Here is a 72,089-nt window from a genome sequence, read left to right on the forward strand (position 1 = left end):
TGATGGATGTTAAAATCAACTGGAAATCAACTAACCCCTAAATTCTGATTAATTTATCTGAGGCAATGCCACCAATTGTCTAGTCTCCCCAGGTGATTCTAAAATGAGGCCAGAATTGAGAGCTCCTATCCTAGATGATGCCAAAATGAGTGAAAGATCAGTGAAGAGATTATTTGTTGAAAGAAGATCTTAAGGATTGAACATATTTCAGGTGATAGCTATAGCATCCTTGGAAGGAAGGGTAACAAGACATAGAATGTGAGCATCATGTGTAGAGGTCTCCTCCTTTCCTACTAATCCGATGTACTGAAAATTTTCAGTTAGTAATCGAAGGTAATGGGGAAGAAATTGTTTATGTTTAGATTTTTCTCTATTATAAGAATTCTGCAGTGAACATATAGGAGTCCTTGAGAGAATTTTCATATGCTAAATTCCTAGAGGTAGATTTATTTGATCAAAATGTGTATACATTTTAAATGTTAATATTTATTTATTGTCAATCACTCATCAGAGAGGTTATAGTAACTTAAATACCAGTAGCATCTATTTCAACTTGTGTTTTATCACAGGGATAGGATTGAATATACAACAAAGATAGAGAATAACCAAGAGTATATGACTTTAAGAAGAAGAAAGGTTTGAAGAGAGAGCAATGGTTTTGAAACAATGTAGAAAGAGAGGAAGTGAGGCAATGATGGGTAATCCTTGGGTAGTGCTAACAGTTGATTTGAGCCTGTCATAAATTGTTACATTTTTCTTTCAAGTAGCAGTTGGTCGTTCCATGACGGCAAAGAAAATTACTTAGGTTCAACTATCTTTTTTCAACATTATGTTTGGGACCTTGTATTATATTTTTCCATAGCTTTATAAAGGAAAACTATTGCTACAGTAATGATTATATTATTAATCATATTAAATAGAAAAATCTGTGCACCAGAGACATAAAATATTTATCGAAGCATTTTTGTAATAGTTGGAATATGTAAGCAACAAAAATGTTATTGATGCCCATTTAGTAGACACACAGATTGTGATAAATTTATATGGTAGAATATTATGCACACACATATATTTATAAAATTGCTGCATTCCTACATAACAATTTTGTCTTGTATTAATTAAAATTATTCATCATAAGGATTTGACAGGATAACATGATAATAAATGTTATTTTAATGGTGCTTAGTATCTCATTTTATTTAAGTACCGTCATTTACTTTAAGGCTCCAGAAGTAGAGAAAGATTATAACAGTCACTGGAGTGTATCCCAAGATTTAATAAATTTTAATATTTTCCTCTCTTTACTCAGGTCTTTTTACTTTCAATAAAACTTCACAGATACAGTTGAGTCTCCCTCACATATCATTTTTCAAATTCCCTTTTCGACCCTGCTTTCCTCTCTCTCCTTCAGAGACACCATTGTCCTGAATTTAGTATTTATAACTACAAAATTTTTCAAGTTCTGCACTTTTAAAAACTATGTTTAATGGTATTTCAACATATATATGTTTGCAACTTAATTTGCTGCATTCTTACCAGGAGTAGATTTTGTATTTTGTTGAATATTCTTTTTTTATGTTTCTGATTAAATGGTTATATGTATATTTATATATAGTTTCTTATTCTGATAAAATATATTGATTGGTTTTCAAATATTAAAGCAACTTTGCATGCCTGGTATAAACTTCCCTTAGTTTTTATATGTTCTCTTTTTTTAACATATTGATACATTTATTTCCTAAAATATTCTAAGAGTTTTTATATGTATGTAGATGAGAGATTTTAGTCTATAATTTTCTTTTCTTGTAAATATGGGCTTCTTTTAGTATTAGGGTAATACTGGTTTGCTAAAGTCAATTGAGTATTATTGCCTCTTCATCAGGTTTATGAAGGAGTTAGTGTAGAATTGGTATTATTCCTTTCTGAAATGTTTGGAATAATTCATCAGCAAAGCTATCTGGCCCTGGAGTTTTCTTGGAAAGATAGTTTTTAACTATAAACTCATACACACACACACACACACACAGCCATGTATTAATGCATTAAGGCTATGCATTAATGAGGTATTTCTAAATGTGCTTTGGTTGTGTCAAGAAATTTGTTCATTTCATCTAATTTGTCAAGTTTATTGGCATAGATTTATGAATATGATACCATTAATAAGATTTTAATATCTCTTAAATCCATAGTGATTTTACTTCTTTGATTCCTAACGTTGATAATTTGTGTCTTTTCTTGTTTCTTGAAATCAGTCTGGCTAGACTTATCAATTTCATTGATCTTCTCAAAGAACCAGCTGTTGGTTTTATTGTTTCTTTATTGCTTACTCTTTATTTTATTGACTTCTCCAATATTTATTATTTCCTTTCTTCTTATTATTTTGGGTTCACTTTGTTGGAGGAGGCCATGGAGGGGATATGACCGCCTGTTGACCTGCAAGCCCTATTAAGAGGCCCCTCCCCTTTACTTCTGCTCCCCTGTCCTTGTAATGTGTGTTCTGCCGGGTTTCCATAGCAGGAGCCAAGGATGCTGTCTGGAGCTAGCGCTGTATTGTTGAGACCATCTTCATGGTATACATAACACAACCCATTGAAGGCTTCTACATAAACTTCTAAGATTATTGTGGGTAGGTGTGGTGATCTCATCTGGCAACCACCCAGGACAAGATTTATATGTAAATTTATTTGTTTATTAAACCTGCCACCTATCAATCTGAAGGGGTCTGTCTCTTTCTCCCAATTCTCCCTTCCCTCCATCTAGGGGCTGAGTTTGCTGACAGACATTTGCTCTCCTTTTTCTAGCTCCAGATTTGATAACTTTCTTTTTTCTAATACAGATGTTTTGGAATGTTATTTTCTGAGTCTTGATTTATTACCATCTCATGCATTTTGGTCTGCTGTGATTTCTTTCTTCACCTATGGGCTATTTGATAGTGTGCTATTTTCCAAGTTTTGGAGGCTTTTCCAGATTTCTTTCTTTTACTAGTTACTAAATTAATTTTTGTGATCAGAAAACATAATTCTTTTATTTAAGCCATATTAAAGTGTTGAAACTTGCATTATGACCCAGATGTGGTCTACCTCAGTAAATTTCTGTTATGTATTTAAGAATACACATTGTTCTGCTGTCGTGTGGAGTGTTCTACACATGTCAGGTTCAGCTAATAGTGTTATTCAAGTCTGCCTGTTGACTGATTTTCTGTCCACTTGTTTTATCAGTTATAGAACGAGGGTATCAGTTGTAATCTCTCTTCTTTCATTTCTGATTGTGTTTATCTGGGTCCTTTCTCTTCTTTTCTTGATGAGCCTACTTAAAGGTTTGTCTATTTTGTTTATCTTTTCAAAAAACCAACTCCTAGATTCATTGATCCTTAGAATTGTGCTTTTAGTCTCTATGTCATTTAATTCTGCTCTGATCTTGGTTATTTCCTTCCTTCTACTTGCTCTGGGCTGTCTTTGTTGTTGTTCCTCGAGTTCTTACAGGCGTCGGGTTAGGTTGTTTGTTTGAAATGTTTCTATCTTCTTTAGATAAGCCTGTATTGCTATGAACTTCCCTCTCAGTACTACCTTCACTATGTCCCATAAGTTTTGGGTTGTTGTGAGTTCATTTTCATTAGTTTCGAGAAGTTTTTTGATTTCTTCCCTAATTTCAATCTTGACCCATTCGTTGTTTAATAGCGTACCATTCAGTCTCCATGATTTTGGGTGTTTTGAGTTTTTTCCTGTGGGGTTGGTTTCCAATTTCAGTCCCTTTTGATCAGAGAAGATGCTTGGTATGATTTTTGCTTGGTATTTTGCTTGGTATGATTTATGCTTGGTATTTTCCTGAAGTTGTTGAGACTCCTTTTGGGTCCTATCATGTGGTCTCTCTTGGAAAACGTTCCATGTGCACTTGAAAAGAATGTGTATTTAGCTTCTTTGGGATGGAGGGCTCTATATATATCAATTAGGTCCATTTCTTCTAGAGTGTCGTTTAATGCTGCTATATCTTTGTTGATATTTTATTTGGAAGATCTGTCCATTTTTGACAGTGGGTGTTAAAATCCCCTACTATAGGAGACTTCTGCCAAGATGGAGGCATAGGTGGAAACACTGTGCCTTCTCCCACAACCAAGTTTGAATACAACAAAGGTTTAGAGAACAAAGACACAGCCAAAGAACAGAAAATCGAATTATACGGAAGTCTGACAACAATGGAACCTTTCAACCGGGATGGTAAGAGGGGCGGAGACAGCAGTGGAGCAGGGTCGGGCAGGAAAGATCCCGGGCCATGCAGGTAGCCCGGACCCAGTCAGGGCGTGGGGCAGACTGGCCACGGTCACACATTTGCGCACAGTGAGACGGACCGAACAGGCCCCAGTAGCGAACCCAGTGGTGGAGGGCTGATGGTGGTGGCACACTGGCGTGCAGTGGGACGAAATGTGTGGGCCCCAGTGACAGTGGCAGCTGCAGCGCCTGTGGTGGCAGCAGCGGGAGGCGGCAGATGGGACGCCATTGCTCCTCTGTGACCCCACCCCCACATACAGCATCACAACCCAGTGGTTTAGTTGCCCTGCTCTGGTGAACACCTAGGGCTGTGATCCTGCTATGTAACAGGCATGAACAGCCCAAAAGATGGTGCAAGAACTCAAAGTCCCAGAGCCAATAACTCTAAGTGACCAGGAAATAGCAAACCTCTCAGATGCACAGTTCAAGACACTGTTTATCAGGATGCTCACAGAACTGGTAGATTATAGTCACAAATTAGAGGAACATATGAAGGCTAAACTAATTGAAATGAAGGGAGATGCACAGGAAACCAATAGTGATGGAAAGGAAACTGGGACTCAAATCAATGGAATGGACCAGAAGGAAGAACAAAACATCCCACCAGAAAGGAATGAAGAAATGAGAATTCAAAAAAATGAGGAGAGGCTTAGGAACCTCCAGGACATCTTTAAACGTTCCAACATCCGGATTATAGGGGTACCAGAAGGGGGAAAGAAACAGCCACGAGTGGAAAACTTATTTGAACAAATAATAAAGGAGAACTTCCCCAGTCTGGCAAAGGAAATAGACTTCCAGGAAATCCAGGAAGCTCAGAGAGTCCCAAAGAAGTTGGACCCAAGAAGGAACACACCAAGGCACATCATAATTACATTAGCCAAGATTAAAATGAAGGAGAGAATCCTAGAAGCAGCAAGAGATAAGGGGACAGTCATCTACAAAGGAGTACCCATCAGACTGTCAGCGGATTTCTCAAAAGAGACCTTCCAGGCAAGAAGGGGCTGGAAAGAAGTATTCCAAGTCATGAAATCCAAAGACCTACAGCCAAAATTGCTTTATCCAGCAAAGCTTTCATTTAGAATGGAAAGACAGATGAAGTTCATCCCAGATAAGGTCAAGTTCAAGGAGTTCATCATCACCAAGCCCTTATTATATGAAATGCTAAAGGGACTTATATAAGGAAAAGAAAATGAAAAATGTTAACAGTGAAAGGACAGCAAACACGCAGTTATTAACAACCACACCTAAAACAAAAGCAAACCAAGAGGACAGCTAGATCAGGAGTGGAGCCATAGAAATGAAGAACACATGGAGGGTTAGCAACAGGGGAGTGGGAGGAAGAGAAGGGGGTAGAAAGTACAGAAAATAGCATAGACAGTAGGTAGAAAATAGATAGGGGGGAGGGAAAGAATAGTAGGGGAAATATAGAATCTGGAGAACTTGAGACGTGGTTATAAACTAAGGGGGGAAGAATGGTGGGGTAGGGAGTGTGCGGGTGGAGGGGAATGAAGGGGGCAATAGAACAACTGCAATAGTATAATCAATAAAATACATTAAAATAAATAAATAAATAAATAAAATCCCCTACTATAATTGTGTGGCTGTCAATAGAGGGTTGTTGCAACCTCTGAGTACAATTTGGAATTGTCGATTTTTCTTTGAAATTCTATATTTTTAGCATAATGTATTTTGAATCTCTGTTATAGGTGCATGAACATTTAAGACTTTTATGTCCTCTTGGTGAGTTGACTCCTCTAGTATTATGAAATGACCCTCTGTCTCTATTCATATTCCTTGCTCTGGAATCTGCTTTTCCTGATGCTATTTCCTCAGGACACCTTTCGTTTAATCGTAGTGTGGCCTATCTTCTCCTGTCCTTTCATTTTCATCTGTATTTGTGGTCGTATTTGAAGTGCGTTTCTTAAAGGCAGCATATGGTTAAGACTTGTTTTTTTTAATTCTCATCGGATGATCCTTGCCTTTTGTGTGTCTGTGTGTTTCAAGGTTGCTGTAGGCTTTATATTACACATCTTAAACTTTCCATGTAGCCGTGAAGTGATATGCCATTCTACATGTACTGTAAGAAGTTTGCCATTGCACACTTCCATTCCCTTCCCCCAGCCTTTGTGCTGTTGTAGTCGTACATTTTAATTCACTGTGTGTTCTATACCCCATAATATATTGTTATTGTTTTTGCTTTAAACCATCTTTTATCTTTTTAAGGATAGTTAAAATATTTCTGTTTACTATGTTCAGTATATTTTGAAATAAGTATTATACAGGTGGCTACAGTTGTCTTTATCTGAATAAATTGCAACTTCCCTGGTGATGGAGTAATTTTAAAATTGTTGTTCTTTGTAGCAGCCAGTGTAGTCACCAAATAAATATTTGTTGAAATTTCTAGAAGTTACATTTCTATAATATGATTGTAAAAGGGCAACCTGCTCTGAATAAATAAAATTTCACCCAACTCTTAATATTTCACAATTTTTTAATTCTGAGGAAATTACATTTTTCTGCTCAGACCTCTATTATATTTCTTTTCAAATGTTTTCAGCTTACCAATTTTACAAGTTTGGGCTTTTCATTCCAAAAATAGATCTCCTCTTTATTTCCCAGTTACTTTCTCAGTAGTCCTGAATTGGCTTCCTGGATATCTGAGCACCAGGGGAGATAATGGCTTATTTCTCCCTAGTTCTCCATAGGATGCTTGACTCCTGAACATTTGATCTGGATATGTTCTGAATGTGGCCTCCCACCTCCCACTTAACCAACTATTCCTACCCACTGCTCCCCCCCCCATCTCTCACAACAAAAACCATTCATGGGTGAGACTGGACTACCCTATTAGAAGACTGGCCTCTGCAGCCAGACTGATTGGATTTGAATCCTGACTTCTGCCACTTACCAGTCCTGTGCTTTGGGCAAGTTACTCAAGCTATAAAATGGGTAGAATGCTACTCACCCGATGGAATTATTAGGAGAAGTAAAAGAGCTAGTGCGTGAGTAAAACAGTAAAGTGTGTAGTACAGCACACCACATAAGGTTAGGACTCAATAAATATTAATACTTACTAATATTATTTTTATACAAGGAAGCTTCTCATATAATACTTGGCTATATTCATCAATCACATCTTGTTCTTTTTTGCTAGTACATAAGCATTCATTCTCAAACACTTCATATGTATTTGAACAAATGATAATTTTGTTTAAAAAAGCTTCAGCCCTGACCAGTATGGCTCAGTTGGTTGGGCATTTCCCTGCAGAGTGGCAGGTCCCCGGGTTTGATTCTGATCAGGGCATACACCTGAGTTGTGGGTTCGGTCCATGGTCGGGGTGCATGCAAGATGCAACTGATAGATGTTTCTCTCTCACATTGATGTTTTTCTCCCTTTCTTTCTCCCCTTTTCCTTTCTTTAAAAATAAATTTTAAAAAAATATTTAAAAAATAGAAGTTTCATAAAAAAATACAAGTTTCCAAAAATGTATTACTGAATATATTAAAAATTAGCATATTGTTTCAGCAAGACAGAGCCCTCTGGCTAAGTTATTTTTAACATTTCACTGTAGTGCACTACAGAACCAAATAGCTTGAATTGCCTAACCTAAGAATTTTTTTCTGTCTTATTTCATATATGAAGCTAGTTTTACTAAGTCATAGTCCTCAACTTAAATCTTATATTCACATATATTTTACATACAACATTATCATGTAATTACTGATATTTATAACACATAATAAAAATTCATATCAAATATAAAATATGAATGTAACTTTCACTTACTCCTACAAATGATATGTAGCTTGATTTCTATGGTAGACATGTAGCATACATATAGGGCATTATAGATACAAAATGATGAAGTTTACATGGGAACCTCACATTTAGAGGTTTGACACTTCAGTCCTGCATTAAATCTCTACGGAGTTCCATAAGCTGCAGAAGCAGTTTTGATGCAATTATACCCCCAAATGGCAACAAGATTAGCAAGACATCATTATTTAGCACACAAAAAGACAATGCCCTCAGTACAACACCCCTGGCATGGACAGGCGTGAGCCGTTCACTGTTTTACACATAGGAACAATTGTGTTTCTACTCTTGGTGTAGCATGAAAAAATAAGTCTCCTTGCAAATATATATTCAAGTTGGTTCAGAGATCACTTAAGAATGGTCTTTCTTGCTTCTTGAGAGCCTAATATCTATGTTCCTTTATCACAGACTTTGTCCCCTTTTGTTTCTGCATATTAGAAAGTTACCTGGTTAGCTGTGTCTTAAGTTTTCAAAGGGAAAATGGACATGTATGTGAAATGCTACATGTAATAGAGACCCCAGCAGCAGAAATGTTAATGTTTGTCTCTGTCCTGAGTGGGTGCAGTTCGACACCAACATTTCAGTTGCATCATGTTGGTTTATAAGCACAAGCCTAGAAACAAGAGCACCAAGACACCAAGGATCAAAAAACTAAATGCAGGGTGGGTTTTCTTGTAAAAGCTACTGCTTTCAGTTCAAATCCAGCCCACAGCCCTATAAAGATTTATTGGATGATAGCCATGCTTATTTGTTTATATATTATCTTTGGCTTCTTGCACCTACAATGACAGAGTTTAATAGTGGCCACAGACAGGATATGGCTGGCAAAACCTAGATGATTACTGTCTGATCCTTTATGGAACACTTTGTCAATTCCTAGCTCAAAGGAACAGTTGGAATTTAAATATTTGGGGAGAAAGAATTCTACTTTCTTCCAGGTTGTTATACATGCATTATTGATTTTGAATGTCATTGATGCCCTGTCGTCTGGTTTGCCTTCCCAGTTTTACCAAATGTCAAACTCTTTAGCTCTTCTTTGGAAGAGAATACTTAATGCCTTGAGTTTGAGAACCAGAGGACTGTCATCACCCTATCAGGTGTTAACCCTCTAGCCAGTCACACTACTTCGGGAAGGTTTCCGAGTGTTCTCATCTCTCTTTTGTACATGGTCTCAATTAATCCTGGCAGGTAACCTTGTTCTCTTATTCTCTATTGAGAAAATAAAAATTTATCTAAAAACACTAATATTTTCTCCAAGGATTCTAATATTTATTTTGATAATTTACTATGAGCTCAATGTCTACTGCTGGAAATGCCTGAATTACCCATCTTTTAAAAATTCTCTTAAATTTTTTTTGTACTTTTAATCATAAAACTTCTCATAATCTCTCATGATAATTGCAAATCTGAAAAACACTGATCTGAGAGTCTACAGAATCAAATGTTTCACACTGTATGGTTTTATTATGACATTTTGATGTAAAAATATCCAACAAAGGTCACAGATGCACATTTGACAGCTCAGAATGCTCATTGCTCTTCCCTATGTTACTTTTAATTTGCTGACTGATCCAGAAGAGAGTGCAATGGCCTGAGAGGAAGACCACAGGGTCCTCATGGTTTTACTATAATTGCACAGGAACTGAGTCATGCCCCTTCACACCTAAAGGGTCACATAGAGGGAGGCTATGTGAATGCTGGTTTCATGTCTGATGTTCAAGTCTTCAAAAAGCAGAAATAGTAGTCTCTACACCTAGCACCCCTTTTTAATCTTTCAGAGGCATAAACTTGTCTACTGGAAGAAAAAATCTAGGTATATGTATTTTCTTTTCTTCTCAGGAAGCTGATTATTCTCTTTATTTGTCAATTTTTTTTCTTTTGCCTTTAATTTCTTAAGGATGAGCCCAGCCGTACAACTCAGCATTTAATGGATGGTCCATCATCACACTGGTCTGAGTGGAATGAATTGCTCCAAAATGCACATGACTGCTCACTGATAGCAATTTGGGATTAAGGGCCTATTAGATGTATCTGAATATATTTCTGCTATAATATTCCCTAATTCTGTAATATGGGAGTTGAGCTGCAAATTTCTGTCTTGTTTTCTATCAATGATAAATAGGATAATAAACCTTCAATTAATACAATAGCAGGTATTGTGAATCTAAGATATAACAGAGGCACAGAGGATTGTTTAATTCAAGACTTTAAATAAGAATGAAAGTACCTCACTCAAAGACTTGGTGGGGACTCATTAATATTTTTTCCTATTTTCCACTTCTTTTTTTCCTCTGATAATTTGCCATGTGTATACTTGAGAACATCAGGTCCAAATGGCCACTCAGTAGATGACTTGTGTCATATAATATGACAAGCATTTGAGTATTTTAAACTCTTTGGATAATTAACTATCTTGTTACCTTCATCTGGATTTTCTGGAATTCTAAATAGTGTCCATAGTCTAAGATCTACCTTAAGCATTTCAGAACATAGAATGCAAGAAAGACCTATGATGGTAAGTTAATGTAATTGCAAAATTCTGTTAGAGATAAAAATAAGTTATGATCCACTAAATCTTCTATACAATGAAGGTCACAGAGTAGAGTGTTTCTGCATTGCTCTGGGGGCTGGTGGTATCTATGCAGTTTAGTTCTGGCCCAGATTAATTTTATATGAGGAGAACATTAAAGCTTCCAACTAAATATATGTTGTTTCTATAAAAAGTCACTAATCTTTCTTTTCTCTTAACCCAGTATGTAATCTTGAAACATTCTCTGTTAATAAATTAGGGAATCAAAAACCTTTTTAATCAATCCTATAGAGTGCCAGATGTAGAACATATGTAAATTAAATATGAGGAATTAAAATCAAAAGTTTAAAGCTGAATTAATTGCAAACAAAAGGTCCATTCATCTTCCATTCTCTTGAAAAACCAGGAAATTAACAGTCATTTGAAAAACCTTGAGATTATGGTTTGCTACCCCATTTCTTAGCAAGAATGCAGTGTTCCTTTATCTCAGAGTTAGGTTTATTATACACTGTGACAATGGATCAAAAAGCCAACAATTCTGCTATTTAGGGATCTGATTTTACTGGGGTGAGTTACTTTATCTAGTCATGTCTCTGTGCCCATGAGCAATAGATTATTCTGGACTGTGACTTTTGATGAGGAAAGTAATTTGCATAGCTAAAGTTTCCTCAGCAGTCTGATAGGTAAAGGAGATGGACTTTGGTGTGAAGAAATGGAAAAGATTTAAGTCACTAATTCTTGTCACCAAAGTAGTGATGATTCAGATACTAAGTGAGTAGGAAGTCAGTCACTTTGCCTTAGGTTTCCCTGATGTGTGTGTGGGTGCTGAGTGTCACCTGTCAACAGTGTCACAGTACTCACAATAATTATGATTATTTAGTATAGGCCTTAAAATGGAAAGTGAATATCCATGTGTCAGCTTTAAAATGATCACCCAAACATTGCCTCTCTTTCTTACTCAGTATCATGGCTTTTGAATTTGAGTGACAAAGGATAGTAGAATAAACTGACTCATAAATGACATTTCTCACCTCTGTCCTTCATTTTCTCTAGTGTTTGCACCATGGACATAATTGTGCAAGTGAAATCATGCAATTGATCAAAGGATATGTTTCTCTAAATAATTTTTTCCAACAGAGAGTGTCATGGGCATGAATTCCACAATGCATGCTGCCCATCCCCTGGTTTAGTCCAATTAGAATAGCTATAGACAAACTGTAATTTAACACTTAGTGAATCAGATACCTTGACATAGGGAAATAAGGAGATGCTATATATATAGTGCATCTAATTTTATATTATATGTGATATATAGTATATATACTATATAATATATACATTATGTATGATATATACTATATATAGTATATATCAGTTACTATATACTTCCCCTTTCTTTAAAAATAAATAAATACAATCTAAAATAAAAACTTTCTTAGCCCTTAAAAGAGTGTTCTCTCAATTATAGTTTAAAGCTGTACTGACACATACCAGTGATTTTCAACTAGTATGTTGCAAGAATTTTTAAAACATGCAATATCTGACTATTTAGTAGTCAGATATCTGATTACTAAAACATGCAATATCTGACTATCATATACCTTGGCATAGGGAAATAATGCTACCTATTAGATGTTATATATATAATATATACATTATGTATGATATATTATATATAACATATAATATGATAGCTTCTAATTATATATATATATAATTGATTATACAGTTCCAGTTGTCCCAATTTTCACTTTTTGCCTCCCTCTGCCTGGTACTCCCATTCCCTCCAGCCATTCCCCCATTAGTTCATGTCCATGGGTCATAAATATAAGTTCATTGGCTTCTTATACATTTCCTATACCATTCTTTAACACCCCCTGCCTATTTTGTGCCTACCAATTATGCTTCTTATTTTCTGTACCGTTTCCCCTTATCATATCCCATCTCCCTTCCCAGCTGATAACCCTCCAGATGATCTCCATATTTATATTCTGTTCCTATTCTGTTTCTTTGCTTAGTGTGTTTTTTAGATTCACATGATATTGTGAATGTGTTGCCATTTTAATGTCCATAGTTTTTATCTTCTTTTTAAAAAAATAAGTCCTTTTAACATTTTATATACTGATGGCTTGGTGATGATGAGCTCCTTTAGCTTTACCTTGTCTGAGAAGCTCTTTATCTGCCCTTCAATTTTAAGTGATCGTTTTGTTGGCTAGAGTAATCTAGGTTGTAGGCCCTTGCTTTTCATCACTTTGAATACTCTTTGTCAGTCCCTTCTTTCCTGCAAAATTTACTTTGAGAAATCAGCTGACAGTCTTATGGAAACTCCTTTGTAGATAACTCGCTGCTTTTCTCTTGCTGCTTTTAAAAATCTCTCTTCATCTTTAACCTTTGGCATTTTAGTTATGATGTGTCTTCGTGTGGTCTTCTTTGGGTCCAACCTGTTTGGGACCCTCTGTGCTTCCTGAGACCTGTATGTATATTTCCTTCATCATATTGGGGAAGCTTTCTTTCATTACTTTTTCAAATAACTTTGCAATTTCTTGCTCTTACTCTTCTCCTTCTGGCACCCCTATGATTTGGATGTTGGTGCATTTGGAGATGTCCCAGAGGCTCTTTATACTATTCTTGTTTTTTTGGATTATTTTTTCTTCTTGCTGTTTTGATTGAATGCTTAGTCTTCCTTTAAGTTCTAAATCACTGATATGAATCCTGACTTCCTCCCCTGCTTCATTGGTTCCCTATAGATTGTTCTTTATTTCACTTAACATAACCTTCGTTTCTGCCTGGGTCTTTTTTATTGTTTCCATATTCAATGAGTTCTTTGAGCATCCTGATAACCAGTGTTTTGGACTCTGCATTTAATACGTTAGTTATCTCTGTTTTGTTTAATTCTTTTTTGGACTTTTGTTCTGTTCTTTCAATTGGGCCATATTTCTTTGTGTTCTCAACTTAGCAGCCTCCCTGTGTTTTTTTTCTTTCTTTCTGTGTATTAGGTAGAGCTGCTTTGACCCCCCAGTCTTAGTAGCATGGCCTATTGTAGAAGAGTGGACTTGTAAATTGTGTGGTATGGAGCCTTAAGTGATGGCCAGGGCGGGGCAACCCATTTTACTACTTAGTGGCCCTGTATGGAGGGAATGCTTGAAGAAGGACAATGCCACTGCGTGGCTTCTGGAGGTTTGCCTGGGAGGAAGCTGTCTCCCCAATACTCACCCTGTTTCCAGTCACTTCACTTTCTCCCCATTTGGTACTTGTGCCCTTCCAGCTGTTGCCCCAGTGCTAAATCCAAGAAAAGGTGGGTCTGCATAAATTCTAAATCCATGTAGGCCCTTTAAAAAGAGTCTTCTGATAATCTGGCAGTTTCTTCCACCACCCCAGCCCCCACTGATTTTCACAGCCAGAAGTTGTGGGGATTTATTTTTCTGGCTCTGGAATCCTAGGCTGCTGGCTGGTCTGATTTGTAGCTAGGATCCTTTACTCCAGAGCTACCTCTCCCCATTTTCATCCACCACATGTGAATCTGGGACTGCCTGTTCTGCTGTGTCTCTGCACCACTCCTGCAGCTCTGCAGCTCTCCATGCCTTTGCACCTTTCTCCATTTCTTTGTCCCTCTTACTCGTCTTGATGAATGTGTCTTCTTTATAACCTTGGTTGTCAGACTTTCATACAGCTCAATTTTCTGATGGTTCTGGGTGACATTTGTTTTGTAATCTTGTTGTAATTTTTTCTGTAGTTGTGTGAGGAGGCAAAACATGTTTACCTAAGCCTCCTTCTTGACTGTAAGTATACATATATACATTTTTTTGCTTGTTGGAGATTCACAACTTTTTCATTTGTGTCTTCTGTTTTTTGGCATTCATCATATTTTATTTCAGTGCATGTGATCTTCCCCATTAGACAATGACTTGTCTTGCCACATGATTATTTATCACTCATGGCATGCTGTACTCAAGGTTCCTATGTCTTTCACAATTTAAGTCCTATTGTTGCACACATAGAACCAAAACTGTTTGAATCACTTCAGATAATAAGTAAAGTTATTTTTAAGCAACGATACATGGAGATCTTTCCATTATTATGCAAATTTAATTAACTTCCATGAAAACAATGACTGAGCAGTGTGTGGTAGGTAACTGAAGAGAGCACAGCTGTGGTACAGTTTACCTCTCATGACTCTGCTCACTCATATGCGAACAAACAGCGAATGGCTTCTTTCCTCTGCACCCAGTACATCATTATAAATTACTTTAGGGCCAATGTTATGATCACAAACTACAAGCTTCGTGAGTTGTTTTTGTTAAATTAGTGGTGAACTTCACACTGCTTTAATTTAGGTTCCCTGAGATCTGAATGAGGTTAAAATAATGGCTCTCAGATTATTGTCTCTGGACCAGCAGCATCAACATCACTTGGAAACTTGTAAGAAATGCAAATTCCCAGGCCCCATCCAACAGCATACTGAATCGGAAACTCTGAGTAACACCCGTCAAACAAATCATCCATGTGATTTTGATGCATCTTACCCTTTAAGAGCCACTCCTTTGGGTATGATGCTGCCTTAAACCAAACCGCTAAAATTTAAAACAGTAATTGGTGCCATATAGGGCATTTGTCTAACTTTTATATCCAAAAATATTCAAGAAGAGCTCTTTTTCCTTAACAACTTCTCTGTATCTGAAAGACATATAACATTAATCCTATGTTGGCAATTTTCAACTTTTTTCATCCAGTGGCATACATAAACTACTGTAAATACTAAAATTTTGTGGCACACTAAAAAATAGATTTTTTTTGTCAATCTGACAAAAAGTAGTTATAATTTTTATTCATTCACACTAGATGGCTGACTATTGTTGTGTTGACTATTGTAATTTTTTTTATTTGACAATCTAAGGGAAAAGAGGTCAGTGTCCCTAACTAAATAGTCAGGTATTGCATGTTTTAAAAATTCTTGCAACATATTAGTTGAAAATCACTGGTATGTGTCAGTACAGCTTTAAACTATAATTGAGAGAATACTCTTTTAAGGGATAAGAAAGTTTTTATCTTAGATGTTATTTATTTATTTTTAAAGAAAGGGGAAGGGAGGAAGAAAGAGTTGGAGAGAAACACTGGTGCACCTTCTGCACACGCCCCTACCCCCTTACCAGCGACCAAACCTACAACCAGGCATGTGCCTCAACAGGGAATGAAAGAGCAACATTTTGCTTTGTGGAATGATGCACAACCAAACAAGCCACACCATTCGGGGTGGGATAAGAGAGTTTTTAAATACTGAGGTATAGAGCAGTACACTGTTAAGAAAATAAGTCAAAGTTACTATACTACTGGAATGTATTTGTCAAATATATTCATCGAATTTTCAGTGTTTTATAAAACATATATAATGTTTTGTTGAGGCAATAAATAATTATTTTATCCTATAGGTGACTAACTGAATCAAATCTGATGTTTTCTTTTGATCTTAGCCCATCAGCTGATCCAAAATCCACTCCATCAGCTGATACAAAATCTGCAAAGCTCAGATTGCTTTATAATCTTTCTATCACATAGGATTCAATAGCCAAAACTATATTATTTGCTTTGCTTACTTTAGCTCTGTTTATAAAATCATATTTATGTATTGTTCATGATTGAAAATAAGTGATAAAACCCAAGGCCGAGGTTCATTGTGTAAATACTGATTTGAGGAGTTGGCCAAGGAGTCTCCTGACTCTTCTTATTGGAAGTGCACACACAAATCTAGTGATGATTGTACTTGCTAATGAGTAAGTGACAAACTAGAGAAGTGACTTCAACAATCTGAGAGTAAGTTAATTAAAAGTCAAATCCAGGGGAAGTCACTGTAGCTGTCAAGATTTATTTTGTCCAGCTTGCAGTTGAGAAGCAGCAGGAATAAAGAGAGAATGAATATATTCAGAAACATGCATAAAAAAGTATACAGTTTCTCAGATTCTTAAACAATGGCCTATCTGCTTAGAACACATTGACTATTAATGAGCAATTCCCAGTCCATTAATTTAGCAAATCTGTATTGAGTGCCTGCAGAGCAGTGGACACGTTATAACTTCCAGCACATCAACACAGATCATAAGAGATGACCGCACTGGCCATCATCCAGGTAGTAATGCCTTCTTGTAAGTCAGTGACTGTTTTTTTTAAAGATTTTACTAAAATTAGGAAATATTAGAAGGCTGAGGGGAAATGTGCTTTAGAATTCCACTTACCATAAACATCATACAATTTTCTTCCTAAGGCAAAAGAAGCAATGTTCCTTCATTTAAAAAGTAGAGTAAAAAATTTCATTGGCAGCCTCAGTTGTCATGGTAACAAAATGACAAGCGGCCTTCATGTGCACTCACTATGTATCAATAAGAAGCTAACAATTTGGGAGAAAATTCATTCTCTTTAGACATGTTTTGAGCAAAAGTACTGTATACTTTCATTAACTCATGAAGGAGGTGCTATTTATGCACTACTTAAGCTAAAAATTTAATAAGTCAGTTTTGTTAAGAAATGAAGCAGTAGGAGTAGTCTTTAAAAATAAATAAAATCTAAAATAAAAACTTTTTTATCCCTTAAAAGAGTGTTCTCTCAATTATAGTTTAAAGCTATAGACTAAGCAAAGACTAAATTTAGTAGCATTTCCTCTATTTCCATTCTATTCAGTTTTCCCTTTAAAGAGCGTTCTCTCAATTACAGTTTAAAGCTATAGACTAAAGCAAAGACTAAATTTAGTAGCATTTCCTCTATTTCCATTCTATTCAGTTTTCCCTTGGAGAAGTGGTCCAGAAGACATAAAAAATGAAATATGTAAACCATAATTTGGATAATAAAAAATTTACTGGACTTTTCTAAACACCACTCAGGAAAGTCCCAACCAAATCTAGAAGAGCAATAAAAGAAGGTGAGATTCAACTTTAGTGATATAAAGAACCATCTATATTACCTCTTCTTTTCTCCCTAGCTTCCACCCTATTCCTAGAGCTGGTGATTACTTCTCATTACTGTTGAGTCTTACTTTAACTACTCTATCTACAATCTTTTTAACTGGGAAAGTAACTATAATTATTTCAACATAAAACTAAGGTAAGTAACTGCTTCAGGAAATTCAGTTGAACTCTTTCTCCAATATAGATATTAATTACTATTGTATAGCACTTCATTACATTTTAGATTTTTGGCCTTACTTTTAGAATCATATTTCTTTCCAAAGAGGTACTCATAGGTCAACTGCTTTCTCCTTCTTTAGCCAATTGCTTTTTCTTTCTGGTGACAACTGATTTAACACCAACTAATATTTCTTCTTTTTGGACACATAAATCTAAAATCATGCTTTCTGACTTTTGTTTTTGAAAATATTGTGCCTATGGATAAAATTAAATGGCCCACTAATGAGGTCTTGTGAGTGCTTTCATATGTTTCAAATGATTCAGCAAATGGTAAAAATTTCTTGCAACCTAGTCCATAGCCTGTCCTGGACTTAAGTATCTGTTTAACAAAACACAAAGGACCAAAAATGGTCCTTTTGGCAGAGCACATTTATACTTACCTTATAAATATAAACAATTGTGCCCCACATTTTATTATGTAATTAAAGAAAAAAAATTTATATATCGACTTATATTTCTTTACACTCAGACAATAAATGGAGCAATCTGTGTCTTTGGTCGTAAGAGTTTGTTCTTTTAAAGAAGTAGTAGCATAAATAAAATGAATTTACTTAAACCTTAGATTAGACTAGATTTCAAAAATAAGATACCTTCAACAATGCTTGTGAAAATTGTGTTCGTCTTAGTAATTCTATTAATATTATTAAAGGGGAATGAAGCAATATGAAATAAAGCCATAGTGTTTGTGCTTTTACTTATAATACCGTTTTATATATATTATTTACCTCACTGCATGATAAGAAAACTGGTGATCAATTGAATTCATGAATGCATTACCTAAAACGATAAAATGAGAGAATGCAGATATTGAGTTTCATTTCTAAAAACCTTTCTGCCATGTCCTCTTTCTTTAAAAATGAGAAGGGGTGTGTGGTGTATTTGTGTGTGTGTGTACACCAGTTATTAGAACCGGCCGTGTGCTATCATATTTATCAATCCTATAAAAATTACCTTGAAGAAAATGTCTGTATTGGATACCAATATGTAAGCCAATTGACATTAGCTAGAACAATCAGTATGCAAAATAAGTGATCTTTCTCTTTAGGAATTTAGTAATTCTTTCCAAAATATAACCACACACTTTGTGAATCACACTTTGCCTCCCAGAGGACACTAGCCAAGCTGTCATTCCCCCCTGGGAAGCCTGCAGCCCACAAAGGCTGTAGATCTCTGCTCCCTTCCAGGCCTTTGCAGGCTCTCCTTTCTTCAAACTTTTGCTGTATTTTGGCTAAGCTAATAGTTAATAATTTAAGTAACTGACCCATTAAATAGTCCATAGGTTCTCATGAACTTATTTATGGCCCTTTAATAGGATTTAGCTTTTTGCAGCACATTTTTATTACCTACTTTTTATTAATTGTGAGTTTTTTAATGCTCTGTTCTTGTTAGAATGTAAGTTCCATTAGAGAATGGATTCTATTTTGTACTATTCAAAGATATATCCCAAATGTCCTGAATGCTTGGCACATAGCAAGTGCTCAATTAATATTTGTGGCAAAAATTCATGGGAGAAAAAACTATTCTGATGCCACCTCTGCTCTTCCAAACAACAATACTTAACAGGTAATCTTTTCTTGAGTGCTTAATATGTTTCAGACGTTGTCTTTACTAACTTATATGGATTATCTCATTTTTTCTTCAAACCAACCCTGTAGAGATGCTACTAGAAGTATTTCCATTTTAGAGGTAATAAAACTAGAGTTCACAGAGGTTAAAGGACCTTGCTCTAGGTAATTCTGATTGCAAATAGAAAGCTCCAAGACAACGCTGTTTGATCCCATGCCTCATACTCTTCTCTACTATAGGGTACATTTTAAAGGTGGTTTATGTCTTATCTAAACCAAAGGGTAATTTTAATGGTGGAAAATGTAGGCTGAAAGGAAAGGAGAGTACCACACGACAGGCCAGAAAGCAAGGTTTTTCCTAAGCAGAATATTCTTAAATTACATCTACACACGTTCCATCAAGACAAGTGCATCTAAAGAGACTCTACAACCCAGCATACCTCGAAAGTTGCCTTTTACTGTCAGTAATAGAAAATAAGCTTTTTAAAAACTCCTTTTAACTCTCCGTATCTTCTTCTCACATTTTCAACTTAGTCTCTTGACTAGAGGTTGGGTAGATAAGCCCTTCGGAGAGGGTGTGTGATCATCCTCAGGCTTCACCAGGGCTAATCAATGAGTGCAGTAATAAACCAAGGGGTGAGACAGGCAGGCCAGTGACAGAGCCATTGCCTGATCCTGGGGGAAGTTTCTGAGTGGAGATAGTGCAGAAAGGAAAGAGGGCAGGGCATAGAATCTGACAGATATTTGTAGATAAAATAAAAGAGTGAGGAAGACCTCAAATGTGACTAAGGGAAGGTCTCGAAGCATGCATGACTGGAAGAATGGTGGTGATAATAACAGAGGGGCATGATGGAGAAAATATATTTTCATGATGGTATTTTCCTGAAATGCTGAGCCAGATGTGCCACTTGTGAGAGTGGAATGAAGAAATTTTCAGTCATTCAGTCTCAAAAATGTAGCTCTCATACAACTTTTGACAGAAAGCTTGTGACAGATGTGCTCTGCCAAAATGAGGGAGTAGACCACAAAGAGAGACATAGTATCTGGGAAAGAGAGGATACCACACAGGGGAGAGGCCAAGCGAACACCCCAGGCTGATGTCAGGTGATCTCAGAGTGACCGCTGAGTGGTAGACCAACACAGTCCACACTGCAGCCGGTCAGAAGGCTCCAGGACAGATTTCCTCAATGGTATTATTCTGATGAGTTACTGAATGTACTGGTGTATTTTGAAAGGATAGTAACCCAGTGAAGAGATAGTTAACTTATTGATTAATACTTGGAAATTGGAAATAAAAACATTAAATCTAGAGTAAATAAAAAACTATACAAGAAAGTTAGTACATTACAAGGATCATCTGGGAAGAGATTTATATGGTATTATTACTGTAAACATTAAATAGTAATTTAAGCTCATGTTTTTTTCTATTGGGAAGATAGGAGGAGAGAAAGAGAAAGTGATATGCAAAAGTGTGGGCAAGAAAAAGCTAAATCCTTATTTTCTTAATCAGGAAATCAAGGAATAATGACTAAATTAAGAAAATGAGAGACATTGTAAATAACTTAATTAAAGATGGGAAGGTAAAACAAATCAACTGTAAGAGTTGAAAATGTTTGCCTCCAAGTAAAGAGAAAGGTGTTTTTGTGGGGATGAGGAGGTGACAGCCGGCTTTTTAAAAAAGTGACTAGATTTATAGAATTGTAGAATTTTTAAAATATCTGTATGTGTAACTCTGATTAAAAAGTCAAAATTAAATTCGAAAAAAAGGCAAAGGAGAAGGGATTTGTCTTAGCAATATGGATGTACAAAAGTCTGTCTGGAAAAAATCCAACCATTGTTAATTTAACAAGAACACTTTGCATGATATTGATGTAAATTGGCAGATAAGGAGAATAGACTGGAATGCTCATACATGAACAATGATGACTCCATGTACTAGTCAGTGGGGGTGGTAGACACTGTTGAGTGAGCATGTGTACTGTGTGGTCATCACATTCAAAATGACTGAGCAAGTAGAGCAATGAATCTGCATCACATTTTGTGTTAAGATTGAACATTCCTCCAGGGAAACTATTCAGATGATTCAGAAATCCACAGCTATGGGCAAACTGGTGATTGGCAGCTTCATTACAACAACACACCTGCCCATGCATCATGTCTCATGCACAGTTTCTTTGACAAAACATCAAATTACTGAGATGACTCAGCCCCACTACAGACCGTATTTGGCACCCTGTGACTTCTGCCTTTCCCCAAAACTAAAATCACCTTTGAAAGAGAAGAGATTTTAGACTGTCAATGGAAAATATGATAAGGCAGTGGATGGCGATTGGGAGAACTGTGTGAGGTCCCAATGTGCCTCTTTTGAAGAGGACTGAGGCATCATTGTCCTATGTGCAGTGTTTCTCATATAAATTACTAGCTATAAATTTCTCGTTATCTTCTTCAATAACTCTATTTTTCATATTACATGGCTGGATATCTTGTAGACATATCTTGTATGTCTCTAATTAAGAATGAAATAATGCAGATAATGGAAGTAAAAATTAGGAAACTTTAGGGAATAGATTTCAGATTATCTTTTACTTTACCCAAAAGAGAATGAACTAATATCTTCTGCTGAATGTCAGTGCTGTCGAGTATTATAAAATGGTTGGGGTTGTGACACAGAGGCTGGAAGATGTATATAAAAGCAGCAGTCCCCAACCTTTTTGGCACCAGGGGATGGCTTTGTGGAAGACAATTTTTCCGGGGGTGGAGGTGGCATGGATGGCTTCAGGGTGATTCAAGCACATTACATTCAACCTCACCTCCAGCTGTGCGATCAGATTCCTAACAGGCCTGGAACAGTACTGGTCTGTAGACTGGAGGTTGGGGACCCCTGTACAGAAGGATTGCTAAGTGTCAGTAGAACAAACTGACATTAAATAATCTAAATTTGTCTAGTGCTTTGTCAGTGAAAGTTTATGGTTTCCTGTAAGAATTGCAGTGTAGGAGTGAAATAGCTAATAATGAACTTGGATGTTTATTAAAAAGCAAGGAAATAGTGAAGATGAACTAAGAGAAAAGAAGAGATTCCAGGTTGTTCCCAGACCCTTACTAGTTAAAGAGGCAAATGAAGCCAAATTTGGGGAATATCAGGGAAATGAGGAGAGATTAAAAGACTGGAGGGTATAATTAGAAGTACAGAAGGAGAAAAGAGGATGAAAGGTCAATGTTAAAGCTAGTAATTGCAGCATTTGAGATTGGAGTCTATAAATTCTTTAGGCAACAATGAAATAGGCCAGCCCCCAGTCTAAATAGGTAGCCAACATCAAGTAAGTCAACAGTCACAGGTGATACTGATGCACCCATTGGGAGTCTGTATCTCCGATGTAACAATTCAGTTGTGTTGGCCTGAGGTACAAGGTGGAGATGGAAAACCACCCAGGGAACCAAAGTACCAATGGTCCTCCCAGAGTGCAATCACAAATGTATTCACTGGAACTGGCACGGGGGAGCAACTCCAGTCAAGGCAGCAGCACGGGAAAGTTCCCTCAGGCATGTGTTCCTGGGCTCACATTGTGCTAGGAATGCATTACCACACTGCAAGAAGGTAATTAATTAAAGCATGTAGCTTCTGATATATGCAGATAATTCAGGAAGGAAAATTGAAACTTTGTGATGTGATTTTTCTTAATGATTAGAGTGTGTTCCAAATAAACAGAAAAACAAACTGATTGCCAAAAACCACGAAAATGTACTTTTAATTCGCAAGGGTTAAGCAAATAAAAGTCGATATTAAAAGTTAAGATTTTCATAGAAGCATTAATTTGACAACATTATGCATACTCAGTGTGGGAGGTTTATATTTAATAGCATAAAAACAGCAGGAAACATTGTGAAATGTGACTCAAACAAAATAAAATGACAAATTCAGGGGAAAGTGATTATGGAAAAAAATAAACTAATGCCCTCAAATCTTAAAAAAATGTTTTCAATGGAAATTATTTATTTTTGCCAAGAATCAATTTTCTGAAGCTCATTGTTATTCTAACATTAGTTTATGCCTCTCACTTGCAGTAAAGATTTGATCTTAATAGACCAAAAGGAGAACCTACTGACTATTGTCATGGCTTAGTTGATAAAGATTTCAGAGAGTGAAAATAAAAATTAAGGGTTTGTAATACTTTTAATATAGAGAGAATATGGAGGAGGTCTTAAATATGTCTAAGTATGAGAACTTACTATCACTTTGCCTCTATATCTACCTTCTGCATAATGGTCTTGAGTGTAATGTAAATTCCAATATGACCATTGGGAAGGTCTTACATAGGGGCATAGCAAAAAAAAAAAAAAAAGAAGAAGAAGAAGAAGAAGCTCAGAGATTGTTCAAGGAAATGTACCAGGAAGTAAACATGCAGCCTTTATTTGTCTGTATTTCAGTTCCCACCTCATGAACTGGACAGCAGCTCGGGAAGCCTGTGTTCTCAGCAGACATGTGATGAGCCATAAACTGATGGTCCTGTCACACAAGGCCACATAGGCTCCACTTACTTTGTAGGTGATACAGGAAGCAGGAGTGGTGGGCCCATGCTGCCACCTCCCAGTTCAGTCACAATTAAAGGCAATAAGGAAGGAAATTCTATTTATGAGCATTACACTAACAATGATAATTTTACTCAATTCCAACTATTATTTATTTAATTTTAAGTACTAATGATTTTTGAGCCTTTAAATCAAATATAAGTTATTTGCTATGAAACTAACAAATGAAAACCAACAATTTCACCCCCCCAAGGATCAGATCATGAGAACAAACACATAAACTGACATTTTGCTAACATTTTTATTTTCCATTGTATTTTATGCGATAGCAAAGCAGACAGAACAATAGAGGTCCATTCATGGAAATGAGATATGTAAATTCCTGAGCTAGCAAGCTCCCAGCCCAGTATTCAAACCCCCTCTTCAAAAGAGCCACAATGGTCTGCATTTTTCACTAAAAAATCTATGCAGCCACATTCCAAGGCAATGACTCCTATAGTGTGAAGAAGAAAAATGCTTTGTATATTTACTTTAATCTTTACCCCTGCATTTTTTCTGTTTCCAAACAAACAGAAGGGCAAATGCAAACTGCTAACTAGCAGGATGTACAAACAACTGTTATTGAATATTCAAAAGTATTATGGTATTTCTAAAGTTCAACAATACGGCATGTAGAGTCTTTCTTTCATTTTTAATTTTCCTTATTCAGGCACCACAAGGCCACATAAGGAGGGCGAGGTCCCCGGAGTGGACTATATCTTCATCACAGTTGAAGACTTTATGGAATTGGAGAAAAGTGGTGCTCTCCTGGAAAGTGGGACTTATGAAGGTAAGCACACTTCTACTGCTATGTATGTTTCTTGCTACATCACATTTTTTCCTCTGAAATTAATTAAGACATCAGGTTACCAATGTGCTACTGTTTTTGGTTTGAAAACTTTAATAAGGTCATTTTAGAAACATTTTCTAAAGAAAGGTTAAAATACATCTGAAGTAATACCACTCTTATGACGCCAAGAAAAATGTGTATGTACATACCCACTGAAGTATCTTGTAAAATCCTCCCAAGGCTAAGCTGTTGATCTTGCAGATAAATTATCTTCATCTCTAGGTAGCAACTAGAAGAACACAGGGCTTGAGTTCAAGTCCCATCATTATATCTCCAGTTTCTTCACTTCACTGGTCTTCATTTGCCTCCCATGAAAAATGATGGGCTGGGAAAATAGGATCTGGGGATGAATGCCAAAGCTCTTTCAGGGTGTCTAACTTGCACCCCAGAATGGCTGTAGATGCAGCCCAGTATAAAGACATAAATTTACTTAAAATATTATGAAAATGTTTTCTGTGATTACATGTCACAATGTATTTAATGTGTGGCCCAGGACAGCTCTTTTTCCAGTGTGGCCCAGGGACACCAAAAGGTTGGACACCCCTGCAAGCAGAATTGCAAGTCTCCTTGTGTAGCCGAGTCAAACGTGAACACAAGATATATTAAAACCTTGAATGGTGCAAGTATGTTTCCATGGAAAGAGCACTGTAACATGAGCCACACTGTGCCTTATGACTTGCCCACTATAAATATTGTGTAGCCCAGTTAGTATCCCTGAGCTTCAGCAGTCTTAGATGAGAAGGGGAAATGATAGCATTGAAAAATACACATAAATAACAGGTTGATATGATCTCATTTATATGTTTAAGTAACATCTGTATGCATGTAGTTTATGTGTAATGAAATTATGTTTGTGTATGAATAATGAAATTTTAAAATAATAAAACAAAAAGTATAAAATATTTATTTCATCTTCATAATTTTTATGTGTGTAAACTATATTCATTTGTATTATTAAGTCCAAAGATGAATCTAGTATACTGAACTGCAATTAATAGTGAGTGATATTATAAACAAAACTCATGGCATGTGCATTGCTACTTACCCATAAAATACCTTGAGGTTTACTGTCAGCAAATAAGTTGGGTTTGTTAACATTCGGCTGTCCACTACCTCCTTCATTTATCTGTAGATGTTCAGTAGACTATAGTTATTTAAGAACTCAATATTTCTTAGTTGGTAGTTGGTAGAAGTATTACAGTCTCTTTTACTTCACACTCCTTCAGCAGTTTAGACTGTGACATATGCCTAAGTTATGGCTGAGACCTTTAGTTGTTTATCTCCAAATTTTCAAGATATAGGCAAAAGTACCCAGGAAAAGAAAATGGTTTTACACATGGGTCTTGTTTCTTCTTCAGATTGTCAAAAATGAATAATAGTGGAGACTAATTAAAAATATTAAAATAAAGAGCTATATCAATCATATAAGCTTCCTTAAATTATGTATGAAAAATAATGATATGAAAGCCATCAATAAGGAAACAGTAAGTTTTGTAGTTTATTTGCCTGTGGGCTTATGACATTATTTGGTGACATTCATTAGTTTGAATGTTTGTAATGATAATGTATTATAATTAATTACCTTATTTAAATATAACATTTATGTAGCAAAGAACCAATGTCTTAACAAACAGAAATATTCCAAGAATAGGATGATTAACAATATGGCCTTTTCTCTAATTTTAAGAATAAAGATTATAATAACTGTATAGAAGGTAAAAAAATTTAAACTAAATCTTCATGTGAAATTTCCAGTACTCTCATGATAAACTAAATGTCATGAAATTTAATATCAGTATATTTTCAAGAATAATCTGGCTTAAATTTTAGGTTCCTGCTGAATTATTAGGGAAATGTCCTGAAACCATTCAAACATGACCAAGTTTCATGAGCCAGAGTGGTTTGTCACAATTCTCCTTCAGACTTCTTTTCAGCATTGACAAATTAAGTTCGATCAGTTTGGTGCCAGTTTATTAATCACCCTCATTATGCACAGAGCTGACCATAGAATAATAATGCTGATTTACATATATAACTTCAGGGATATGTTTAGATAGATAAAAAGCTCTTTTCTTAGGCCACATAACTATTTGGAAGGACACCAGGACATATTCTCAAATCTCAGGATCTTCACATTTTCCTACAATTACAGTTGAGAACCCAGTAGAATTGACATTCTAAAAAAAAAAAAATCACTGCTATTCCTTCAAGATGGATCCTGAGCTCTAGGCTCAGGGTTAACACTTCATGTGTTGTTCACCAAGGAAACCTAGGGGATGCCCTTTCCTCTTTGGTGCTTTCCCACTATAAAGAGCAAGAATCGTGTGCTGCTCAACTCGACAAATACCTAAAAACTTTTATATTGTCACACCTTCAGGATGTCAATCTCTCATGAGAGTTCTTTAATAAAATCCCAATGGTTATACGTTCTTCCTTCTATATAGTGTTAGGATCATTGTTTCCTTCTTTCTTCCTGTTAGAACATTCTCGTGCCTTCTCAGTACTGTTTAGAGCCCTTAGCAAGCCTGGAAATTTCATCTCTAATATCTGTGAATCCACTAAAGTCATTAAAAAGATATTGACTTACTCTAAGCATTAAAGTTACACACCTGTTAACAGTGTGGGGCCCTTTAAATTGATTCCAGCCCACAAACCAAAACAGCAAAACCGCTAAGGCATCTGGAGGTAGAAAGATATCTCCTGCTCCTTCCTGCTCATAATGCCTCCAAGCTGGGAGCATTTCTTTTTAGACACTGGATGCCCACTCACTTTTCATTAGCAAACATCAAGGAAGACCTGCATAAAATGTCTGGTTAAGCTGCTCATAACTGAGAAAACCATTCTTAGAGTGTGTCTGTGCTCCCCCTGCCCCACCATTCAGTTTCAGAATAGGAAACACTTATCTGAAAAGTACCTATGAGAGAGAATATATTCTTTTAAGCATTTCTTGTATGTATACATTTTTGTCTCATTGTCAATACTTCTAATTTAATCCTGGTGAATAGATTAGCTAAAATGGAATCTGTCCTTTGATTAGAAATCAGATAGCCTGTCTGAATAGCAGTTTCCCTCTTAGGAACTGACTTAAAGTCCTTGCTTCAACAGAACAATTCTGTTGCTTACTAGAGGTCACAAGGAACACCTTAATGCGCTTGAGTTATCATTTACTGTTAGGCCAAATGGCTCTGGGCAGAACTTTAACAGATTCTGAAAGCTTTTTTCCTGCGTCTTCAACCCAAGCCAGGCTGAAAACTTCATTTCAGTTTGCTTTAAAACAGCTGCTAAATGGCCTTGAATGTAAATGACCCAGAAGTTTTGGCTCTGAAGGACCATAAGGTGCGGGTAAAGAGACTCTTCTGTAACTTAGATGATCTCTTTTTTACCTTTTCATATTCACTCAAGTTTGATAAAACAAGGCCCAGTGGCAAGCCTGTCATAACCTCAGGTAACATGAACGTTACAAACCTCCATGTCAGGACTGAAGGTGTAATCTTCATGTGAAACACAGACACAGAGTTCTTTGGATGAATGCAGATAATTCCTTTGCTATTAAGGTTACATGCAAGTAAGTATAAGGGAGACACCAAGAGGTAGCATTAAATAAGTAGATCTAGTTATCTGGTTCTCCAAGTACTGGGAAGGACGCAGTGTCTTTGGGAACTGTCCAAAGTGCTTATTACCTAGGGCTGTAAATCAGTGAGTCTTCCCTGACCTATTTCTTCCATTTATCTAGGATGCTAGTTCCTGGTTTCACTAACCACTTACACCAGTTGTCTGTCTCAATCTGTGTTCTGTATATTATTATTAACTAATCCTATGTCCCCTGAGTTGTGCTTGGACTCTCGTTTCATTTAATTCATATATTAAAGCAGTTATGTTTCTGAGTAGTATGAATGCTAGAACATCTGCTACCCTATTTTGCTGTTGTGCTTTTAAATGGAAAACAAAGCAATTTTTCTATGTATTGAAGAAGTTACTGACCCTAAATTTAAACGTTTTCTTTAAATGAATATAAACTCGGTTGTAACATTACCCCAATTTTTAAAAGAATCAAATTAAGACCAACAAGTTATTTGGGCATCTGACAGAAATAGTGAAAATATGGCACTCACCTTCTCCTTAATTGCTGTGGTTTCTCTTAATTGTTTCTCTTAAAATTGTTTCTCTTAATTGATGATATATATATATATCATCAAGCTTACTGCAAACAGCATGCCTAGTGTCTCAAACAATTTTATCACAAGGACTCTGAAATGCAGGTTTTCTCACATCTGTTCATAAGAGTGTTGTTTTTCCTGATGTGGCACATAAATTTTTATAAAAATTTAAGTATTAAGTGCAAATAATTTTCTAGTAAAACAAGCCAAATACTCCTATGATGACAGAAGAGATACAACAAATTTTACATAAATTTATTTTATTTTATTAACTAAATTTAACATCAGATTTTTTAAACATGACCTTTACACATTTATTATTGAAATTTTAAATCTGTTCCTAATCAAGATAATGTTGAATGACAGAGATATTCAATCCACAAAAAATAATTATTGGTATTATGAATAGTCTTGAGATAAACCATTCTTCTTCTACCCACTGAAATGTAAATGTTTCCTAAAGGGCAGATCAATGCTTACATTGATGTAAGATTGATATCATTGCAGGAAGCCAAAATGAAATAAAATTTTCTTTTTCCCTTTCCCTTATACCCAGTCACAAGAGAACATTTTACTATGTAAGTAATAGCTTCCATAATGACAGTAGATTATTGAAGTTTGCAGTTCAAAAGAGCCCAGCTGTTATTTCATACCCAGGTTGAAACATTTTTTTCTTTTGATACTTGCTTCATTTTCTTTCTTTTGGCAGTATTGCTATTGTGGACCATATTAAGCCATGTATTTGGATGTTCATTTTTAAGAACACTAACCATTAACACTTAATGCTCACTAAATGTTGATTTTACCAGTAGAGGAAAACATGTAGTGAAGTTTTACATCCCTTTGAGATCTTACAATGCCTTTTTTTCTTTAAGTGATTCAATCTGTCTTCAAAACCACTAACAGAGAGTACATGGTTTGTGGTTTTTTTGCATGCTGTTTGGTTTTTGTGAAATGCACTAAGGCTTGAAGTATTACTGTTATTAAAATGTGACAAAATTCTCTCTTGGCTTTAGGACTCTTGTAACCTCAGCCAATTTTGAGATACGTAATGCAAATACCTATTTCTGAGTAATTTTCTTCTCTTGAAGGAGACAAGAAGGAATGAATCAATCCATTAACTAATTTAATATTATCATATAAATTATAAGTTAAAGACTAAAATCAAGGAAAATTAAATGACTTTTTACTATTGCCTAAAGTACAACATTAACCAATTATACTATCAGTTGTATATGTTTTTGTTCAATTGTAGCTGAAAAGAATAGAAACAATTTTTTGGAGTATATCATTAAAATCAAATCAATATTCATGTGCACAGAACTCACTTCTTTGACTTTCTCACAACCCATAATAAAATTAGGTAAAGCCTAGGGTTTCAAAATTGTGATATCCAGGGTTTAATTAATTTTTCTCAAGCTCATGTCTTGAATTATAATGATTTTCTAACTCCTGTGCACATTCTTATAAATATTTATCTGAAACAAATTAAGACTTCACCTGAAAAAAATTATGTCCCTTATTTAGTTCTAAGAAAAATGAGAAAAATTAATGATTTCAAAATTCGTACTTATATTTCTTTCCACTGTTTCAACAAGTAGAACCTATTTTTCTTTTTTGATTATCTGCATATTTTAAGTCCTCTGAGTTGTTTTTCTGAGTGGGCAAAAAGTAAATAATAATATTGATAATAAATATTTTATATTTTTGTGTGTATTATACAGTTGGGAATACATATTGGGATATATTCATGAGATCTCACAATTCCATTACTTTCAAATAGAGTAAAACTATTCATTACATAGGTGACACACAAGACAATCTTGATCAAATTTATTACAACTGTCTTCTATTGAGAGGCGATATTTCTATGAAATAACATCAGCATGGTGATGATCAATGGCTCATGCCATTAGTCTTAGATTAGACATACAGGTCTTCCTAAAAGAGAACTTTTATTTACCCCAGTTATTCTCAGTGGTGCCCTTCCTGTAAGTTTTTTTTTCAGAGACTTGTTTCACACCTCAGTGGTTGGAAAAATATAACCTAATATCCTATTCTACAAAAGTCATTTTGTATTTGAATTTCAAGTCTGAAAAATAAAACTTTCTAAGCCATTTTTTCTTATGTCTTCTGTACTCCTGGTAGGAGGGACAGAGGCATCTAGAATCTGATTGACCATGGAACTGTTATTTTCCTCAGAGAGAATAGAAATCAAAAATGGAAATAGAAGTGCCTAATTTTTATTGTTAAGTAAGTTCTGTATTTCAGGACATAGATATCCATCTCCAACAAAGTTTCAAGAGGTATAGCTTATATTATGAATTATTTTTATCAACTGCAACTTTCATTCAGACTGTGCTCACTAACAATATCTGAAACTTTGAGACCTCCATTGATCATGCTGCAAAGTAGACAGAGAAACTGAGTGCTTTTACCAAAAACTGTGAAGTGATAGTTCTTAAAATACCCTGCCGCCATGTGTTTAAAAGCAACATGTTTAGATGATTTTCACCATAGGAGAACTATTCCTTGTTAAAGACTTGGAAACTGGCAATTATGGAAAATTATTCACAATACTACATTAAAATTTAATATACTGAAACAGCCAGTCCCTCCTGTTATAATAAACAGTTCTCTTAGATCTATTCTAGGCTGTATATGTGGGTAACAACCAGATAAAATTAAGACCAAGGGGTCATCTTATCTTGTCTGCATCAGACTATTTTCATGAAACTTAGCTTTTAAAAACTCTACAAATGTGAATTTTTAGGGACAAGTAAAAACACAATTTGATAGTATTTTATTTGTTGTAACAAAATGGAAAGTATGACTTACACTGTCTTCAGCCTATTTGTATTAGCTATGGTGGCTTCCTTTCTGATCTTCCTGGAACAGAACAAGCACAGCCCTACCCATCCAGGGTCTTGAATTTGTTATCTGATATTTCATGTTCCTGGCGTACTTGTCTTGCAACCACTTCGGTTATCTCACTTTGAGATATTTACCTTTGAGTCTTCAGGAAACTCTTACCTGACAACCTTATCTAACGTTGTACCTGCTGACATTTTCCATCCCCTTCCTCTGATTTATTTTTTTACTGCACTTACTATAACTGAAAATATATTTTACATCCCTTATTCAGTTATTGTCTATATCCACCCACTCAAATGTAAACTTCAAGAGGTCAGATAATATGTTTGGATCACTGCTAATTCTCGAGTTTAGAATTGTCAACTAGAAAGCACTCAATTAATATGAGTTTACTGAAGGAATGAATGTGAAGGTTCACTTCTCAAAACCTTGATCTCCACACAGAAGTTCAGTCTGCCCTAGGACTGACTAGGAGACATCCACTTCCTAATTCAAAATGTTGTAAGCCAATGGTTTAAAGTTGCAGCATCAATTTGACTCCAGAATCTTTTCCTAGATAAAACATACCATACTTGTAATAATTTTGTTCTTGCATTATTTCTCTTGTTCCCCTTGCTTTTTAAAAAAATTTTCAAATGTTAATTCTTTTGATTAACTTTGTAAGTCCTTGTTCTGAGTTCCCATACTTGTTTCTCTCTCAGTACCACATAAACTGTGTCACTTTCTCCAGAAAATGGTGCTTATATTTATGGCCATTTCTCAGAATGTGGTTTTTACTATAGTAATTCATGGCTTGTGAGCTTACTCAAACTCAAAATCTAGTAGATTTGGTCTACAAAACCACCTATTCCACTAACCTCCCTCTCCACCCAATTTTTATTGATTGTACCACCTAAATGCTTCTTGGACTAATGATAATTATCTTTCCAACCACAAAGACTATTGATTTTTCTACGTGCAGTACAGAAAGTCAGTGGAGAGCTGGAAAATAGGAGTAATGAGGCCAAACCTCGCAGTGAGATAGAAGAGACTGAGGTATATTGCCAAATACACAAATACAGGAAGTTATTTTTAAAACAAAGGAGCAAGTGTGTGTGTTCTGTCACTAAAGGAATATCAAAGCATTGTAATTAATGTGGACGTGTGGTGCTTGGAATTTGTTGGGTATTTCACTAACATTTTCTGTCTGATTTTCAATAAATTATAAAGCAATATGAGTTTGTTTGTTATTATTCTATTCTTAAGAGAATTAATGAAAATTAAATGGAAATATAATTTTACTTAAGTATTAATTATACACCGCTAATAAGATCCCTACTCCTCCATTACCTTTCTCTCTCTTTTCCTCCCATTTCTTTAAATTTTCTTGAAATATGTGAAACTTTGATTCCTTTCACTCAGAAGATAATGGCTAAAATGACAAATCTGAAAACTTGTATTTTAAATTTTAATTCTAAAGGCAACCTAAATACTTAATACAACATAAATAGTCAATAAGCAAAAAGTTTTAAACAGCTCCAACTAGTATGGCTCAGTTGGTTGGGTGTCATCCCACAAAGTGTAAGGTTGCCATCTTGATTCCTGGTGAGGGCTATTTATATTCCCTTTTTTCTTACCTTTCAAGTTTGGGTTTTTTTTTTTTTTGCTACCAAGAGCTGACTGACATTGTTGGCTTTCTTTATTCTCATTTTATTTATCTTTTGCTTTCTCCCCAAAATTGCGACTCCCATGTGGATTCTCTACTATAGTTATACTTTACATCCTAATAATCTTCACCACTTGAGGTATGCTACATTTTATATTTTAGTTAGTCTTATTTCTTGGTTCTATCTCTTACATTTAAATATAGTATTTCCCTGTATGTTCCCTGAGCAGAAATTTAACTAAAATGACTTCTGTGTCCTGTGCAAGAAGCAAAACTGTCATAGAAATGGGCATGCCCTTAGAGTTTGGTTCAAACAAAAGTTGTGTCATTTAGCAAGGTACATGCTCAAAACCTGTAATTGACCCTGATTTGCCACATTTTCCATTTTATTCAATTAGCCCAATAATATATAGGAATTCACCCTCTTGACAAATGGATCCTTACATATTTAATATTTTCTGAATGGAATTAATTATTTCAATTGATATTTTATCTCATTTTCTTTTCAGAATTTACTAAATTATATCATATTTCTGTAAATTAGAAAATATAATGTTTTACTATTTTGTTGTTATTCTCTTTATCTTAAAATTTTCATTCTTTTCTCTAAACAGGCCTTCCTAGTAGTAGTAATTAGGAAGCTTTTGGGGGAATAAAAGTTTGTTTCTGAGTATATGAAGATTCTGAGGTAACAAAAGAAAAGTATTTTATTTTTATTTATAATTTTGTTATTTTATTCTTAATTCAAATTTTTACTTTATTTCTAAACCATCTACTGGTGATACTCAGTTTCATCTTAGCTAATCACATCCCCTGCATTTTTGTTACTTGTTATTTTCTTTTCTTGGATATCTTTACAATTATCATTTTATTTAATTCCATTGTTTACAATTTGACCCTACACTTGCTTTATGGTCCACTCCAAAACTTCTTATTACAGATTTGGACTTAGAAATATGGTTGAATAAAATTGTTTATGTTCTTTTAACATGGGTTTCCGGTTACTCAAAAGGCGTTTTTGCTTTTTATGTTTTAAATTTGCATAACTTTGCTATTAATGTACAAAATTTACCTACATGGTATCTATTTTTCAGGAACATTAATGAGAGTAGAAATCATATAGGAGAGTAGAGATGCATTCCCAAGAGTGATTAAAAGTGTATCACAACTGCCTCAGAATAACAAAATATTTATCAAGATCTTATCTAAAGTAACAAAATACATTAAATGTGAGCATGAAAATACTGAGGCAGCAGGTTGAGAAGCTAGAGTTTAGGTTATAAAAGGAAGCCACTGAAGGGAGGGGTGGTCGGATTGCTGGAGAGCAGGACTGTTACAGGCCTTGCTAACGCAGAGTGAATTCAAGTCTTAAGATAGTCATTTTCAACTGATTTGTGCTAGCCATCTACTTTCAAGTACAAGAATTGTTGGCAGAATGCTTGAAGAAATTAAGTAGAATTATAGTAGTACAATATTCCAAGCTGGGCAATTGTCTGATGGAGTTGTTTGCATCCCAGGCTGCACCTATACGTTCTAAAAAGTTCCTATCTCTTTGATGTCAACTAAACTGTACCACCATGTCCTTCTGACCAACAGCACTGGCACAGAAAGTATCCTCACTTGAAGCAAGAAGTAAGTCCTAAAAACATATTAAAATGTATTGGGTAGCTAGTAAGAGTTACAGTACCCCAAGGAAGCAAGGCGTTGTTTGGGAACTGCTGTGACTTAGAGGAAGCCAAAATTATATGTCCAAGTATTCAGTTGAGGCATAGGAATCATAAATCCAAATGCTAGTCTTGGCATTGGAAATTTACTGAAAGAGCTCTAGGAGAATACAAATGTTGTATTTAAATGGCTGATGCGTTGCACATGACAGAGAAATGAGACTTGTTCTGAGTGACCTTAAGAAGTGGAACTAGGACAAAAATTAGACAAAGACACAAAGATTGTGGTTTGATCTACAGATCACTTTCTAATAGTCAGGCCTAATAAAAAAAATAAACTGATTGCATTGGTAAACAGCAATACAATCAGTTTATTTTTCTCCCTCCCTCTCTGTAAAATAAAAAATAAAATATTTTTAAAAGATGGAAAAAGAAATAATTTTTTAAAAAATTATATTGCATTTATGGGGGTGACATTGGTCAATAAAATTGTATGTTTCAGGTGTACAATTCTGTAATATATCATCTGTATATTGTGATATGTGTTATCCACCCAAAGTCAAGTTTCCTTCCATCACCATTTATCCCCCTTTATTTTTTTCTATCTCTCCCACCCCCATTTTCCTCTGGTAATCACCATACTCTTGTGTGCCTACATGAATTTGGGGGGGGGGTTCCACTTTAATTCCTTTACTTTTTTCACCCAGACTCGCAACCCCTCTCCCTTCTGACAGCTGTCAGTCAGTCTGTTTTCTGTATCAATGAGTCTGTTTCTATTTTGTGTATATGTGGAATCTAGTGAACAAAGGGAGAACAAAAGAAACAAAGGGAGTAAAAATTTAAAATTAGAAATGGTGAAATCTTTTTTGATGTAAGAAATAGCCCACATATATGAAAAACAGAAGCAAAGAAGGGAAAATATGGGAGGGATATGTTAAGCAAGATACAAGAGCATGTAAACTTTAAGACAAGGGGAAATTTTATAGAACAGTCATTTTAACTCTATTTTAAAATTTTATTGATGCAATAAAATATAAATACTATAAATCTGAGTAGTCTGTCAAAAGTAGGCTATCACATGCAAAAATAAATTGAATTGGAGTGTAAAAGAGAAATCAGAAGTAAACCAAAGTAACATTTTAGAAGATGTTTACACAAATCCAATTTTAGAAAACATTTCAAAACTAGCACATGATGAAAAACATTTAAGAGAAAATAGTGCTGAACATATATATGTGTATATGTGTGTGCATACATACACATATACACACATACATCATTCTCTCTGTTTCTGTCTCTTTCTCTTTCTCTCTCCCTCTCTCCACTCCCATTCCTGGTTCTCCTCTCCTCTTATTCTCTTTGCCCACTCTCTCTCACTCTTGCTCACACTCACTGCTCACACAGTTGCTTAGCCTTTGTTCTTTTTCTTTGTAGTCTACAGGTACACCAATCAACTGGCATACCCTTAAATCTGTATTCCCAATGCAGACCTAGTTCATGTGTTTAAGCCTATATATAGCTTCAATTTGTGTACTGAAAAGACATAAACTAAAATTCTCCTAAGTTGAGCACACCATCTCCTCGAAACTTCTGTCCCAACTATAGTCTCAATATTGGTGAATATCATAGCTACTAACATGATTGCCCAGGTCATAAACCTAAGAGTTATCCTTGATTCCCCACAATATCCAAGCAATCATCCAGTCCTTCCAAGGATGTGCCCTTTTTGGTCTATTCCCAATGACCCTGCCACTGTCCATACTTTAACCATCTCAGAGAACACCAAAAGTCTCCTTCTTGGCTTTTCTCTCTTGGTGCTAGAATAATACAATACCCAAATTTAATCATGGTACTTCTCTGCTAAAAATAGTTTGCAGCAACTTCTGCAACAGATTCTTCTTATGCCATAAAATGTTATGGCCTCTCTCATTCCTCATAGCCTCATTACTCTCCACTCACCAATATCTCCCCAGGAAACGCAAGTTCCTTGAAGTTGCCCTGAAATATTACATTCATCTACACCAACATGTCTCTGTGCTTAGATTTTCCTCTGCTCTCCTCCAGGGTCTGCTGGTGATTTCAGTTTATCTCCAAACAGACTTCAGTGTACTTTGTACTCATGCACCCTTATAGTCATCATAGTGATTATAGAATTATAATCTTCACAGCATAGAATGGTTAGATTAAAGAATATTTCACTGTGTAATTGTACATGTTAACCAATATCAGGTCCATGTAAGCTTTCTTTTTAAAGGATCATGTTCCAATGTTCACTATCTCGGTGAATAACTTTTTATCCACCCATATGCCTAACTAGAATGCAGAGTCATTCTTGACATCTTTCTCCCTCACCTCCACATCCATTCTTTCTCCAGGACCAATCAACATTTACTTCTGAACATCATTTGAATTCTTCCACTTCTCCTCATTTTCACCATGGCCATGAAGGTAGTCTAAGATGCACTATTTTTTCCCGGATCGCCACAATATGTCTTCTAAATAGCTTACTTATATATATTGTGAATTCTCTCCACTCCCATTTTCACATTACATTCAGAGTTGTTTTTTAAAACTGCACAGCCAGACCCACTTCTTTCCCACTGGCACTCCCCATCACCCAGCCACATACACACACATATAAAAATTTGTGGATCCACAAAAAAAATGTTGTGGATCCTCAGACAGAACAGCTTTTATCTTGAGAATAAGAAATTGTAGGCAATCTGGTTTTTCTTTATTGGGAGTAGAGGTACATGAACTGTGTTGGGAACACATGGTATGCAACAGCTAGAGGCAACAAATTAATGTACTCTTAATAGCATGAATGGATCTTAAGATCATGTTTCCAAATAGAAAAAAATAAACTCATAGATATACAGAGCAACCCAATGGTTGCCAGAGGGGAGGGAGGCGGGGAATGGGCAAAAGGGGAGAAGGAGATCAAGAAGTGCAAACTTGCCCTTTTAAAATAAGTCACGATGATGGGATGCACAGCATAGGGTGTAGAGTCAATAACATTACACTAAATAAATTCAGTGACAGATGGTTGCTACACCTATGGTGGTAATTATTTTGTAAGGTATATCACTGTAGAATCACTTTGCTGTATACTTGAAACTAGCATAAGACTGTATATATCAACTCTACTTAAAATGTTTTAAAAAGCAGAATACCTGAAAAAATTTTAAAAAGAAATTAGATAGATCTACAGCACATTGCCCCCTACATGAATTTAAATGTATTTATACAAAACAATCAATATCAGTAGGAATATATTCAAGCCCAATGTGGTTTTTTTGAACTGACTGCTCACATGTCCTGTTTCATTTTTCCTCTTAGCACTTAACATCTAATCAACTTATTTTTTAAAAGACTTTATTTCATGCCCTGGCTGGTATAGCTCAGTGGATTGAGCACATGACTGCGAACCACATGATGGCGGTTCGATTGCCAGTCAGGGCACGTGCCTGGGTTGCAGGCCAGTTCCCAGCAGGGGACTCACTAGAGGCAACCATACATTGATATTTCGCTCCTTCTCTCCTTCCCTTCCTCTCTATAGATAAATAAATAAAATCTTTTTAAAAAGACTTTATTTCTTTATTTTTAAAGGAGAGAAAATAAGGGAGGAAGAAAGGGAGAACAACACTGTTATGTGATTGGTTGCCCCTTGCACACTCTCTACTGGGAACCTGGACCACAACCTAGGTGTGTGCCTTGACCATTTGCAATCAAACCCAGACCTTTCTGTTTGCAGAACGATGCCCAACCCACTGAGCCATATCTGTCAAGGCTCTAATCAAGTTATGTTTTACTTATTGTGTCATTATATCTCTGTCTTCCTCAGTATAAATTCCATAAGAGATTTCAGTCTAGTTGGTTCACAGCTATTTTCCAAATTCCTAAAGTAGTAAGTGGCACAAATTAGAAGGTGCTCAATAAATATTAATTTAATGAATGAGTTTTTATTAGGTACATTAGAATATTTGTCTAAGGTATATGTGAGGGATAATGGGATTTAGTATGAAGATTAAAAGCAATCCATAGATCAATAAATTGAAAAATCAACAATAAGTGGGGAGACCAAAATTCTTTTTTTTCTCCCCCCAAATTCTTGACATAATCTTAAAAACCATATTTAGGTTCTATTTTATATCTACCCCTGGAGCATCCTCTCTCCCAGTGCCCTCCCTATGCATCAACATATTTCAGCCGCATACTCCCAGTTCCCTGAAATGTGCCATGTTCTTTGACACCTCAGGATCATGATGCTTGTTGTTCTCTTTTTCTAAACATGTTTCCTGCCCATACTTCCCTCTCCTCAATATTTTGCCTCGTTAAATCCTACTCATTATCTAGACACCGGTTCATGGACTGCCTCTCCAAGAAACCTATTCTGACCCCCTTAGTCTAGAATGCTGCTGTGGAATCCTGTAATCCTATTCCTTCTGGATATCTATATATGTGCATATTGAATGCAGTTATGCATTTGATTTTAGTAGTAATCTACCTCAACACTCTGTAAGCTCCACAAGGCACTCTTTCTCATTTTGATCATTATTGTACTTCTGGTGCCTAAATACTACTTAACACAGAGTAGTTATTCAATAAATATTAACCATTTGAATGGTTCTTTTTACATACATTTCTTTGTAGCCATTTAAGAATTCTGAATTTGCCAAGTTAAGAAAGCTTCACCCTTCAAACTTTGTAGTCCGTTTCCAGGTTAACTTTTTTTCAAAATGGTCTTCATACAGGTCTCATTGTCCCATCAGAAATGACATCTGGGTCTCCAACCTAGATAAGATTTCCTCGTAAGAGTCACCTAATGGAGTCAGAAAGCAACAAGCTCTTTTTTTTAAGTTGACAGGAACCTATAGTAGGGCATCTTATCATTATTTGCTTTTTTAAGAAAAAGATTGTTAATTATATCAAGAAAATTAATATTCCTTTTGCCTTTGAGCCAGATCCTGTGCCTTGTTCAGCTTAATTTTTTTTGAAAAATTTAGTACTTTTCATTATCAGTTTTCTTGGCATCCTTCACTGTTTCTGTCACTGTAATTGGAAAAAAAAACAGGAAATTTTTGATGACTGAAAGAATGAGTCCTTACACCTAGCAACCAGTGCCTGGCATTGCTCATTATGAAGGGATCTGGCTTTTCAAAGTTAGGGAGCTATAGCTTTGATCAGAGTGCTCTTAAAAATCTCCATTAACTTTCCCCATTATTTTAATTCTTGATTAATCAATTAATTGCAACTCCTTTTCTAAGGCTGAAAGCAAAAAATAAGTGAAATCTGATGAAAAACTGTGTAATTATATGACTTTGCTTTTTAAAATGATGTTTTTAACCTACATGTCACTTTATTTTTTCTAATAATGTATTTAATAGATCAGAATAAGCATAAATGATCAAAATGAGCATAAAACATTCTACGGGGAGATACTTTCCCCATTTTTCATAATCACAATACATAGCTCTTTGCTAATGTGGCCAGTCTTACTTATGTCACTGTGCCTACACTTCTAATGCCTTTCCATTTTTTTATTCCTGTGAAATGTTCTTAGATTCAAATTTTTTAAAATGCCCATAAATAAGAGAACACCATGTTTCTGATCAGTTTTGGGTGTGAAAACTAAATCAAATGCTCACAAAGACTTGGCTTCAAAGTGTCTTAGACAAGAAATCTTCCAAAAGGAGAGAAAAGGTATTTAATGCTCTGGGCATTACAATACATACAGAGGAGGGAGTAAAGAAGAAAAAGGGTTGTATTCTTCTGGAGTGTGGGTTAAAGAAGCTGAAGTATAGCAGAGTTATCTTTCAAATCCTTACCCCCCTTTAGACAGTGGAACTGTCTATGGAGCTTTGAGTTGGGGGGTAGATTCTATTGATGGTTTCTCATGTTCTAATCCAAGGAGATTCAACTAAGTAAGACTCTGGCTTGACTGCCTCTGAATGACAAGGAGAAGGCATGTTTTATGCCCCTTATATTGCATGTGCATGGGAACAAGCCCAAATGATACATGGTCTAAATATTTTCTGCTTGTGTTAATTATTTTTGTTTTTTTTGTAATGTAAATCTTTCCAAGTGTGCTACTATGTCTTATAAGTCACATTGCAGAATGTAAAGATTTGTACTTCTTTGCTTTAGGATAGGAAATTTGGCGTAAGTAATTTCAGGGTGGATAGACAGGGGATATCATTGCCCAAAACATTCAGCTATTAAAAATTTAAGAAGTTGAAAGTACTTTAGCCTCCAGTAGGGATGCAGAATTTGAATATCTCTCAAAGATGTTCCTAAATACTGAAACAAAACAAGGTTTTCATAGTATCTCAAAGTAAACAACCATAGTTTCCTGAGATGACATAGACAAGACTTCTAAGATATAAAGCATATAACATGCTGGTTCTCAGGAGGTGAATTTCAGGAAGAACTGCAATAATATTCTTGTGAAAAAATACTGGGAAAGACTGCCGCATAACTACATTTTCAAATATTTGCATCATTGAGAGGAATATTGAGTTTATTGAAATGCACGTGTGTGTTACACTAAAATATAAGGTGGATAAACAGACCCCAAAATTAAACTTGCATATTTCTGTAAAGTATTGCCAGATAAATCTATTTTCCTTTATTTTTATTCTGACAAAGCAATATACATATATAAACAGTCAAGTAGCATGAAGAGGCCAATGTTTAATAACAAAAGGGTTACGCTGTATCTGTCACTAGCCTACATACTCCTCCTTCAAGATAATCACCTTCAACTTTGGTAATTCATTCTGTTACATGACTACATGTTTAAAAATAATATTCTTGTACTGCTGTTTGTTGGTCTATCAATTTTAGTTTTACATTTTAATTTCTAATCTAGTGTGTGAATTTTTTCACTTTCTTTTCCACACATGCACTCACATACTTCCTTCTTCTCCTCATGGGTAATCACAACTTTTCATTAAATTCACACTTCATTTATTTTATTATGCCTATGTAAATATTATTCACTCCTGAGACAAGTGGTGTACTATGATTTTATGTTTCCTTTTTCTAATGAATTAATAATTGCTTCATTTTAACATTTGCTTAATTTTCTAATTATGCATTGCTAAATTTCCCAGTGCACTAATAATTTTTTAAATGCTTGTGGATACTATTTTCAACACATATGCAACACTCAGGATAATTTATAAGTTCCTTTTCCCCCTTGCTGCTCTATCTGTTGATCACTCTTTTCCACAGCATCATGTGTTTATTTCATGACTAATATATTAAAATAGAACTGTCTTTATCTCTCCTAGTTTCTACTTTTCTGGTAGTTTTGGTGTCTGGACATTGAAGGTTTCTACAGAGGTCAGAAGATTTTTGGCTGTGCATATTCCAGCATGAAGCAGTGAGATACATTTAGAGGGCATTTAGAGGGCTTATCTCGCCATGTTATGGAAGAAGGCTATTGACTGGTGGCTTCTTCATTCAGGGGTGCTGACCAGCAGCCCGGGCCTCTTCAGGAGAAGATGGGCTGGGGGGCATCTCCAAGTTTCATTATTGTAGGACCATTCATTTCTCCAGAGAAGAGTATTCTATTCTCCTGCCAGATTAGGGTAGGGAGGGCAAGTGCCTGGATTCAGGGAGAAGACTGAGGGAAAGTAGCCAACAAGCCCAGAGTTCAGTGAGCAAACATACCTTAAACTGTCCTGTTTTCTGCTTTTCACTTCATCCCAGGTACTTTCAGGAATTCCACAGTATGAATTAATGGATCCTGTCTGATAATTCTATGTAAGCTCTAAATTTCTGCATCTTATTTTTGCTAAGGTTAGTTACTTCTCCTCCACCCAAATTTGTTCTTTAAAATTGTGCTGTCATCTTTGATCTGCTTTTCTCTCCTTTCCTATTCTTTTAATTATTTCTTTAATCTTCATTATCATTGTAGTTGGGCTTTGGAGATAGGGGAGGGGATACAATTGTGTTTAATTCTTCATGTAGTTATCTAGATAAATTTAAAAGGTAATAACTTTTTTGAAGAAGTTACCCAGGTATTCACAAAAAGTATTTCAATGTTTTTTTAAGAAGGAAGACCAAGGGTAAATATTTTAAAACATCAACTCCTTGGTATTGAGGAGTTAGGATGAAATGTTGGCCATGTAAACATTCTGCTTCAAGGATTCTGATTCATTCCTCTGATTCTGTGGGTAATTCTGAGTTCTGTGTAGGAAGAGGGCCAAGTCCAAATATTGTATGAAAGGGTTTCTCTGGGAAGGAAATGAAGGGCTCAGAGAGGAAAATAAAAAAGGAGAGTGAAGTCTCAACCTTCTAGTAGGTGTGGATAACCTGGCCTATCTGTGCAACTCTACAGTTTAACTAACCCTGGGTAAGGACTTAAGATACCAAATTAGGAGCCGGTGTGTGTGTGTGTGTGTGTTGGGGGTGGGGGGACAGGGACTCGAGACTTGGCTACTGGAATTACTTAAAGTCAGACAAAACATATTGCAGTACCCATTCCAATTCTAGAGATCTCACAACACTTTACAGGTGCTATCATTCAGTGGAAGAGTTGACTGACAGAAAATAGTTAAACTGTTTTTTGTAAAATTAAAAAATTAAAGTCAGTATTTCTTGCTTTATAAAAATGTTAAGTTAGTTCAGATGTGCCTATTTTATTCATTCTGGCCATTCTTAACTCCTGGATATGAATAATTGTCATAAGGAAAGGATTGAAGTGGTTATTGCTTCAATAGATTAGGGACATTCTGGTTTACATCACATGCTAGATTTTGCATGGCTTTTTTCTCTTTTTTTAATGTAATTTATTTGGGTGACATTGGTTAATAAGATCATATAGGTTTGAAATGTAGATTTCTATGACACATGAATTGTATGTTGCATTATATGCCCGCTACCCAGAGTCAAACCATCTTCCATCACCATATGTTCATCCGCGTTTACCCCCACCAATCCCACACCCCACCTCCAGTAATCATCATACTTTTATCTGTGTCTATGAGTTTCAGTTTTATATATTACATACAAATATCATATGGTCCTTAGTTTCTACTGATGGGCTTGTTTCACTTGGCACAATATTCTCAAGGCCCATCCATGTTGTCACAAATGGTGGTATTTCACCTTTTTCTTATAGCTGAGTACTATTTCATAGTATTTATGTACCACATCTTCTTTTTCCAGTCTTCTACTGAAGGGCAGTTTGGTTGTCTCCGTGTCTTGACCACCATGAATAATACTGCAATGAACATAGGGATACATGCATCTTTGCCAATAAATGTTTTTGAGTTTTTGGGGGGTTGAAACCCAGAAGAAGGATTTCTGGTTATATGGTAACTCTAGTCTTTTTTTTCTTTGAAGAATCGCCATACTGTTTCCCATAGTAATTGTACCAGTTTACATTCCCACCAGCTGTGAATAATGTTCCTTTTCCTCCACAACCTCTCCAACCTTGTTATTAACTGTCTTGTTGATATTAGCCATTCTAACAAGTGTGAGGTGGTATCTGACTGTAGTTTCGATTTGCATTTCCTTAATAGCTAGTAAAGTCATGCATTTTTTCATGTATCTGTTGGCCATTTGTATATTTTCTAGGGAGAAGTGTTCAGGTCCTCTAACCATTTTTTTGATCCATACCCAAGTATGTTTTTTCATTGCCTGAGAGAGAGAAAAAGGGAGGGAGGAAGAGGGAGAGAAAGGAAGGAAAGAAACATAGATGCAAGAGAGAATGGATTGGTTGTTTCCTGTCTATGCCTGGACCAGGGATTGTATGGGACTGGACCAGGACCAAATCTGCAATACATATGCCATAAAGGGTAACATTTTCTTTTTTTTTTTTTAATGGCCAGATTGTATTCTATTGTGTTAACATTCCATAGCTTTATCCACTCACCTACTGATGGACGCTTGGGCTGCTTCCATATCTTTGTGATTATAAATAATGTTGCAATAAACATGGGGGTACTTATGTTCTTTGGAATGAGTGTTTTGGGTTTCTGTGGATATATTTCCAGAAGTGGGATACCTCAGTCAAAATGCAGATCCATTTTTAATTTTTTGAAATATCTACATACTGCTTTCCACAATGGCTGTACCAGTTTACATTCCCACCAGTGGTGCAAAGTGGTCTCCCTTTCTCCACATCCTCACTAGCACTTGTTATTTGTTGATTTATTGATAGCCATTCTGACAGGTGTGAGATGATATCTCATCATGGTTTTAAATTGTATTTCTCTAAAGATTAGTGACATTGAGTATCTTTTCATATATATATTGGCCGTATGTATGTCCTCTTTGGAGAAGTGTCTACTGAGGTCCTTTGCCAATTTTTATGTTTTATTTGGGGTTTTTTGGTGTTGAGTTTTGTAAGTTCTTCATAAATTTTCAATATTAACTTCTTACCGGATATATGAGTGAATATGTTCTCCCATTTTGTGGGTTTTCTTTTTGTTTTATTGATGATTTCTTTGCTGAGCAAAACATTTTACTTTGACATAGCCCTATTTGGTTTTTTTTTTTCTTTTGTTTCACCTGCTGGGGGAGATATAGCCAATAAAAAATTGCTACAAGCAATGTTTGAGATTTTGCAGTACGTATTTTCTTCAATAATTTTCATGATTTGGGATCTAACATTTAAATCTTTGATCCGTTTTGAATTTTTTTGTGTGTGTAGTATAAGAAGGTGGTCTGGTTTCATTTTCCTATTTATAGTCATCTAATTTTCCTGTCACCATTTATTGAATAAACTATCTTTAGCCCATTGTATGTGTTTGCTTCCTCTGTCAAATATTGACTATAAATGTATGTATATATTTCTGGGCTCTCTATTCTGTTCCCTTTGATCTATGTTTCTGTTTTTATGTCAGTACCATGCTGTTTTGATTACTGTGGCCAATAGTAGAGTTTGATATTAGGTAGCACGATTCCTCTAAATTTGTTCATTTGGGGTATCATTGTTGTTATACAGAGTCTTTTGTGGTTTCATATACATTTTTGAAATATTTATTCTAATTCTGTGAAATATATCATTGGAATCTAGATAGGAACTGTGTTAAATCTATAGATTGCTTTGGTTGGTATGGACATTTTAATTATATTAATTCTTGCTATCCATGAACATGGTATGTGCTTCCACTTATTTGTGTATTCTTCTCTTTCTTTCTTCACTGTCTCATTAATTTTCCAGGTACAGATCTTTTACATACTTGGTTAGGTTTATTCCTAATATATTATTATTTTTGTAGCAATAGTGAATAGGACCGTTTTCTTATTTTCCCTTTCTTTTAGTTCATTATTGGCATACAAAAATGCAACTGATACCTGGATATTAGTTTTGTATTCTGCTACTCTGCTGAATTCATTCATCAGTTCCAGTAGTTTCTCCGGGGAATCTTTGGGGTTCTCTATGTACAATATCATGTCATCTGCAAATAATGACAGTTTTGCTCTTTCCTTTCCAATTTAGATGTCTTTTATTTCTTCTTCTTGTCTGATTGTTTTGGCTAAGACATCTAGTACTATATTGAATAAGGGAGGTGAAAATGGATATCCCTGTCTTTTCCTGATCTTAAAACAAAAACACTTGTAGTTTTTGCCCATTGAGTGTGATGCTGACAGTGGATCTGTCATATACAGCCTATATTATATTTAGGTATGTTCCCTCTAATCCCGCTTTCCTGAGAGTTTTTATCAAAAATGGGTGCTGGATTTTATCAAATGTTTTTTCTGCATCTATTGATATGACCATGTGGTGTTTATCCTTCATTTTTTTATGTGGTGAATCACATTCAATGATTTGCAAATGTTGTACCAACCTTGCATTCCTGGGAAAAAATCCCACTTGGTCATGGTGTATGATTTTTTTTGATGCATTGCTGTATTTGGTTTGTTGATATTTTGTTGAATATTGTAGTGTCTGTGTTTATCAAGGACACTGACCTATAAGTTTCTTTCTTTGTAGTGTTTTTATTTTTATTTTTTGGAATTAGAATAATGCTGGCCTAGTAAAAAGAGTTTGGGAGCTTTCACTCCTCTTGAATTTTATGAAATAGTTTGAGAAGGAGGTGTGTTAGTTCTTCTTGAAATGTTTGGTAAAATTTACCTATGAAGCCATCCAGCCTGGGACTTTTTTTGTTGGAAGTTTTTTTATTACTGCTTCAAATTCACTAGGTATAACCTGTCTATTCACATTCTCTGATTCTTCCTGATTTTGTTCTAGAAGATTTTGTTTTTCTATAAATTCATCTATTTCATCCAGGTTACCGAGTTTGTTGCCATATAGTCATTCATAGTATTTTCATAACAATTCTTTTTGTTTCTCTGATGTCAGTTGCTTACTCTGCTCTTTCATTTCTGATTATATTTCGGTCCATTCTCTTTTTTTCTTGATGAGTCTGGTTAAAGGTTTGTCAGTATTGCTTATCTTTTCAAAGAACTAGCTCTTGGATTCATCAATACCTTGTATTCTTTCTTTAGACTCTATTTTGTTTATTTTCATTTTAATATTTATTTCCTTCCTTCTACTCACTGTAGGTTTTGTTTTGTTTTTCATGTTCCTTTAAGTGTGAAGTTCCATTGTTTATTTGAGCTTTCTCTTGTTTTTTGAGAAAGGCCTGTATAGCTATGGATTTCTCTCTTAAGATTGCTTTCCCAGTGTCCCACAAATTTTGGATTGTTGTGTCCTCATTTTCATTTGTTTCAAGGTAAGTTTTGATTTCCACCTTCATCTTGTTGTTGATGCATTCATTGTTTAATAACATGATATTTAGCTTTCATGTCTTTACATGTTTTTCATTGTTCTTGTGATTGATTTCTAGTTTCATAACATTATGTTCAGAGAAAATGCTTGATAAGATTTCAGTCTTCTTAAATTTATTGAGACTTGTTTTGTATCCTAATATGTGATATATCCCAGAAAACATTCCGTTTGCACTTGAAAAGTGTGTATATTCTGCTGCTTTGGTGTGAAATGCTCAAAAGATAACAATTAAATCCATTTGATGTAGTGTGTCATTTAAGGCCCTTAATCCTTGTTGATTTTCTGCCTGGAATATCTATCCAGTAAAGTCAATGGAGTGTTAAAATCTCTGACCATGTCTGTATTTCTGTGGATCTCTTCCTCTATGTCCATCAAGATTTGCTCCATATATTTAGGTGTCCCTATGTTGGGTGGGTAAATGTTTACTAGGGTTATATCCTCTCGTAGGGTTGTTCCCTTTATCATTATGTAGTGTCTTTCTTTTTCTCTTACTAGAGCCTTGATTTTAAAGTCTATTTTGTAAGATATAAGTACTGCAACTCCAGCTTTTTTTTACTTTCCATTTGTATGAAATATCTTTTTCCATCCCTTTTAGCCTGTATGTATCTTTTAATCTGAGATGGGTCTCTTGGAGGCAACATATGTATGTCTTGTTTTCTTATCCATTCAGCTACTCTTTGTTTTTTGATTGGAGGACTTAAGCTATTTACATTTAAAGTGAGTATTGATAGATTCATATTTAATGCCATTTTTTGTTAGACTATTTTCCTCAGTTTTTTTTTCTTTCCTTTTCTTTTCTTTTTCTTCTTAAAGTAAGCCCTTTAACATTTCTTGCAGTACTGGTTTGTTTTTAACAAACTCCTTTAGCTTTTTCTTGTCTTGGAAGCTACTTACTGCTCCTTCAATTTAAAATAATAGTCTTACTAGTTAAAGTAGCCTTGGTTGTAGGTCCTTGCTTTTCTTACCCTTGAATATTGCATACCACCTCCTTCTGACCTGAATTGTTTCTGCTGAAAATACATATGAGAGTCTACTTGGTGCTCCCTTTTATGTAACTACCTGCTTTTCTCTTGCGGCTTTTCAGATTTCCTCCTTGTCTTTAAGCCTTGCCATTTTTTATGTAGGTCTCTTTGGGTCCAACTTGTTTGGAACTCTCTAAGATTCCTGGACGTGTGTGTGTTGTTCCTTCACTATATTAAGGAATTATTTCAGTCATTAGTCCTTCAAATAGCTTCTCAGTCCCTTGTTTGCTCTCTTCTCCTTCTGGTACTTCCATCTTGCAGCTTTTGTTATGCTTCATGTCCAAAATGTTTCTTAAGCTCTACTCATTAAAAATTTTTTTTTCTTTCTGTTACTCTGCCTGGGTTTTCTTTGCTACCTTGTCTTCCAAATTATTGATTTAATCCTCTGCTTCATCTAATGTACTATTTATTCCTTCCAATGTGTTATTCATTTCAGATACTGCATTCTTTAGTTCTCGCTAGTGCTTTTTCATGGTTTCTATGTCTTTTTTTTTCATGCTGTTGAGTATCTATGTAATCCTTACTCTAAGCTCTCTATCTCTTATATTGATTGGCTCCATTTCATCTAATTCTTCTTCTGTACAATTCTCTTGTTCTTTCATTTGGGGTCTGTTACTTTGTCTTCCTATTTTGGTTACTTCTTTGTATTTCCCACCTTAGATGTTAAACTAATCAATGATATAACCATAAGCTATAATCAGCAGCCAACCTTATGCATCAGAGTGTGGGATAGAGTAATTACTGCAGGCAGGACTATTGCTTTCCCTCAGCCTGATGCCATTTGCAGAAGTGTCCCCTAACCAAGAAAGATGGCTTCTGTAGTATGGGGATGACTCAGCACAGGGACCCTGGTATCTGTTTTTTCAGTTCTCTCCCCAGAGCCACCAACCCTAGACTCTTCTCAAGCATCTTTAGTCCATTCTACCCCACCTCTGTCAAAGCCCAGGGTAAGTGGCTGCAAACCAAATTTTGTGTGTTGGCCTTTTAAGAGGCTGTCTGCATTAGCACATTTCTCTCCCTGGCAGACAGAAACTCTGGTGCTTTTCACACCTGGGTGTCATCTGAGTTTCTTTCTGATTGTGGTGCTGTAGTTCAGGAAGCCCAGCTTGGGTTTTAGACCCAACACTTCTCAGGGGAAAACCCTTGGCCACTGAAATATCCCTTTGAAACTTCAACTGCCACCTGTGGGAGCCCAGCCAGCCCTCTCGCAACTTCTTTGCACACCCCACAGTCTCCTTGTGATTAAGTGGTTTCCTCTGTCTGTCCTTGGTTATAAGGGTTCTCTTCTGCTACTGTTCAGTTGGTTATGTAGGGTGATTCCTCTACAATTTAGTTGTAATTCCATAATGGTCCTAGGAAGAGGCTAGTGTAGCTTCTACTTACTCTTCTGTCATCTTGGATCTGAGCTTCTTCATTGATTTTCTGTTTGGAAGATCTATCTAGAGCTGTCAATATGTTTCCTACCACATTTTTTGTCAATTTTCCCCTTTATTTCTGTTAGTAGTTCTTTTATACAATTTGGTGCTCCCTGACTGGGTGCATGTATGTTGAGAAGTGTTATGTCTTCTTGGTGTAGTGTCCCCTTTATCATTATAGAATGCCCATCTTTGTCTCTTGTTAGGCCTGCTTTTCTATGGATTTTACTTGCTCATAGAATCATTTTCTACCCTTTCACTTTGAGTCTATCTTCATCTTTGCAGTGTAAATGTGTCTACAGAAAATATTTCATTCCACTTTCTTCTCACTTGTAGTATTTCTGCTAAGAAGTGCAGTGATAACTTAATGGGCTTTCCTTTATAGATTATTTTCCTTTTACTCCCTGGCAGCTGTAAGAATTCTATCTTTGTCATTAGTTTTTGACAGTTTTAATGCATTGCGTCTTGAGGAAGGCTTTTTTTGGATTTGGTTTATTAGGTGTTCTGTTAGCTTCTTGGATTCAAGTATCTAGCTCTTCGAGAGGTTTGGGAAGTTCTCATCATCTATTGCTCTCCATTCCCTTCTTTTCTCTTCTTCTGGTATTCTTATTATTCTTATATTGCTTTTCCTGAAGGAGTCACATTGTTCTTGTATATTTTTTTTATTTTGTTCATGCTTAAGTCTCTCTCTTCTTTTCTCTGCATCATTTCTAGATTTCTACTTTCAGTGTTCCTAATTCTTTCCTTCATCCAGTTGGTTCTATTTCCTACACACTCTAGTTCATTGCTGATTTCCTTAATTGAGTTCTTTTGATCCACACTTTATGTTTGGTTCTTTATTAAAGATTCAATCTCTTTGGTAAAGTATTCATTTTGTTTGTTGATTTGTTTTCTGAGCTCATTAAATTGCCTATCTATTTTCTTGTGTCATAAGTTTTTCTTAGAGCTGCAATCTTGAATTCTCTGTAATTTAAGTTACATATTTCCATTTTATTAAATTCTTTTCCTGGAGATTTTAATTTTGTTTCGGAGCTGCCTTGTTACATTGGATAGTCATTGTATTTGGTGGGTTCCTTCTCTGTCTAGGCATCTATGTATGAGTAACATTTCTCTAGTAGATTGATATGAAGTCTTTCTATTATTTTCCAGCAGTTTGTGCTGCATTGCAAGTTTTTAACTCTCTTCACTTCTCTGGCTTTCCAGATCTCCACCGGGTGGTGAAAAATGGGCTCTGCTCCCTGGGAAGGTGGTTGGGTGTCTCCCCTGTGATCCAGTCACCCTTATCCCAGGGTACCAACCCACAGGGAAATGTTGTGGGCAATGTGTCTCTAAATCTATGAAATCCAAATGCTTTCCTTTTCAGTGTCACTGTAATGCATAGGGGTGGGTTTAATTGAGGAAGCTGGGATGCTTATTTTATTGCTTTGTGCTGCTGGCAATGATGACCAGTGAACCTTTGCAATGTCTCTCTGTGCCTCCACCTGAACCTGGGATTACTCACAGCATGAGCCTGTCATTCAGGAAAAAAGTGATTCTGTAGTACCAGTTCTCATATTTTACAGATGATATACTCTACAACCCAACATGAAGGGTGCAGGGAGGTGATCTCTGGGATATTATGGGAAAGTGGTCAAGCTCCATGGCTTTGTTTCTCTGTCTGGAATGACAGTTGCCAGAAAACCAAGGCTGCACCTCTGCTTCACCCCTGCCAAGGTCCCTTGGCTCAACTGCAGCTTATGCTGCTCACTTCTGCAAGAATGTGCACTGAATCTCTTTTCTCCTCCTTAGCTGAAGGGAGACCCAGCCACAGCTTGATTCCTTCCCTCTCTGAGCAGAGCACCACTACAAGCTCCTAGCTACAGGGCTGCATCTGTGACTTGTCTTGGCTTTTCCTCCGTTCTCTTCAGCTCCTTGGTGTGCTCCCATTTGCCCACTTTTGATGTTTCAATGCACCTGTATCTCACACATGTTTGTGTATTGAACAGGGAATTCTTAGTTGAATTATAGAGTTCAGATTGTTGAAACTTCTATGGGGAAACCAAGGGGATCTTTCATGCTGCAATTCCTCTGATGTTACTTCCAAGAACTCGATTGGCTTTTTATGCAAATATTAAAAGAATTTTGATGAATGCAAAAATATGTACTCAAAGTATACATAAGTAGAAATGGATAATGAAGAGGTAAGAAATCAGATTTTATATAAATCCCAAGAAGAATAGTCATATGCAAACCTTTATTTCCAAAATTTGGTTTTTATTTGAATATATTTTAGTGGTGTTCAGTTACAAGTTCATATCCTAGAAGTGCATGCAACACTTATATTTCAGTATTTTAACTGTTGCATGTTATGTTTGTATTGATTTAATTATACCAAATCCATATTTTCAGCCCAGATATCTTCTCAGCTCCTGACCAATGGATCCATTGCCTTCCTTAAATCTCTACTTGAAAGCCCCATAAGAATTCAGCTCAATATGTTTGAAACTAGCTCATTGCCTTATTCCAAACTTCTCCTGTGATACTTCCCCTCTCTGTGAATGGTACCTAGTTTCCCAAGCTAAAAATGTCTTCATATACTTTGATTTCACTTCTCCTTTACTACAAATAAGCAAACACTATATGTTGGCACAGTTGTACTTCCTAAATTATTCTTCCAAGATGTGTACTTTTCCAATCCCATTTTCCAATATCTTGCCTAATTTATGTGATGAGATTCTTTATCTAAATCAAAAGCAACACCTGCTAACTAGTTTCTCTGTTTCCAGACTTGACGCTTTGTAATTTGTTTTCTACACTATAACCAGAGTGATATTTCTCTAGTACTCATCTAATCATTCACTGCCTTGCTTAAAAAAATCCTCCAGGGCTCTTCCTTGCCCTCCAGATGACGTTCAAACTCCTAGGTAAAGTTTATTTCACCCACATATCCTGTGCAGCATCTCATCTCCTCCACTCCTTCAGATACCAAGTTTTAATCCACCGTATTCCCCCCCAAGAAGCCATGCCCTCTCAGAACTCAGTGTTCTTTCTGCTTGGACTCTTCTCACACAATCACTGCTTTATCACCTTTCTTTACCTAACTAACTTCTACTTTTTGGGACTCCACTTAAAGGCTGCTTCACCTAGCAGCTTTCCCAATTTCCTAATGTACTTCCAGAGCTCCCTATCCTGAACTATCTCATTGCATTCACCATACCTATTGCAGCTCTTAATTAATTTTCATGGCTTCTAGACTGTACAGTACTTGAAAGCATATAGTTTGTTTTATTTGCCACAATATACCTAGAGTTTACCTAATACATGAAAGATTTTCAGTAAATATGTTAAGTTAATGCATGAATAAATTTAGTTATTTAATGTTAAATAATCCTTCTTTGAAGACAATCCCAGGAAGACAGTTAAGTCCCAAATAATTTAATTTTTAGAAGTGAGTTTTAGAACATACTGTTTTTTTATTCTATATCTGTTAATATGGTAAAAATTGAATAAAGAGAAAGATGTCATATATCAATTTTTCTTTGGTTATTAAATAGACATGAAAATTTTACCAAGTAGATGATTCTATATGAGGGAGAAATGATGTCAGATATTACAGAGACTTTAGGAATATTGAATTGAAGATTCTAGAAGCAACATTATGAAAATATAGGCAAGCAAAACCAAATAGCTTGTTCTCAAACCCCCACTTTAATAAATGTTAATTTAACCATTAAGAAACCAAGTTATCTAAGATCAGTTGCATTTATAGTTAAATGCAGATGAGAACTGTAAGGACAGTTTATCTATCTCTAGAGTCTGCCAATATTTAAGCCATTTAATGATGTGTGAGTGATCTTTATCTTTTATTTCTCTGTCTCTTGTATCATGTCTGGGTTCTTTGAAATTCTATGACTTAGGAAAAGTACAGATTTTTTTTTAGCTTTCTGCATGTGGAATTGAATTGGTTAGCCTCATTTGCCTCTGACTGTATATCAAATTACTCAGAATGTAGTGGCATTGTGATCTAAATCTAAAATTAATTGTGATATCTCAGAGGATGTCACTTCAGCTATTTTATGTAAAACGTTATTATAAAAACCTTTCACGCTATCAACAATCTTGGTATGTATTATAATATTAAATAAAAATAGCAAAATGTGTGATTCTCAAACTAGAGTATGCCCAGGAATTGCTCAGTGCTACAGAATAAATTTCTTCTTTTTTATATAACTAACTTATCATATCTCCTCTCCTACCAGTATAGTTTTCAGGTTTGTATCTTTTGGATCGCTTCTTCTCTACCATCAACTCAAGAACAATTCCTACTTAACAAATCTTTTCTCAGACTTTTGTTGGTTCTTAAAAAAGGCATTTCCCTTATGTGGTAGTTTTCCAATCTTTTTTTAACTTCTACACACAAGAAAGTTATATTCACATGGCTACACTTGTGGACACACCAATTTCTGGATGCAGCACAGCTTAAAATAGGCTCTTTACAGTTCTCTGGGGGCTAGTTCATACTCCACTTTAACTCCCTGTTATATGATACAATCATTGAAGAAGCTGTTGCGACACCTCAGCTGAACACTGTTACAATATTGGACACTGGGTTGAGGTCAGAATTTTGTGATGATACTTGGCTGGCAAGCAGGGCTTTGAAAGTGGTTGGTAAATAAGAAGAAAGAATGTAGTTTATTATTCTTCCTCAATATCCTGTCACAGTAACTTGCTAAAGACATGTTTAGACATCATCTGCAATATGGCTTTCAAATTGAAAGCATTTTGGAGTCAAAACTAATAAAACCAAGAGGCTTCCTACCAAGGTGGACCTGATAAATACAGACTATTCAAGGAATGAGCATAGGATTCAGAGTTAGAAAACTTGGATTTTCATCCTTGTGTTATCCATTACTAACTCTAAAAGCATCTTTTGTTCTGTTCCCATAGTACTTAGCCCATATTCTTGAAACACCCTTCACCACCATTGTATGGTATCTGTTTTCCCTCCAGCTTGGAAGCTCTTGGGACCAGAGGACTGATGATGGTCTTCTTGTGTCCCCAGAATCTACTACTGAATTGACCACCAATGCCTAACTGAAAGGAACTAAAGTCTATTTCCTGGACTCAATTCCTTTTCTCTAATACCTTAACTCACTGGTGTGACATCTTCTCAATTGTCTCCTTCTTCCCCCCTTCTCTCCTTCCTTCCTTCCTTTCTTCCTCCTTACCTTTCTTCATAATACAGATATTTTTTTAGCAATTTTTCTGTTCTTGGAATTTAGGTTGCATCAGACAAAGTCCCTGTCCTGATGGAACTTACTTTCTAATAAGGAAAAGTCTTATTTTGGGTCCTGATTCATACACATTCTTTTTGATCTCTACCTGAAGTCCACTAAAGGAGACTGCATTACAAATATATTCTGGAGTTATAATTCCTCTGGATTTGAAGAGTCCTAGGTACAAAGAACTCTCTGACAAGTCATTCTACTTGAGAATATTTTGGTGTCTCTAACCTCATGTGCTCCTGTCTGAGAGCCTACCAACACAGTCAGGACACATAGTCAAGGTATCTCTGTGCTTCCCAAGACTCTACTATTCCCTAATTCATCATCAACCTTTGAGTAACTCATCACAGATCCTTCTATTTGCATTTAAACTTTCCAATGAATGTTATTGCTTTACAGTGAATAAAAATAAAAGTAATTCTCATTAAACTGATTGCAGTGCTAAAATATATTTGTGCATGCATAGTTTTCTTTTGCAGAAAACAGCATAGAAATCAAATGAATTCCTATATTCTAGGTCAAACTCACACTTGATATAATCTCTCTGAAACTTGCTCTTAGCAGTTGAAGTAGCAGAGTGCAAACCATGAAGTTCTTTGCTTTTTAAAAGCAGTAATTAAACTTGTTAAATGAGAGAGTAAACAAATCTTAGCATAGAAGGTTTAAAAAGAAAGGTAATTTTAAAAAACAGTACAATTTCTTGAGCCTAAATTTATACTGAAATCAAATACCACTTTAAATTTAGGTACAATTAAATATTTGCCTTTCCAGGGGTTATATATAGTTTCACATTAAGATAATTTGTTTTTACTCTGACTCCAAGCAGCATGGCATTAAATTGGTAGAGAAAAATTATAGGAAATGTTGTCTAAATTCTCTATCCAAATTAACCAGCACAGGATAGTAGAGGGTAGAAATTATATTGTAGAAATTGAGGATACTACCTTAAAAATAAAAAGCTTATATCTGAGCTTCATGATTTATTAGACACACTAATAGGAGAGTCAAGAATTTTGATAAATGCCAGAAGAACATGCATGTAAGTGGACAAAAGTGAGAATGTTAACTAAGTGCATACAATCCTATCAGTATAGTTTAAGCCAGAACTACCAAACATCTGTGAATATGTTAAAAATGCAGATTTTTAGTGTCTACCCACCGAAACCCTCTGAATTGGAATTTTCTCTGGAGATTGAAATGGAGTATATATATCTTTAACAGAAGCAGGTACCCTGAACTATTATTTTATACTGAAGCTATAATGAATGATAGTCAAGAACAGACGTTCTCAGGCCTTGGGCAATGTTTAAACTACTGGAGGTGTGAAAGTTTGGGATAATAAGCATTTGAGTTTTGAAAATTGTCTTTTGCTTACTCCATTTCAAATACAGTGTCTTCTGCTTCAGAGTTTGGAGTTTGTAGAGACACCAAGCCCAAAATAGCAGTCTTCTGCATTCATCACCCATTTGGAAGGAAAACAAGAGTTGTTCATCTTCAAAAGAAAGCTCCCTGAAGATTTGTATAATGCAGTTTTGATGCATCTTTTTCATTGCCATGTTATTCTGGTTCTAAAACAAAAGGCTCAGAGACTTTCCCAGGGGCACCTCACATGCACATTATCCTGCCTTCAGTCTCATCTGCCCCTGGTCTGCCACTGCCACCAGACTGACCATCAGAGATGCAACTCCTAACTTGCTAATTCTGTGTTTAAAGCTGTCACTAGCTTCAAATTGTTTTTTAAAAAAATGAAAATCAGGAATTTTAAGCATGACACACAAAGCCCTTAGACTGTGTACAGCTTCTGTGAAAGTAATTTCAGTTCCCCTCAGCATGCCTGCTTTCTCAGGTCTCCAAAGCATGAAGGGGCATTTGCTCTCCTGACAATTCATTGCAAATATTCATGTGCTCATTGCTTAGGCAGGTAGAGTGCTATGATTGTATGTCCTTGCCTCTTTGGACTTAACATTTTTTTTCCTAACTGATATTTTTTTCTAGTCACTATTTGTATTTGTTGTATCTTTTTTTCTTTCAAATGTGCTATCATGTCATTTTTCAGTAAGTTCCTTATTTTTCCAAATACAACCACTGAAGGACCTCTGTCCTCTCACTTCAGTCAGGGTTGCTGAATCCGTAGACCTGTTGCACAGTTATCTTCACAACTTATGTGGTGGATATATTTTTTTCTGGGTTCTGTATTTTTTTTCTTTATGGGGAGCAGGGAGGTTCTCCTTGGTCTTATTGAAGTTCACCTTCAAGTAAATCTTAAAATAACTTCTTAATAAAAGGTATTTGCAAAGTGAAATTTCTGAGTCCTAATATGAAATGCTGCTGTCACACTTGATAGTTTTACTAGCTGCAGAATTCTAAATATTTTTCCTATGTTGAATCACTGTCGCACAGTTTTATCAGTCAGAGTTGCTCATCCTGTTGTGATACTTAATTCTTTTTTAGTTAGTTTGTTTGTTTTAATTTTTATGTTCTGTCTTCATGTTTTTAGCATTTTCTCTTTGCTTTTGGTCAGGGATCAGTGAACTATGGCCTATGTACCAAACTCAGCCCACATCCTGTGTTGTACATCAAGTTTTTTTGGAACAAAGCCATTTACTTACATATTATTTATGGCTATTTTGGTGCTACAACAGGAGAATAGAGTAATTGGGATAGAAAATATGCTCTACAAAGACTAAAGTATTTATTCTCTGGTCCTTAACTGAAAGTTTATTGACCCCTGGTCCTGGCATCCTAAAATTTCACAATACATCTACATAATATTATTTTTTAAATGTATCTGTTCTGTACTTAGAGGATCCTTCCCATTCCTCCTTATGTTTCTTTGCATATTTCTTCCCTCATGTTTGCTACCTATCTGAAACCCCTATTAGTCAGATAAGGTCTTCCTGAGCTGATCCTCTTAATCTCTCTATTTCCTCGTAATTTCTCTCTTTGTCCCTTTGCTCTATGATATGAGGAATTCCCTTGCTCTTATCATTCAACTCTTCAATTAAATATTTTAAAATTTTATTCATCATATTATTTTCTTAATTTTCAAAAGTCTTTTCTTATTCTCTGTTTTTTATTGTTTTCAACATTTTCTTGTTATATTTTCCTGACTGATTTTTTGTGTTCTTACCATTGTTCTTTACATTTTGTGTTTTGGACTTCTCTGAAAAGAAGGCTCATTTTTCATAGCCTATTTATATTTAAGAATGAAGGGACTGTGATCTCTGTCTACACATTTATAGCTTCATTTTAGAGAGAGTGGGTAGGCTGCCAGCCTTAATATATCAGGTCCCAGAAGCTTTGTTTAAGAATGATTTACTCAGCTCCAATTTCTATATCACCTTCCTAATTCTCATGAGAGAGGTCTGTTTATTTCTTTGGCTAAAAAATAAATGGTTGTTACAGTTAGCTCATACATCATCCTGATCTCATTTACCTAGTGTCTCCCGAGTGCCAAGCCTCTCTGGGTTCTGTCCAGCAGAGATGCCACTCCCCAGCTTGAATGCAGTCCTTTCTCAATGTGTTCAACTCTGTGGTGATTGGTGACTATATTATCTATGGATCACTCTATACATTCTACCTTCCAAAATTTTACAGAGGTCTCTTGCTCATTCTTGTTTTCATTATTGTAGATTAAAGCCTCTTTACATTTTTAATGTATTTTCTTGATTAGGCTATTACAGTTTTCCCATCCCCCCTTCACTCCCCTCCACCCTGCACATCCCCTCCCACCCACATTCCTCCCCTTTAGTTCATGTCCATGGGCTGTATGTATAAGTTCCTTGGCTTCTCCATTTCCTATACTATTCTTAATCTCCCCTGTCTATTTTCTACCTACCATCTATGTTACGTTTTCCCCATCCCACTCCCCTGTTGATATCCCTTCGTGTGATCTCTACTTCTGTGATTGTGTTCTTGTTCTAGTTTGCTTAGTTTGCTTTTGTTTTAGGTGTGGTTGTTAATAATTGTGAGTTTGTTGTCAGTTTACTGTTCATATTTTTCTTAGACAAATCCCTTTAACATTTCATATAATAAGGGCTTGGTGATGATGAACTCCTTTAACTTGACCTTATCTGAGAAGCACTGTGTATCTGTGTGTATCTGTGTATCTGTGTGCGAATGCAGGAATGCCCGCTGCACCAGTGGCCACCTTGCTGGGTTGGCCAGCTGCTGCCTTGCCAGCCAGCTTCAGTTTTGCATGCCCTGCTCCACAATCTGCCACCTCACTGGGTCCACCAGCCACCACCTTGTCCACCCTGGTCCTCCAGCTGCAGCTTTGCTGCACGTCTTCTCTGCCCATTTCTACCCCTTCTACTAGTGTGGATGAGTGTATCTTCTTTAACTCCTTGGGTTGTCAGACTTCCTTACAGTTCAACTTTCTGACAGTTCTGGTTGTTGTTTTTTGTTTGTTTTTCATTGTTGTTGTCCTTTTTTTTTTAATTGTACGAGGAGGCACAGTGTGCCTACCTACGCCTCCATCTTGGCCAGAAGTCCTAAAGCCTCTTTAAGTTTTTTGCAAGCCTTTCAATGAGGTCTGTTTTAAGAGGGAGGCAAGTTAAACACAACCTCAAGAAACCTTCTTAAAATAGGGTAGCTGGGTCTCTCACTGATATTATGTAAACACCCCTGAAGGCATTTTCTGTATACTGCTTTCATGGCATCTCTTTCTTTTTCTTTCTTTCTTTCTTTCTTTCTTTCTTTCTTTCTTTCTTTCTTTCTTTCTTTCTTTCTAATGTTCTATTCATTTATGTAGACATTTTATTTCTTCAGAAGACTATAATCTATTTGGAAATTAGTTAAATCTAGGTACATAGAGTGACTCTTTAATAATATTCATTGAAGGCATAAATTATTGAATATAGAGAAGCAAGGGGGGATTCTTTTGATAAAAAGCTATAATACATTATTTGGCTAGAGTATTGTAATCTAAGCACCATTTATATTCATCTTTTCCCCTAGAGATACAAATTATCCCTCAATCCTAGCAATATTCCTACCTTAGGGACAATTCTAGGGAAAGGAAAGTGAATTGCCCTTAAAAGATACCTCAAGAATTTTCTTCATTTTACATGCTTAACTTATAATGGAATCAGTCACTACAACTTTTCTCTTTCGGCTTAATGACCAAGGAGACCAATACAAAAAGCATTTCCTAGAGGAAAGGGATGGAAGACAAGTGGTTTGAATGGTTTTCCTGTGGTATCTAGAGTAAAGACCCACATCACCAACAAAGGGTGATGCACTGGTTTCAGTTATAAGGAAAATCACTCATGACAAGTAGTAGAAACTTCAATTTTAGGGGAAAGCTAAGCATGAAAAACTTTCCTACAGCTCTGTGATCACCAAGGGAGCAAGCTGTGGAATTCATAATGACTAAAAGTTCTGGAGTTGTGACACACGCCCTTCATGAGACCCAGGACCATCTCCAGAAGTAGTTCTCCAGAGAGAAAAAGAAGGCAGTATTGGCATTCAGGGGCATTTGGCAACTCAGTGGCTTGTGCTTGGATGGCTGAGGCTTCAAATTACTATGCTAAACTCATCAAATAGTTCATAATTCACATAGGTAATAAATCTATAGACCTAATAGTCTTCCTGCAAATGACTTTCTCTTTCTGTTTTGCCTTGTCCTAAAAAAGAAAAGTGCAGTTTTACCTTTGTCTTCTCTCTTCAAATTGTTCATCATTGCTTTAGTATGTACAAGTGAATTTGTGTTTTATTACCAATCTCATTTTCAACTGTTTTCTGAACTGCAGTTTCATAGCAGTTTGTCAATATTATCTTTCTAAAAGAAACCAAGCAAATGCCAGGATATATTTTTAATGGTCTCCTGGTGATAATTAAAATGTCATTTATGAAATAATAGCCTGCTTGTATTACCAGACTTCAAGTAACTGCTCAGTTTTACTTAGACTGCATTGCTCTTTCCATATTGAAGACCTATAATTAAAGCAATTGAAGAATGCTATATTTCTTTAATTGTAATAAAACTGCAGAAAATCTAGCATATCCCTTCTCAGGATGGCCTCATTTGTGAAGCTGTGGAATTTAGATCATGCTCTCCATTCTTCCCTGCCAAATCTCCCACTATAGAGAAGGGTGAAGAGTTAGATTCAATAAATTATTTTAATGTTGCCACCAGGGAAATCTGCTTACTCGTATAATAGAGAAGTGGTGGTGTATGGTAGCAGTATTTTGAGAGTGAAGGTAGTATAGTAGCTAAGTACACAGACTCTGCATTCATGTTGCCTGTCTCCAAATTCCAATCCATCACTTGTCAACCAGGTACATTCTCATCAAGGTGCTTAATTACCTTATTCTCAATTTGTTCTTCTGTAAAATAGGGATAATAGTCCCTCCCTCATCAAGGCTTTTGAAAGTCAATTGATGTAAAATGCCTGGCACATACTAAGTAAGCACTGTGCAATTGTGAAACATCATCATTATCAACAACAATGGCATCATTATCAAGATCAGAAAAAATACTTGCTTGGTGAATTTTTGAGGGTCCACTTCAAAATACTCTGGGTGAGACCTTGTAAAATTACTAAGGAACAGTTCTGATGTAGGTCGCAAGATATAACAATTCTTTTTGAGTTAAGCATAAGAATCTTACTGTAAAAAATTACTGGTATGGCCTTCTGGGATGAGCCCAGTACTGGTAGTCAAGAGGCCTGGGCATTCCAACGTGCTCAGCTTACTGATGTTAAGCAAGTCATTTGTCCTCTGTCAGCCTCATTTTCTTTACTTGTAAAATGAGGTGTTGTACTAGATGAATTCAGAGGTACTTTTCAGCTCCAATGTGTTGTCTTTATAATCAGTTCTTTGTAAATGAAATCACATTTTGAGTGCATTGGGGAAAATTGCCACTTAAAAGAGAACACTGTGATGACTGGAAAGTGCTTTGCTATGGCAAATGCTCCCTGTTGATGCTGGCTTATAAATGTGCCTGTTCAAAACTCAAGTTTATTTACAGCCAGCACACCTATGTTGCTGTCCCACAAATGCCTGAAATGGGAATTAAGATGCTCTAATATGAGCTGCACGAAGCTTGCAGTCTTGTCTTGGCAAGATATGAGTACACCTGGATGGTGTGAGTTGTTGGAGACTAACTTAGCACCCTTCTTCACTTCTGGAGTGTTGCCTGGATTCTAACTTCCATTTGTGCATATGTTACTGCCTTTCCCCCCTACTGAGTCATCTCCCCTTCCTACACACACACACACACACACACACACACACACACATTGGCTTGTAATAACTATGCATATTTTATATCACCCAAGGGATTTTGAAGTTATTAATTAAATTAAACTCACTCCTTGGGGGAAAAACCTATATAATATGCACGAATTCATGCTTTGAAAGTAAACGTTTAATTTTTCTCTCCCAAAGAAAATGAAAAGGGGAAAAATATAATAATTGAGATTAAAATGCTCCTCTGGATAATTGTCACATAACAAAGATGATAATTAAAGTGTGGGAAGGGGATAAAAGAGAACTAACTGAATAAGCCCCTATTTTGGGAAGCCCCTAACATTAGATGTTTCTCGTGAATGTTTTATCTTATCTCTAGAAGATAAGCATTGTATTCCCCAGTTTACTTTTTAAAAAATCGTCCACAAAGATTTCTTGTTCAGAGTCCCACACAACCAATAAATATAACCACACAACTGGGACACTAGGATGGGACATCACCAGAACAAGCTCCATTCTGTTTGCTGCATGTCTTCAAGACACCCATCCTATAATCTGCTTTGTTCATCTGCAGCCAATATGATTAAAACACATTTTAAAATGTAAATTTATACTTTATGGACTAATAAGATTATAAGTTCTAGACCTTTAACTTCAAAAGAGGAGTTATCATATTTACTGAGAAATCTGCATTGAATTTACCATACGCTTATAGTTTTGAGTTTGGGGATGATTCTTTTGTGCTACTGCCAAATATTTGCTGCCTACAGTTGAAATACAGACAAAAAGTGGAGAATGATACATGATACCAGTAAATAAAATGCAATCAGATGACAAGAGTTTAATCTACTGATTGAATCCTTTGATCCAAAGAAAATTCAGTTGGATTTTACAAAAGGTGCTTAATTTTATTTGCAAATGCACTCCAGAAAACACCTCCATTTCAAGTGCTTTTTATTGTTTATTTATTTATTTAAAAATTTTTGTTTGTTTATTTTTAGAGAGCAGGAAAGGGAGGGAGAAAGAGAGGCAGAGGAACAATAATATGTGGCTGCCCCTCACCTGTCCCCTACTGAGGACTTGGCCCACAACACAGGCATGTGCCCTGACTGTGAACCAAACCAGTGACCCTTTGGCTCACAAGCCTGTGCTCAGTCCACTGAGCCACACCAGCCAGTGCTCAGATGCTTTTTTAAAAACAATATCTGAAATGGATTTAACTAGAAATTATAGATAGTGCTAGGTAGTAAGAACTGAACATTTTTAAATGAATTGTATTTAGATCACAAAGATAAATATACTAAGTAATTTATAAATATAACACAGATGTAAGTGCTTCTTTTTTGAGCTTCCTGCCATTGCTCTCTTTTGGCCCTGGTAAAAGTCTTAACCAGAAGACCCATTATTAAACAAACAAAAAAAAAACCTTAATTTTTAAAAAGAAAAGGGGTAAGTGTTGGAGAGGATGTGGGGAAGTTGGAGACTGGTGCACTGATGATAGGCATGTAAAATGGTGTGGAGACTATGGAATAATGAAACTTACTCAAAAAGTGGTAAAGAGCATTACTACATGATCGAGAAATTCACCTCTTTATATATACCCAAAAGAACTGAAAAAGCCTGAATAGGTATTTGTACACTCATATTTAAAACAGCATTCATGACAACAACCAAAATGTGAGAACAATTCTTGTCCCTCCACAGATTAATATATTAAAAATTAGCTATGTGCACACAATGAAATATTACTTAGCCTCAAACAGGAAGGACACTCTGACACATGCTACAACATGGATGAACCTTGAAGACATTATGTTAAATGAGCTAAAGAAAAATACTGTATGATTCTACTTTCATGAGGTATATAGAAGAATCAAATTCATAGACAAGAACTAGAATGGTGATTTTTCAGGGGCTTGGAAACAGGGAAAATGAAGAGTTATTGTTTAACAGGTACAGAGTTTCCGTTCATAAAGATGGAAAAATTCTGGAGATAGATGGTGATGATGGTTGTACAACAATGTGTTAATATACTTAATGCCACTGAACTGAATAGTTTAAAATGGTTAAAATGGTAAATTTTATATTATATATGTATGTGTATGTATGCATATATATGTATGCACACATATACATATATATCTATAAATACACACATATACAGTATATACATGTATACACATAGATATGTGCATATATATGTATATATACATATGTATGTGTGTATGTATATTTGTCACAATTTTTTAAAAGTGAAAGTTGGGCAGGAGAAAAGAGCATAAAGGATTATCAACATTAGTTCAGTCAACCTTGTTGCCTAAATCAGAATTTACCCATATAAAAACTTTCAGCCTTGGTTTCTTCATATGTAAAATGTTAATGAACTGGGTTTCTGGCCAAGATAGGGGCATAGGTAGATGTGCTTCACTTCCTCACACAACCAAAAGAAGGACAACAACCAATTTAAAAGTAAAAAAACAACCAAAACTGCCAGAAATCAAACTGTATAGAAATCTGAAAACCAAGAAGTTAAAATAGAAACATTCATCCAGACTGTTGGGAAGGGCAGGGACAGGAAGCCTGGGCCACGAGGACATGTGACTAGGCAGTGGCTGGCTGACCACTATATCCCACATTCGCATATGAATAAGCCTGGAGGAACAACTGGGGAGTGAGACAGACCGCACACCCCAGGATTCCAGCATGGGAAACTAGAGCCTCAAAACCTCTGGCTGTAAAAATTCATGGGGGTTATGGCAATGGGAGAAACTCCCAGCCTCACAGGAAAGTTCACTGGAGGGGTCCATGAGATCCTAGAATATACACAAGCCCATCTACCCAAGAATCAGCAACTGAAAGGGCAAAATCTAATTGTGGGAAGTGAGGAAAGTGACTGAAAGCAGGGTGACAGCCAAGCAAGTGGCATTGTTCCCTCTCTGATCCATCTGCCACATGCAGTGCCACAACACAGAGAAGTGGGTTTCCCCACCCTGGTGAATGCTTAAGTCTCCACCCCTTACAACATTAACAGGTGTGCCCAGACAAAGAAATATGGCCTAAATGCAAAAACAGATCAAAACTCCAGAAAAATATGGACAAAGCCAAAGGGGGGTAGGGTCAAGGGTGGGAGATGGAGATGGCTAGAGTGGGGGGTAGTTGGGGAGGGAATGGAGACAGCTGTATTTTAACAACAATAAAAAATAAAGATAAAAAGCTCTGGAAGAAGAACTAAGTGACAAGGAGATAGCCAACCTATCAGATGAAGAGTTCAAAACACCAATAATCAGGATACTCACAGAAATGGTTGAGTGTGGTCACAAAATTAAGGGAGAAGTGAAGGTTATGCCAAGTGAAACAGTGAAGGGAAGGAAACCAGGACTGAAATCAAAAATTTGGAACAAAAGGAAGTTGTAAACATTCAACTGGAACAGAATGAAGAAAATAGATTCAAAAAGAAGACGAAGAAGAAGAGAACCTTAGAAACCTCTGGGACAACTTTAAACATTCCAACATATGAATTACAAGGGTACCAGAAGCAGAAGAGGAAGACCAAGACATTGAACTCTTATTGGAAAAAATAATGGAGACCTTCCCCAATCTGGAAAAGGAACTAGATATGCAAGTCCAGGAAGCTCAGAAGGTCCCAAAGAAGTTGGACCCAGGGAAGGACATACCAAGGCACATCATAATTACATTATCCAAGATGAAAGATAAGGAGAGAATCTTAAAAGCAGAAAAGAGAAAAGGAGATAGTTACCTACAGAGGAGTTTCCATAAGGATTTTAGCTGATTTCTCAAAAGAAACCTTCCAGGCAAGAAGGGGCTGGAAAGAAGTATTTGAAGTCATGAAAGCCAAGGACCTAAATCCAAAATTACTCTATCCAGCAAAGCTATCGTTTACAGTAGAAAGGCAGATAAAGTGCTTCCCAAATAATATAAAATTAAAGGAGTTCATCATTCCCAAGCCCTAATTATATGAAATGTCAAAGGGACTTATTTAAGAAAAAGAAGATCAAAACTATGAACAATAAAATGACAACAAACTCACAACTATCAACTACTGACCTTAAATAATACAAACAAACTAACCAGACAACTAGAACAGAATTGCAGAAATGGAGATCACATGGAGGGTTATATGTGGGTGAGGGTAGGAAATGGGGGATAAAGGTACAGGGAATAAGAAGCATAATAGGTAGGCACAAACCTGACAGGGGGAGGTTAAGAGTAATATACCAAATGGATAAGCCACAGAACTTATATTTAGACCCATGGACATGAACGAAGGGAGGGGAATACTGGAGGGAGGGTGGGTGCAAGGCAGGGAGGGATAAAAAGGAGAAAAAAATGGGACAACTATAGTAGCATAATCAGTAAAATATACTTAAAAAATAAAATCCAATGTTAATGAACTGGGTTGTATGCCTGAAACTATTATATTGCATGTCAGTTGTAATTAAACAAATCAAATATATTAAAATAAAATAAAATAAAATGATAGTGATAGTGCCAGATCTGCACTTGTTTGAAATAATCAAATAAATCATTGGATAGTCATAGGGGAAAAAAGCTGTTAGCTGGAACTCCTTCTGTGAGTCTGTAGCCTTTTCCAGTTTTCTATTTGTCATAGCTCAGCTGGCTGAATTCCTTCCCATTTCAGAAATGAAATGCCTATTGCATAGAATTCTTCCATTGTCCATAGTTGGAGAAAACTAACATTGCTGAGTACTTACTACATGCAGGTGCTGGGATGGTGTTCTACATAAGCCATCTCTTGAATTCAAAACCGGTTATACTATTCCCATTTTGCTGAGAATAACAAGCCAAGAAAGACCAAGTAATTTGACTAAGTTTGTTCTTTTTGCTGCATTCAGAAATGGTTTGATAGTGGAACCCAAATATGAATCCAGGCCATTTCTTTAAAATGGAAAAAAGAACAGGATAAAAGGGGCTGAAGGTTACCGGTAATTGAATGACTATGATATATTAATCTTGAATCCAGATTTCCTGTGTTCACCGTACCCTGCATCTAAATAATGTTCATGAGAAGGAGCCCATTTTGTGTAGTTTATCTGATCATGCAAGATGGTTAAACTAAACTCAGTCTGTCTTCTCTATGCATTCCCATTCCCCTCTGAACGTATTTCTGGTGGCATAAGGTAGTATCACATCCATGCCCACGAACCAGTGCAGTCAGTCACATGGTATCAACTTACACGCTGTGACTCTCCCTGGGTACCTCTTGTCATCACTTCCGGTGGTTTTGTGATTTGTGTGCCAGCTGCCATACACCACCAGCCACTAACCACTCTTCACGGGTGCTGCCATACCTGCTTCACACCACCACTGGTTGTGAACTCCCCTTCTCCATTCGCCAGGGCCCACGAGCACACAGGGGAGCCTGTACACTTGTGCTGCTGCCACTTCTAGTTTTAGTCCCATTCCAGCCAAGGGCCCCTGCAGAAAGTACCACCTTATATTATTGGGCACGGCTGTTCTTTTTGTGTACAAGCCACCACTGCACTGAGGCTTTTAGATATTCAGTGCCTGTTAGAAGACAAAAATCCTCTCTTTCTCTCTGAATAACCTTTTTAGACGAATACCAACTTGCACCTGCCCATGTCCTAAAGTCCAACAGGGTTTTAGTGAAAGAGCCTTCCCAGGTTATATTCACACTCCTATGACTCCCTTAGAATATAGGGGCTAGCCTGTGAAAGATCCGAGTGGCAGACTTGAAGCTACTGCAAAACCATTCCCCACAACGGATGTTGAGAGTATTAGTAGCTCAAATTAGATCTTTCTTCAGAAAGTCTTTTTCTCTAGGCTTCTTCTTTCTGCTAAGAAATAACTGCTAAGCTATTAACATTAAAATCAAAACAGCTAGTTTGTGGCAGAATCAAAATTTGAGTCAAGATCTGTCTGACATCCATGGCCAGACACTTTTTACAACCACCCCACCTCTCCTCCCATGCTCTGGGCTGTACTCAGAAAGCCCCAGCTACCTGCTCAGTCACACAGCTCAGCAGCAGTATTTCTCAGGTGATGGCTGTTACTACCTCTGAATTACTGCTGCATTAGGTCTATATTGCGTCTTCATCACATGTATGTCTCTTGTGCTCAACCCGATGGTGACGCTGTGCAAAGGGCTTTTCAGAAATTCAGAATTTTATGTGAGAAAATAGTGTTTCCTTTTATGTGTGCTGACAGCAGACTGCTCCCACATTTATCAGGTAACACCTCATTCTTAAAGTTGACTCCTGCTCTAATTGAAAAACCTCCATTTTCAATTAAGTGTCCCCTAGGGCTGAACTTATTCCAAAGCTGTTCAGCTGAGCTGTGACTCTCATGTTTAACTTTTTCATGTGGAGAAATATGTGTGTGTGTGTGTGTGTGTGTGTGTGTATAAAATATATAGTGTGGAGAGTTTTATATATACATACACACACACATATAGTTTTGTTTTTTCCAGTGTGCTGTAAGTTATGTAAACTTCCTATCAGAAAACCGTGGTTAGTGACCTCTCCTACTTAGAAGCACTGATGAATTTATTCTCTAAGGCAATTTGGACTCATGACAGAAGTTTCAATTGTCTCTATCTAAGCAGAGACATTCCCCTGTACCTACCAGTTTGTACTTCTTAATCCCTGCATATTTTCCCCCATTCTCCCCCTCCCCGCTTCCAACTGAATACTCCAAATGACCTCCACATCTATGATTCTTTCCTGTTATGTTTCTTTGTTTAGTTTGTGTTTTTAGATTCAATTGCTGGATAGTTGTGAAATTATTACCATTTTAAGGTTCATAGTTTTGATCCTCTTCTTCTTATATAATTACCTTTAACATTTCATATAATGGCTTAGTGATAATGAACTCCTTTAGTTTTACCTTGTCTGAGAAGCACTTTATCTTCCCTTCTATTCTAAAGGATAGCTTTCTAGATAGAGTAATATAGGTTGTAGGTCTTTGGTTTTCATCACTTTGAATATTTCTTGCTAGTTCCTTCTAGCCTTCAAAGTTTCTTTTGAGAAATCAGCTGACAATTTTATGGGCACTCCTTTGTAGGTAACTCTGGTTTCCTCTTGCTGTTTTCTTTTTTAAATTATTTTTAGAGAAACAGAGGAAGGGAGGGAGAAAGGGAGAGAAACATCAATATGTGATTACCTAGCATGTGGCCCCCACTGGGGGACTTGGCCTGCAGCCCAGGCATGTGCCCTGACTGAGAATCAAACCGGTGACCCTTTGGTTCACAGCCCACGCCAATTCACTGAGCTACACCAGCCAGGGTTCCTCTTGCTATTTATAAGATTCTCTGTTTCTCTTTAACCTCTGGCATTTTAATTATGATGTATCTTGGAGTGGTCTTCTTTGTGTCCATCTTGTTTGGGACCCCGTGTGCTTCCTGGACTTGTATGTCTATTTCCTTCACCAAATTAAGGACACTTTCTTTCATTATTTTTCAAATAAGTTTTTGATTTCTTGCTCTCCCTCTTGTCCTTCTGGTATCCGTATGATTCAGATGCTAGTCAGTTTAGAGATGTCTTAGAGGCTCCTTATACTGTCCTTATTTTTTTGAATTCTTTTTTCTTTTTGCTGTTCTGACTGAATACTTTTTTCTTCCTTATGTTCCAAATCATGGATTGTATTCTCAGCTTTATCCCTTTCACTGTTAGTTCCCTGTAGATTTTTCTTCATTCCACTTAATGTAATCTTCATTTCTACCTGGGTCTTTTAATGCGGTTGAAGTATACAAAGAATTCCTTGGGCATCTGGATAACCAGTGTTTGAACTCTGCATCTGATAGGTTCCGTATCTCCATTTTGTTTAGTTCTTTTTTGGGAGTTTTTTTCTGTTCTTTCATTTGGGCTATATTTTCTCCTTATTTTGTCAGCTCCCCCACATTTGCTGCTGTGTATTAGATAGAGCTGCTTCAAGTCCTTGTCTTACTAGCATGGCCTATTCTAGAAAAGTGCACTTGTAAGTTGTATAGGGCAGAGCCTTAGGTAATCACCAGAGCAGGGCAACCCATTTCACTGCTTTTTGGGTCTGCATGGGGGAGGGCTCAGAGAAAGGACAGTGCTGCTGCCAGCCTCTGGATTTTTGACTGAGAGGAAGCTGTCTCCCAGCATTTGCCCTGTTGTCAGTCACTTCAATTTGTCCCTGTGTGTCTCTGGTGCTCTTTCAGATGTTTCCCCAGTGCTAAATCCCAGAGGGGGTGAGACTGTGTAAGTCCTAAGTCTGTGGCAGGTTCTTTTAGAGGAGTCTACTACTAATATGGCAGTTTCTTCTACCACATCAACCCTACTGGTTTTTTACAGCCAGAAGTTTTGGGGGCTTAACCTTTCCAGCACTTGAACCCTGTGCTGTGTGGTGTAGTCTGGGACTGAGGTCCCTTGCTACCAAGGTATCCCTTACAGTTTTTATCCACCATACGTGGGTCTGGTACTTCCCATTCTGCATCAAAACACCTCTCTGCACCCCTCTGACCCTCCTACTCATCTGGATGAATGTGGTTTCTTTAAATCCTTGGTTGTGGGACTTCCATACAGCTTGATATTCTAACAGTTGTGGGTGATACTTGATTTGTAGTCTAGTTGTAATTTTTGCTGTACTTGTGCAAGAAGGCATGTTTACCTACACCTCCATCTTGACCAGAAGTCACATCATTTTTTCCTTCTCTCTTGTTCTCCCTTCCCCCCTCTCTAAATATAAATAAATAAAAACTTAAAAAATAACACCTATTTAAGTTTTATATGCATGCTTCTTTCATTTATCCAATATATTACAATAAAACAATACAAACACATTACATAAAAGATATTCTTCAGACTCTATTATGTGAAAGGAAAAATTTTAAATACCAAAATGATACATTCAAATGTAAAACCTTATATAATAGTAAGCTCCTCGAAGGAAGGAGGAGATTGTGCATATCACAACAGTACTGCAAATCAGGAATCCAGAATGATAGAGGCAAGTGTGTCTTAAAATCCAGTTTTGGGACCTTGACAAAGTTCTAAACAAAAATATAAATGCATTATAGCATTATTATTGCTTTTTTCCCCATAAAGGGCCCTTACTGAATTTAAACAATCCTAACAGTAGAATTGTCTTTATCCTACTGTTATGGTATCTTTTACATAAACTTTTTATTTTAGAATAGATTTAGATTTATTTATTTATTTTTAAAATCTTAAAAAAATGAATTCCACAGTGCAGAGATTTGTCTGTTCTCCCCCATTTATGTATTTATTTAAACATTTATGTCAGAACGCACTCATAGATATTTATTTTATACTTTGGGCTATAATTGAATATATGGTTATTGTTTCACTTTTCAT

The sequence above is a fragment of the Sturnira hondurensis genome, unplaced genomic scaffold (assembly GCF_014824575.4).
Source record: "Sturnira hondurensis isolate 20B ecotype Veracruz unplaced genomic scaffold, ASM1482457v3 Scaffold0016462, whole genome shotgun sequence".
Classification (NCBI taxonomy): domain Eukaryota; kingdom Metazoa; phylum Chordata; class Mammalia; order Chiroptera; family Phyllostomidae; genus Sturnira; species Sturnira hondurensis.